Source organism: Lampetra planeri, chromosome 7, assembly GCF_965212315.1.
Source record: "Lampetra planeri chromosome 7, kcLamPlan1.2.h2, whole genome shotgun sequence".
In the NCBI taxonomy this organism is placed as follows: domain Eukaryota; kingdom Metazoa; phylum Chordata; class Hyperoartia; order Petromyzontiformes; family Petromyzontidae; genus Lampetra; species Lampetra planeri.
Window position 1 is genome coordinate 10,531,041 of NC_136113.1, and position 72,089 is coordinate 10,603,129.

The window sequence follows — 72,089 nt, forward strand, 5'->3', positions numbered from 1 at the left end:
CAGTACAACATGTTCTTCTTCCCGTAGCATGGGAAGAGGAATATCTCACGATACCGAAAGAGGGTAGAACCACAAGTGGGTTTTTTTCATCAAAACCGGCACTTAGAAAATGTTCCGCAGAAGGCTCAGAGATTCCCCATTGATGGCAGCTGACTCAAAAAGACTTCGATACTAAACCAGGACAGGCGGCAACCCTTGCCGACAAGTCAGGAAGAGCCGAGTTTGAATCCCACCACAATTCGCATCACACACCGGGCCTCCCTTCCACCAAACACTAGTGGTGTTTGCCATCACCTTGCCACACGTGACCTTTAAACCTGTTTTTTTTCGATAAATCAAACACTGCCGTCAATGCAAAACCCACCTTGCATATGATTCTGGTGGGTGTCGGCACATCCTGCAATGTGTGGAACAAGGCCAGCTGGCATAATATGGCCAATACCCCCATCCCCTACAACACCTGGAATCATCATTGTTATAGGCTGGGCGCTGCGAGGTGGCCCCGAAGATGGCAGTACGGACATGTATTCTTGAATCTCTGAGACCCGCTTGTGTGGGTGGGGTGTTCTCCGCTCTCTTCATTGATGGGTAACAGCAGCAGCCTCCTGAAAAATAGTGTCGCGGCTCAGTGAGGCTTTCCACGGAATATAAATATAATTATTGCGAGATAAGCCAGGCCCTGCCAAAGAGGTCAAGTCTGAAAACAACCCGAAATTATGTTTTCCATAAATGAGCACCATTCACGGAGTCCTGTTGAAGAGACGCGTGTGCTGTGCTATTGCAATGAAGCAATATTCGAGGCCATTAAACAGTTTTTTTTTGTATCGAAATAACCCCGGCTACAGCACCAAGGTTGGGGAAAGGGCTGTACAATACAGAATTGAATGCTATTGTAATAAAGGTCGTGGAAGCGACTTCTGGAATCCGGTCTTTATTTGTCTTTCTTTACAACACTCATTCACGCTGCTGACAGACAGCGTGAGAGGGATACAGAGAGAGAGAGACGCGCGCAGCCACGTGGCAGCCTCGACCCCCGCTCTCGCGTGGCCTCTCCCTGCGTTCGTTCCAGTTCTGACCACGTGTTGTTCGTCTCCACCCCTATTTAATACCCGGGTCACGTGGTACCTTTCCACCAATCCTGGTTAGCCTCTATGGAATCTTTTAGACTCCATCGTAGGCTCCCGGGACCACGCCCCTGACTCGTCTCTCCATTGGCTGTGGCTAAAGCCAGCAGAACCAATCCTCTACTTACAGCTGTCACCTTTCCGTTAGGTCAGGGCCACGCCCCTAGACTTCCCCCCATTGGCTATGGACCAGGACCGGCAGAGCCAATCATCGTGACGAGTTGTGATCCTTTCGATTTAAAGCTTTCGCGACTGCAGGGATTCATCTTCTTGGTTCTTTCGGTAAAGTCACATAGAATGGAAATAATAAAAGAATAACAATAAAACATAATAAAATAATTATTATAATTATTAGAAAATATAAAATCATTATTTTATTATATTATAAAATAATTATTATAAAATAATTATTTTATTATGTTTTATTTTCATTATTTTATTATTTCCCTTCTACGTGACTTTACCGAAAGAACCAAGAAGAGAAATGGGTACCACTCTGTGGGGAATTTCACCTTGGGGTGCCCTATGATGAGACTCGCCAATTCCACACGAATGTGGATTTTGCAGCCGGCTCGTTAATGACTGTATATGAGACATTAACACCAAGGCCAAAACACCGCTTCTCTTCCCATCCTCGTGATCGGTAAGGCAGCCCATCCCGGCCACTGTCATGACGACGTTGATTTGGTGCAAGGCGTTTGTTGTGGTTTTTTTTATCCCGAAGCAATGAGCGATCATCTGTCTACGCAGTCAGCAAGGGGTGCGTGTGAAGTAGGACACACTCGCACTGGGACGTATGTGTGTGTGTGTACGTGTGTGTGTGTACGTGTTTGTGTGTACGTGTGTTTGTGTGTGTACGTGTGTATGTGTACGTGCGTGTGTGTATACGTGCGTTCGTGTGTGTACGTGTGTGTGTGTACGTGCGTTTGTGTGTGTGTACGTGCGTTTTTTATTTAATCTGCAAATTTTGTTCATCTTCCTTATCGACCCTTGGAGGTAAGTGGGGGGGGGGTCATTTACTTACACCGTCTCTTATTCGGAGCTAAAAAATGATATTTGAATGCATCTGTGGATTTTTTGAGACGCGCGTTCAACAATTCTCTGACTTGCTCCTGAGCCAGTGGCAATTTGTGGCCAGATTTAAAATGTTCTAGAGACTATATACAGTACATATATGCACAGTAATATAATGTATATATATACTGTATGTACACACGTAATTCAAACACTCCCCATGTAGCTGCATCGATAATAGGGGGCAATAATGGCACGCACGTGGGTGCATTTATCGTGTCTATTTATGTTGAAATTGTTTCGCACCGTACGTGGCCAACCGTGCTAATTCGGAGGTGCGGAGGAAGGTAAACAACTTCAACACAAAAAAATCAGTTCTAAATAATTGTGTTTTCATATTTCTGGTTACTTATATATTTAACACAGCATTTATTTGGTTCTCCACGACAACGCAGATTATTATTATTATTATTTTGGGTTATCTATTTTAGAATGTTTCGTAGAACTAAGACCCGTATCGTAAAGAAAAGGTTCTAGATTTGAAGCTTTCGTGACTGCAAGGAATCATCTTCTTAGGTTTTTTCGGTAAAGTCACGTAGAAAGTAAAATAAAATAAAAACAAAAATCACGACGTTTCGGAGGCAACACAAGTCTCCGTCATCAGGTGGGACCGTCACAGCCAGATTGATACACGTCGTGATTTTTGTTTTTATTTTATTTTACTTTCTACGTGACTTTACCGAAAAAACCTAAGAAAAAGAAAAGGTTCTTGCCTATTACGAAGACACACGCAAATATCCATCGTGTCGCCGTATAACAGGCGGGGAAAGGAGAACAAACTAAACACAAAAGCGGTTATGCATTTGCAATACTGATTTAAAAGTGCTTCATAGCTCCAGTGGCTTCCTAATATCGGAAGGAAGAGCGATGCAGTGACCCGTCTTTGTTCGATGGCGAGCCAAAAGCCGCTGCGAGGATGAGCAGAGTTTGCGTGCTGGTTCATGCTCTTGCTTTTCCCAGGATGTCCTATTTCTGAGGTAGCTGTCCTGGGAAATCTGTCAGGTATGGTGATACATTAAATAGCCCCGTGTGTTGTCAGTTGCGTACTATTGCACCACTCAAGAGGGCGCGTGCACGTGCAGCTCTCCCCTCCTTCACTGCCGTGGGATAATCGTTTCCCCGTGATGCGTCCCAATTTTTATGTATCTCAGAGATGACAACGCTCGCCCCAACAAACCCGTCCCCTGCATCACTGGCAGGGCAGCCATCGCCTCGGCCTGACAGCCACGGGATGAAGATCCTCGCCGCGTGATGGAATGTGCCCTTCCCTCCCTGTGACATCATCTTCCATCATCTCCCTCCCTACAGGATATCATGATTATCGTCTCCCCATCATCATCATATCCTATTCTCCCTCGCTCCCCATTACCTCCCTCCTTCCTCTCTCATCAGGACATCATCATTATCATCTCCCTCTCATACCATCATCATCATCATCATCATCTCGCTTCCTATCATCATCTTAGGCGCTCACTGTGATCAGAGCCCCATGTGTTGGTGGATCATGTTGTTCACTACACTACAATTTCCAAAGACAAAGATCACCCGTTCAGCCTTAACATGCTGTTCGCGAGCACATATGAAGGTTGGCACGGCACACGAGAGGGTGAATGGCCAGCACCACGCCCGGCAAACCTTTGTCTCCCCAATGTTGATATTTTCAACACACCGCACCAGGTACTCATTTTAGGCTGGGTCGACCTAGTGGAGGCCCAAGACCGGTTCAGATAATCATCACCGATGATGACCCATGAGCGGGAATCGAACTTGGGTCGTGGGGTTTGTAGCGGAGCTTTTTGTGTTTAGTTTGTTGTCCTTCCCCCACATCTCCGATCCCCCCCCGCCCCTCGATTAGCACAGTTGGCTACGCACGGTGCGAAAGAAGCTCAACATACATCGCCGCTACACCACGCGCACCCGCACGCGCAGAGAAGCCGCTCGTTCGGGACCGGCCGGGTCCACCGCTCATCTCACGCTCCGGGTCTCCCCGCGTCCCCGCTCCGTGCCGATAAGCTCGCGCTTAATTAGCGCCGCGGTTTTAAAGTACGCGGGGCAAATATGGGGGCGCTTAGGTTTTTTTTTTTAAACAATCAGGGTCTTGCGTGGTAATTAAATGACGTAAATCACGCATGGCGCGGTCAATTCGCCGTTTGATTTGGGCTCTGCAGAGGGAAAATCCGCCGGAGGGAAGGATGGATTTTAATTTTCTTTTTTGTTCTACTTTTTTTTTATATATGAAAAACCGACATCGATAATCATCATCGTTGTTGTTTTCGTATGCGGAGGTACGCGTCGTTGCTGTGCATGAATCACCTTAACGCCACGATTGCTTCCCACTTCACGTTCCACGGACAGAGGCGTGTGCATCGGCGCGCGTGCGCGGACGCACAAATCACAGCTCGCGATCGCCGGCCGATTTGATTAAACGACCTCTTCGTTCAGAACCTCCGAGTCCCAGCATGAGAGAGGGCGGGGGGGGGCGAGAGATTTGTGTCGGCTGTGGAGCTGAGCCATGATGAAGCGTGACTTGCAGGCGCGAGGGGTTGATGCATCACGCTGGAAAGGGATCGCGGGAGCCACTGATGATGGTGGTGGTGGTATGCGTGTGTGTGTGGGCGTGCGTGGGAGGGATTGGGGCGTTAGAGTAGCGGTTAGCGCGCTGCGATTCGAGCCCGGCCACCTGAGTTCGATTCCCGCTCACGGCCACCAACAACTGGTGACGATTATGAGAACCAGTCCTGAGACTCCCCTAAGTCGACTCAGCCTCAAATAAGCACCTATTACGATGTGTAAACATCAGCACTGGAGGGACATAGTCGGTCGGGCATGGTGCTGGCCAACCCACCCCCTTCGTGTGCTCGTTAGAGGTGCACCTTCCATAGGTGTCCGTTCACAGAACTGACCCCCACAGTCTGTAAAGGCTATACGGGGGATCTTTGTCTGTGCCTTGTGGGATATTTGCCTACAGAATGTCGTGTTTCCCTCTTTTGGGTGGCATTCAGTTACCCGTCTCGTCCATCGGTCCATCGTCCCTTTTATCGATCCGTATTTCCCAATCCCAGTTGCATTTCTTCACAGTCAACGCGACAGCGCGCACTTGAGTTAGTTCCCTGATCCATGTGGTTCTCTTCCTGTCTCTCGGTGTCCTCCACCAGCATGCATCGTTCCGTGCTTCTTGGCACACGTTTTACATGAAACACTTTCTGCTGGAGGTGTACCGGTGCGCCGCTGCTTATGATCGAATTCACAAAACCACATCAAACTGCTGTCGTTCGCCTCTTTCATTCATTCTTTGGATTCGGTCTGCCCTTTCATCCGTGACAAAAAAAAAAGCTCCATCGGATTCCTATAATCCAACGAAACATTCCGATTCAATAACCAGTCACGCGTCCGGCTTTAGACTTCCCCGCTCTCGATATCGCTCGGGAAAATAAAATAAAAAAACGTCCGTCACTTATCCACACGCGGTCATAGTTAGCGACATGGGGTGCAGAACAATGAAAATCGAACGCGTGGATTTATATCACGTGGTGGTGGACCGGGGCGGGGGGGAGGATTGGGATTATGGTGATATTATCAGCAGCCCCCGGGTAACAATTAATGGTCCCGGTCGCTATCTTTCGTCCGCGTTATCGTTGCCGCGCCATCCACGCGCGCGTCAGCCGCCGTTTCGCGCGCGCGTGACGAGACGCGTGAACCTGCCTCCGTTTCGTTCATCGGAGGAGCGAGTTCCCGAATTTAAACGCTGGCCACTGAGCGCAGGGAGGTGCGGGCAGCGGCGCAAGCTGTCGAAGACAGCGCAGGCGGTGCAACTGCACCGGAGACCCACACTCAGTGCCGGTGACGTCACCGCGGCGCCTGTGCCAGGCGAGGTGCACCTTGACGCCACGTGAAGTGTCGGAGGCTCGCTGCTGGCAGGTCACGGGATAGAGCAAAGTGCCATGGGTTGGCTGACTGAGATGCACCACCTGTGCCCCTTACTGTGCCAACTCGCTGTGTTTTAGCCACCCACACACACACCGAAACGTGCCAAGGATGATCACGTGCTCGATCCGAGCCCCCCCCCCCCCAATGCTCCTTACGGGCCTTGTAATTGCACCGAAGCGATTGGTCAAGTATGCGGCTTACAGAAACAAAAATGCATGCTCGTGACAACAAAATTGGAGCAACGCCGCCGCTGTGAATTAACGAGTGACGCATTCTACCACTGGAAGGCGATCAGCTGTCATCATTTGTCTGAAATCCTCCACCCCCCACCCCTTCACAGTGGGTTGTGCGAGGCCACGCCGAGGCGAGATGGGGTTAGGGGACCGTGATTGGGGCATTTCGTGAACACGATTCGATCTGCAATCGGGCGCGTGGTATTGTACAGACGCTGCACAAAGACTCGGCACAATGGCACGCGACCGCTACAGATCGACACGCGGGATGAGTATTGCAGGTGACAGTCGTGCGGGGCAGTCATGAAAGTTGTTTGACCATAATTCACTATGCTGGTCGGGCACGGTTTGTTTAACGGAGGAGGGGAACAATTGGTTACAGGATCGGTTCGCATATCAAGAGCCAGCGGCGGTAGCCGTGGCTCAGAATCGAATTCAGGTGCCGGGATTGTGACGCATTTCGCTAAACACTCCATCTCCGTTGCTGGAGAGTAACAGCTGTGATTATACGTTGGGGGTAGATGATGAGTCCGATGATTGCGCCTGGAGTAGTGGAAGCGGTGAATCATCGCTCCTCCTTTTATGTTTGTGAATCGAGCATTAAGTGGAAGTTAAACGCTGCATGGTCTTCCACGAAATTTTTTTTATAAAAATGAATTTAAACCGCAGTTTAAATACGTTTTTGTTAAACTAATATGGGGTTTCCCCTTTTTTCTGGCAACAAAACTGACACCTTTTGCAAGGAATCATGCTTACATTAACCACAATACTTGCAGTCAAATGCAAACAAAAAACAATACTCTGATAATTTATGCATTGTCTTTGAAACTGATTGGTCCACACCAGAGACAGCTTTCTTTGGAGCCTAGTCTCATATGGTGTTCGACCAGATGACGCCAAAAGGCGCACTGTTGTTGAAAACATATCTGACGGTGATTGTCAAGGGGACCCCAAATCGTAGCTTTGGCCACCAGGGGGGGGCATGGCAGCCCCTGCACCCACTCTCGTTACGCTGCTGGGGTGGAGGAGGATGAGAAGGATTTCGTGACTCCTACTGCAACACTGCTCCACCACCACCAGTCGTGTTCGTAGCTCAACCACCACGCTGGCCCGTCGTGAACCACGACGATCAGAATGTGCACAGCACTCTAGAAACTCAGCCGTGGAGCTCGTCAGAAGAGTCACAAAAGCCGCCCGCATGTCCTCTGGGCCGTGCGCATCCGTCCCTCCCTCCTTCCCATCCCTTCCTCGAATTTTTGTGTTTTTTTCTGATATCGTGTGATATGCGGCATGTACACGGGTTCACGTGACCCGCTCCAGCCGTTAGAGGCCGCTACATTGCCAACAATTCAAACACAATTCTCTTGGGTGTATATTCATACACGTGTCTGCTGCTGGGTCTATATACTTACATGTCTCTCCTATATTTTCAGTAAACTTATATGTGTCTCCTAGAGGGTCTATATTCCTACACGTTTCTTAATATTCTTATTCAGAGGTAGGGTGGTCCGATATATGAATGTGTGCCCAGTTCCATTGAAGAATGTTTTTCACTCTTAAAACGGAACCATTTTTCAAAAGAGCGACTTTTCACTCAGCTGAAAATCCACTCTGTGTGGATAGAATAAAATAAAAACGCAACTCACTCATCAGCAACACTGCTTTTAAGGAAAACAACATATTTATACATGTAATCACCTATGTTTTTGGGGTAATTATCCATCTTCATAGCACATCTGTGCGGTCGAGATTGCACGGAGAGGCCGTGGGTGGAAATGAATGCTAACATCGGGACCGCGTGCAGCCCTTTTCATGAGCGCTCGATAATGTCGCTATAAAGGCCACCACGCACGTTCACCTCAACTCCCACGGTGAAGTCTTTTGTCTTTGCCTACCGCTAACTCCCACGCCTCCACAGATCAGATCCTCTCGTCGCGGCACTACCCCCAGCACCCCCCCCCCACTCCATCTCGGCACTTCGCTAATAATCTACGCGCCATGTTCCAGCTCGCCGCGGTCATTATCGGCGTCTCGTTTACCTGGGGCCCGGGGTCACACCTGAGTCTCAACTTGAGTCAAAATGCGGTGAACGATGGATCGTGAATTTGCGTGCACGTGGGTGTGTCACACGCAGATAAGAATTTTTAGCGATGGTAATAGCGGCTTGTTAATAATCATTTGTAGAAAATAAAAGGTAGGAGGTAAATGGAGCAGCTCTGTAATTGCTTGCTCAGGCCACTGGTTTGGGGGGGGGGGAATGACCTCCACTAAAACGAAATCTGGAGGGTATTTGGTCTCCTCTTCCACGTTGACCAGCCGTGTTAGAAGAAGTGAGAGGACCCCACACTTTACAGAGTCGGTGGGGCAGACTTTGGCCATTGTTTCAACTGCTGCGCCGAGGGATCGAATCAAACCGACGATCTCTAAATTGCAAGCCCAGCGTGGTAACAATCACAGCAGTGTGACAGCTGACTCGTGAATTGCATGTAGTAGTTCTAGACAGGGGTTGGATGATGATGCTGGTGGTGCTGCTGCTGCTGCTGCTGGAGATCGTCAGGGTTGTCAAATTGTATTTTGGGTAAATATCCCTTAACCTCTGGGGACATCCGCTCAAAGGAACCCCTCCGGGCAAAGTGGAGCCCTCTCACTCCCAACCCCCTATCCCCCAAAGTAGAATTGTTTAAGAAGCCGCTTTTTTTGGTAATTCATATTTTACAACGGATTTAGAAATCCCAATCCCAGCCTGACAGTCCTGGTGATCTTGGTGCTGCTTGATTGTGATGGATTATGTCTGAGTGAGTGTACAGGGAGAGGGGATGCTGATGCCATCTCCCACGTATGGGTTTTCTCCAGGTGCTCCTGTTTCATCCCACGTGTTAACTCTCATTAATTGCCTGATAACTCATTTAATATGCAGAGGGGCGCAGATCTTGATGATCGGGAAGGTATATGGGACCGTCTCAACTCGTCACTGCCTTTCCAAATTGTCCGTGGTTTGTCGACCTTCTGAGTCGTTCCATGTCTTCGAGAGTGAGTGAGCAAAAACTGTGATTTGCAAATTGGAACTATTCTATAGTTATTAAAAGATTAAGCCATTTTCCGACCAAATTTGAACATTAACCGCAATCTTATTTGAAGCAACCATCAACTGTTTTGAATTTGTTGTTGTCACGTTCTGACCCCGTGTCCCTACTGGACATCTGTGGAAAAGAGCTTCATAGCTCATCGGTATCCTCCTCCAGTATAAATACACATTCTGAATGTGAACTACAGCTACACATGTACCCCTTACGGAATAGATTCTTAATGTCAATGGCCCTTGTGCGGGTTTATATACAAAGATAATATGTTGTGGGGAGCGGTGACGCAGTGATTAGCACATTGTGCTCCGAAACCGGCGACCCGAGTTGGATTCTCACTCACGACCAATAACAGTGGCGATTATCTGAACCGGTCCTAGGCCTCCCCTAGGTCGAATCAGCCTCAATTGCGCACCACGTGCGCTGTGTAAAAACTTTGCCACTAGGGAGACAAAGGCGCCCCGGCGTGGTGCTGGCCACCCACCTCCTCGTGTGCAGTGTCGGCCTTGATGGGTGCTCGCTAACAGCACTTTCTCCAACAGTGTGTTACCAGCTACACGGGGGGTCCTTGTCTTCGTGTGTTGATATAAAGTGGGTGTGTTCGCGATGCCCTGTCAATGGGGAAGAGTGGACAAAGTGTGGATGAAACAAAGTCGCGAGGACCTTGGCACAAGCGATTTGTCTCCAGCCCTGTGCCGTGACCCTCTTAAAAGGAGGGCATACAAAGCACAATCAGTGTTAAATAAACTTTACGCGAATGTTAAAAGCAAAAGCAGAATGAGTAACGACGCGGCGCCCCCCCCCCTCGCTCTGTTTGACTCGACTGTACACACTCCCTGTGCACGCAGCGATGCAGGGCTGTTTGCTCTCAATGGACTCACGCATGTCAGAGTGAATGTGACTGAATTATTGACTGGACGACTGGGTGACTGACCGCCTGGATGACCGTTTAACTATCTGACTGAATATCTCAATTTAGAAGACAACAATTATACTTATTTACGCAAAAAAACTCACGCTAAATCGTAGAACTCTTTTTTTTAGGAGGGTCCTGCGTTGGGTTTTTTTTTCAGATGTGTTCAGACAATTAATGAGCGTTCACACTAGTGGGAGGAAATTGGAGCATCCGGAGAATACCCACGCGCGTGAGGGGGCAACCCTCTATCCCCGTACAGATGGAAACAGATTATTGATCCACTTGCCTTACTGTCTTCTCCTGGCAAACCAGGGCATGGCTTCTCCACGGGAAGGGATTTCACAAAATGCATGTGGCGATGCACCAATCCTCGCCTGCACAATGCTGGATTACAGGACACGCGCATAGCCACCATCACACTCACTAACAAACTCCATTCACTCATTGTCTTACTGCCTGAATAAATAGCTGATTCACGACTTGACTCCTACCCGTCTGATTGACTGACTGTTTGACTGATAAGGCAACCGAGTCGATGCCACGCTCAGGAAGATTAAAAGGAAGCGAGACGCGGGGAGAACGTGACCGACACGAACACCAACTCACAAACTCGCCAAGCATGTGCGAGTCCCATCCCCGCTATCGGTGCCAATGTTCTCTGTACCCAGCGACGCCCTCTCTCAGCTCTATATCGGGCCGCGGGCGCTGTTCAGGAAATCAGGGGCACACGGGGAGGGAGACGCGCTGGGGACGTGGCGATGGAGGAGAGGGGAATGGAGGATTCCGGGATGAGCTGGATGGGGGCAGTGGTGGCGGAGCAGTTGGAAGGAGCGGGGGCGGGCAGCGAACGGTGCTCGGAGTGGACGTGCGAATGGAATGTTCTGATGGATGGTGATTAGCTGGGGAGGAGAGGGTGGTGGGGAGTGGGGTTGGGAAGGGGGGTTTGGGCGAAGAGGAGGAAGGGGGTGGGGGGTATGACCGTATCACGACGCAGTGGCGCGCACACGCGAACCACACACGTGCCGACCCGGTCAGTCGGTCACCTTTAACCCTCGTGTTGGTTGCACTGTGAAGCCCTTGACGTGATCTCGAATCCCGGCTAGGGCTGACATCAGTGGCGAGTGCTATCTGAACCGGTTCGGGGCCACCCCCGTACCAACCCACAATGTCCTACTTGGTGATAATGTGGGGAAACGACGCCCGATGATCGATGCGGTGTGAAGAAGCCTTCATCCAGCAGTGCGTGGACAAAATGATGTCCATTATTAGTATTAAGATTTATTTAACCAGTCAAGAACCCACTAAAATGTTTACGACTATTTTACATGGGTGGCCTGGGGTCAATAAGCATCGACCAAAGCCAACGTCTTTACTGTCAAGTTAAGGGATGGCCTAACATCCCAAAACACAACAAATGCACTGAAGAGAACGATTTGGTTGCTTTTTACTGAACCCTATAAACTGACGATAATTTCTAATTTGCACACGAGACGAGTTCCAGTGTCCTGGACGTAAATGTTTCAACTAAAATGCATCCAAATTGTCACCAAAATTTAGCATTTGTTCTGATAAAAAAAACTCAAGAGATGTTGTCCACTTCTTAATGAACACATCATGCAGCTAATTGTAAGAAAATTTTCACCGTTAATAAGAATAACCACATTCCAAAATCTCACGAAGATCAGCTCACTCTGTGACTCGAGGCGAGTGGAGCGCTGGTGCCGTGTGAGTTTTTTGAGCCGTGCCTTAAACCCGCCGTCGTCCGTTCGGCGGCAAACGGCTCACATTTGCTTTATTGTAACCGTCCACAAACAGAGTCGCTTGATTGCGTTAATCTTATCGGACAAACGTAACGAGCAAATTACCCCGCAAAGCCCCCGCGTATCGATCACTCGAATTTCGGGTTTATTTCGGGTCACGGTTTAAGTATCGCTGGGATGTCGCGGTGCGGGCGAAGTAATCTCCGTAATTAATCTGGCCGCCAATGCCCCGTATATATATTTTGCACGCTCGTGTATCTTGCCCCGTTTCGCCAGTGTTGCCATTAATTTAAATCCGCTCGTCACACGCGGCGTTTAACGGGGGCCCTCCCGTCAAATCGCGTGAGTGTCATCTGCTCCGCGGATTACGAGACGGTGCGTGCGCCCATGTCTTCTTCAAAACATGAATACGGATGGCTCGAATGTTTCGTGACAATCGCTGGGACTCCAGCTGTTTGTGTTCCTTCCTCAAATGAGCGCTGTTTATTTTAACATGGTTTTAAATATACATGGGACAAATATATTATGATTCCGTAAAAAAAAAGCCTCCACTTAGGACCAAAGCATTTTCTTTTCAGATATATTTTGGTTGCAGTGAATGGGAAACGGAATTCTCATTTTTATTTCTGTAAGTGGAGTAATTTTTCCTACTTCTAACTGCAAACTCGGGGCATGGTTTGGTCATGGGAAAAATGTGAAGTAGTTGTTTTAATGGGTGGGAAGTGGTCGCGCAGTGGTTCGCACATCGTGGTATAAACCTGGGACCTGAGCTTAATTCCCGGCCACGGCAAGCATCAGTGGTGAGTGACATTTAAACCGGTCCTAAGCCCCCAACCCCTTTCACTCACCCACATTGTCCATCGTGATGAACAACGGTCAAACAAGCCGAGTATAGTCAACCCCAAGAACTGACACAGTTTGAAAACGCTATAACTTTATTAATTATGTTGTTATTCTGATTATTATTCATTGTACTTTTCAAACGTGAAGGTGTCTTCTAACAATAGCGTTGCCGTTGCCCAGCGGGAGCGCGTTTGTCACATGTTGCAGAGGTTCGTGGTTCGAATCCAGTAGACCGCCCTGGTTATGAGTGCGGGTGTCATAACCGTACAATACTAGGCGCTGCGTGCTTCATAGTGGACGTTAAATGTCACGTCACGTCATTTGCAACGAACAGGCTATAGTTTCCAAATTTTCCAGAATAAACAAAATAAATAACCTCAAATTAATCAAATGGGATTACACCCAGCAGCAGCAATCGTCCCCCTCCTCCCGGCAGACCAATGTCCATTTACAGACCGCTGCTGAGTCCCCTAGTGTCGCACAGGGGACAGCTGCCACGAAGGGTTGCCTTTCCCAATGTTTGAGACGTGAACCGCTGTGAGTTTCGTTGAGACAAATGCGTACCATGTAAAAGCACGTGTTGTTGTTGTTGGCGCTGCGGTTGTTATAACTGACACGTGTGACACAAACACCGTTTGTAACTTTATTTCTCATCGCTCACAGCACCGAGCATGACAACCACACCACACGATGAAATAACGAGGCTAAAACAAAAAACTATAAACAACACCCGTTTGATCTCCACGTAACGATTAATGCGGCGCGTGCGTTTGTGAACGCCGTGCAGCTCTTCGACAGGGAAGGCGTGATCGCGTTAGGATGACCAAAGTGGATTAACAATTTACTCGCTTCACAATTACATTCGTCAAATGGCTTTAATACAGGGAGAGCCCAGTGAGCCGTTGGAATAAACATCGATGCATGGCCACGGAGCGAGCCGCGCACTTTGGACAGGGCTCTGCGTAAAAGCGAACGCCCTCGTCTTGCGTCCACTTGATTGGATACAGGAATTCCCCGACTTACGTCTTCCCTCTTTGATGTCGTTTCGCAAATATCATCGCCTCGAATCCTCCCGCCCCCCCCCCCCCCCGCACTTACGTCGCTGCCAGCATCGTCCATCGCCTCTCAGCCTTCGCCTTCACCCACCCTGTAAATCGCTTTTTGATTTACGTCGTTTCGATATTCGTCGCACATTAAAGGAACGCATCCCCCGAACGAGAACCGGGGCATTACTGTACTGTATACACACCTCACACAAGTGTCCTCGTGTCTGCGCTATTCCATTAGTACGCAAAGGCACATCCTCGACATCGATCGGCGCGAATGTTTTTGTTTTTGGCAGCATATTGTCCACTCTGAAAATAATTGTTCCCACGTTCCCTGCGGACGTGTCGGCGAGTCGGCGCGTGCGTCGCGCCGGTCAGAGGACTGCGTCGTTGTGCACCCACCGAATGGGCCGTCGCCACTCCAGCTGCCTGCCTTACGCAATGGATAACAGCGGAGAGAAGACCTCGACGTTTCAGGTTACTGGTCTTCTTCGGGAAGATGATGATGATGCTGCTGCTACCACTGCTGCTTTAGAATGACAGAGTGGCAAATCTTCTCTCACCCTGAGTCATAATCTCTCTGAAGAAAACCAGTCCAAATAAGTCGCCGGGGTTTCTATTTTTGATACACCCATTAACTTATGCGCACAATAAATACAATACTAAATTAAAGTGCCGGTGCGGTAAACTGCATATTCCCAGGTGTGTTGTTTTGGTGAGTGTGTTCGTGGTGAGTGTGTTTGCCTGTTGTTCCGAGACATTGGACAGGATCTCCGTGCAGTTAGACAAGTGTTCCGTGAGACGCACTCACCCTAACGACTTCGCGGCAGACAGAAATCACCCAACATTCTGCAGGTCGTTAACATCATTTTTAGACACCTAACGCGTGTTGCCAGGTCATCGTAAACGTGCAAACACGCGTGCAGGTAGAAGAGGCAATCGTTTGTAGTACAGGATCGCACTTCGTTCGGCTGCTTGAACAAGTGCACACGTACACACACACACGCGTGTAGGTGGACATCAGCTCAATATCGGGATAGGCTCCAGCACGCGTGGCCGAGTAGGCCTCAGCATGAACGGATTTTTTGTTTTCGTATTTTTTTGCGATTGGGATTGGCCCAGGAGCCGAGACCAGGTGCTCGGCTTGCCTCATGTACCGCCTACAGTCGTGAAATATTGGTGGTGCCGATTATTTTATTGGGCGGAGAGGCGATACGGTGATTAGTTCACTGCACTGTGAACCCTGCGACACGAATTTAATTCCTGGCCATTGGTAACCACAGTGGCAAGTGATATCTGAAGCTGTCTTGGGCACCGCTTTCACCAATCCGCACCTCACCACCGACGTTGTGAAATATGGCCACACAAATCCCATAGTCGACACAGCGTCGAGAGGTCCATTGTCAGTCAAACAGTGCATTGACAAAAAGTTGGCAATTATAATATTTTTTACCTCTTTACGCAGGCAATAACAATTAAGTGCTAACTTGTTGTCAAATGAATGGGTTATCAGGTAATAAAGGAGTCAGTCAGTACCACCAACGTTTTGTCCCCTCCCTTGGTAATGATTTATAACAATAAAAACAATGGCATTTATGTTTTAGATGGGTCCTACATTTGGATGCCTAGACAATATAGGGGAGACAAGAGTACCCAGAGAGAATAACAAGAATCCTTTGCTGTACTGCCACTTTCCCTGGTCACCCTGCTGCCAAAGCCTGTAACGCCCTGACATTCCATGTAGACTCCTAACCACAGTACTAACCTAGCCTCGGAGATCTAACGAGTTGGCCACATTGGACTTAGTTTAAACTGCGTTAGCACGCTCCTGTATTTGAGACGATAACGACTCCATCGGCCCTGAGAACTGAGAACGAGTTCCTCCGTGACTCTGCGTGCGGTACCTCGGGATTCACTTCAGTCGGGTCTGTCTGGGTCAGCGACCTGGAAAATACTGCCGCGCTCGGCACACCACACTCAGTATGCCTCGCCATGTGGCCGTGCCTACTTGTGACATGCCACATACCACCGTCTAGCAAATTACCAGAAATATATCGAGCGAGAAATTAAGCCCCGGTGGTACCGGGTAGCCCGCTTCGAGCACAGATAGAGCGTCTCCCTCTCTCCTTCTCCGTGGGGGGGGGGGGGGTCACCGCGTTAATTAAATTGTAACCGTTTTTTTTGTGTGCCTGTCATGGGTTGCAAGCATTAAGCTCCGCGGCAGTGGCTCGCCCAATAAGCTGCATTTAAATAGCAATTTTACTGCAAATGCTGTACCGCCCATTCACCTGCCTGCACTCATCCGACCTCGAGTAATTCGAGGCCCAGACGTCTCCCTCGCCGTAGTTCGGCATTTACTTGTGCAATGTACGAATGGCATTCATCAGGCAAGTTAAATTATAAATACGCCGTCAGTTTATTTTTATTTTCTAAACACTTGCGTCACCCGTTATATCTGTCAGTGGCCGCCAGGGCAGTTGGGGTGAGGTCACGCCGATGCGATAACCCCACGCCACCTGAAGGCATAGTGGCTCCCTTGTGAATCGTTGAGAATTGGCCAAGCTGCAGCAATTTGCCAAAGCCATTGAAATTTCCAAGTGAAACCATTGCTGTACCGTACGTCCACCAAATCCAAGTGGTGAAGATAATCATAATAATGACTTATTTACCCAGAAAAGCCACACTGAGTCTGAAGACTATGTTTCAGGAGGGTCCTGCATTGGGATGTTTGGCGAATACCAGTTAGATTGTATGTTGTTAGCTATGAGAAGAAACGAGAGAACTAGGAGGAAACCCATGCAGAACAGTGGGAGAGAACGTACCAACTCCACGAAGAGAATTAAACCCCAGTCCTTCTTGCTACGAGGCCTGAGTGTTACCACTGAGCCACAATACCACTCAGTGTAGGCATGCAACGATGCACCATCGAATCATCAATTACAATCGATTCGTATTCTCACGGTATATGGCAACTCGGGCGGTTAGTTCGTCCCATTGTTTGCAGAGGCGATAGCTTCCAAGTGCAGTAGCTGAGCCTCTAGCACAGTAAAAGTCTGCAAAAGCTCCGTCACTTACATCAAATACTATCGGATCAAAATATAACAATAATACACAGCCACCATTGTCAATACACTAGCGATGTGAGGCCTCCCCATGCCGTGTCGGTCATGTGGAATGTTTGACCATACTTCACCACGCTGGTCAATGTTGGGGTTGCTCAAAGGGGGAGGGGGGGGGGGCGGGCGGTTGAGGGTAAGGAACATCTCAAACAGGAACCAGCCTCGAGCATTGCTTTGAATATGAAAGGTATCTCTTGAGGAGAGTCTCACTGATGCCCGGGTCTCTTTTGTTGAGGCGGTCTCCCTGCATCAGGATGTTCTCTGACCCAGTTTTCTTCGGATCGTTCGCGCCGCCCTTTACAATCATTGAGCGTGAGCTTGCAACTAACGGTGCCCCCCTCAGATGTGCAGGGAATGTGCACGGAGAGCCTCCCTGGTTCGTCGTGTGCGAGACGAGCTACGGCAGCAGCCTACACATCCCCGCGGTGACGGACATCCAAGTCAGTAATAAAATGGCAAGTAACGCGCGTACTACTTGCACCGGTGCATGCTCCCTCCACTGCTCGATGCTGCTGTCAAAGACAGCACCTGATGAGGGGCCGTGTAAGGTTGTTTTGGGTTTTTTGTTTTTTAAAATCATCTACTATGTACAATATTTACTACATTTCGTAATCATTTGCAAGAATTGCAAAACGCTTGGTTTGTGCAAAAACATGACAATCGTCAAAAAACAACAAACATCAACGATAGCAACGCGAATATTCAACATAATAAAGACGTCAAACCAAACATTTATCCCCCCCCCCCCCACCTCTTTCCCCGCTGAGCGGGCTCACGGCATCACACACGTGTCAGCCGGGTCACGGCCTATCACACACGTGTCATCTCGTATCCATCACGTGACAAACAATGACTCATCGGCTGCGTCGGGTGGTGGCGGGTTTAACGACACATTTACATCGACTCGATCTAACCCCAAAAGGAAAAAAAAACAATATTATGTGCATATCCATTTGCAGAGTGTCTAGTAAACACGCAAATGTTGAGCCAACGTTGGTTGACGTTACGCAAACGTTGAACCAACGTAGGTTGACGTTAAGCAAACGTTGAGCCAACGTTGGTTGATGTTACGCAAACATTGAACCAACGTTGGTTGATGTTAACAAAACGTTGAGCCAACGTTGGATGACGTTAAGCAAACGTTGAACCAACGTTGGTTGATGTTAACAAAACGTTGAGCCAACGTTGGTTGACGTTAAGCAAACGTTGAACCAACGTTGGTTGACGTTAAGCAAACGTTGAGCCAACGTTGGTTGATGTTAACAAAACGTTGAGCTAACGTTGGTTGACGTTAAGCAAACGTTGAGCCAACGTTGGTTGATGTTACGAAAACGTTGAACCAACGTTGGTTGCCGTTACAGAAACGTTTTGCCAAATGTTGAGCCAACGTCAACCAACGTTGGCCCAACGTTTCAATGTTTACTGGACTGGACCCCGAACGTTGTGTATTGTTACGTCTCGACAACAGCAGAACCCACGCCGATAATCCCGTAATTAAAACAGACTAAGCAGCAGCAGCAGCAGCGAATCTGTCTCTGTGTGTGTCCCAATATTCACAGCCCGCTCCACTAATGTCATTGAAAGCGGAGCCATTTGAAAACATATGATATGTGCTTTATGCAGATTACAACAAAAACAACAACCAAAGTAACCGTTAATTAAAAAAAAAATTCTAAACTAAAAACTATTTCCTCCTCGACCCCGGCGCAGCTTATCCGCACTACCGTTTACAACAAGCCCGCCCGGTCGGCGTTTGAAAATCATAGGCGGGATAAGACGCGCCGCGTGCCGGTGCGAGGGGGGAGCGCGCGAGTCCCGGGGAGCCCTCACGGGGAAACGGACGAAATTCACCGCATCGCAGTCGATGGCCACGAAGGCCAGGAGCCACCGTGAGCATGGCCGAAACTTCGTGGCAATTAAGCGGCCCTTAATTAGAACGCTCGACGGTCGATAAGTGCCGTGACCATCGCTCTGCGTAATCCAATTATTTATTTTTGTCCTGACCCCCCCCCCTCCGCCCACCATCTCCCACCCGAATAACGAAATCTCTCCGTGGCGAACTCGCTCAGAGAGAATCCCTCCTCCACTCGCCCGCGGGCGGCGACTGCGGTAACTCGCTGGAAATCGCAGCGTCAGGGAGAACGCGCGTCCGTCCACCTTTTTCGTCAACTCAAGGGGGACGGATCCGGCAAAAGAATCGCCGGAACTGCGACCGCGGTGAAGTCCGAACCATCGGACACGTCGCCGAAAGAAACGCGCGCCCCATCCGCGCGAACAACATCGTGGGGGTGTCGCTGCGGTCCCACGCACAGCGTATACCACTACCCCCTCCTTGGACTGGCTGAACATAAACTTTGCGTTCAACTTTAACGCGTTTCAACAACTGCAGATTTTATTTCTCACCCCCCCCCCCCACCACCCCGCTTGGGCCATGCGAAGCAGTGCACCACCCCGTGTTTGAGAACGGCCCCATCTCTTGAGGTCCCCACGATGGCCTCTCACCCGCAACCATGTGGCGGCTCACCTTCTAACACGCGCCCTGCCTGTAGAGGGGCTTCGTCACGTGACAATCCGAACCAAACATGTACATTCCCAGAGCTGGAATGAGCCAGCCGAGTTAAAAACCAAACATACCGAGCTTTTAAAAAAAAAGTTTGCAATTATAGCCAGCCACGGTTGAGGCCATCTCAGCCCTTGAGAGCCCGGCTGAATCAGGGGCGGCTAAAACCCACTGGGTTCAAACCGTGTATCTGAGACAGTGGCAGCCCTGCCATTACACGTCGTTTTTAAAAAAGGGGCCGCGTATGTGACGGGCGGCTTCCTTCCACCCCCCGCGTTCCAGATTCCCACGCTCAGTGCTCGTGCACAGGAGCTGGCGTCGTGAGCTTTGGCGATAACTGAGATGTGAGATATTGGGATATGCATGGGATGAGGGAGGGGGCGCGAGTGGCGGTAGAGGGGGCAGGAAGGGAGAGTGGGAGGTAGAGACGGGCAGCGAGACGTGGCTGATTGCCAGACTGGTATTCAGCTCGGGTCGACCTTCATCTAGTAGTGAATCGATCACGCCTGATGATGGTGATGATGAATGGGTACTTTTTGGACCGGAAACTCACAACTATCCACAAGCCCCCTCCCCTCCCCTCATCGCCCTTCACCTTCTCCTCTCCCTCACCAATCAATCCTCTCTATTGAATGGCTCAGTTGAAGGGAGGACAAGGATAAGCCTACGTCTGTTGGGTGACACGGAGAAAGGAAATGTGAATACAACATTGTACAGAGTGCGTAGAGAGGGCCCACAGACCCTGTGCAATATGCATACAGGGTGATCATAATCTCACATTCCACCGAGTGTGGAGACCCTCTAGATTTCTGCGTGAAGCAGAGCAAGCAGCAGAGTTTGAGTTCAAATTCCGGACAGGGTTAATTTGGCGTCATTACCAACACAACAAAGACAAAGATTCCCCGTGTCGCCTTAACAGACTGTTCGAGCAAGTGTGGTTAGCGAGCACCATTACCACAACCACCATCCCCCTCCCCCCCCTCATCATCATTATCACCACCTCGCCACCGTGACGTGGAATTACTTCCTCTCACTTGAGTCCGGCTCCCACAATCCACAGTGCACCGAGAGATAACGGAACTGGGATCACAAGAAAGAAGACCCTTTTGGTAGCTGGAGCAGTGGCGCAGTGGTTATCGAACTGCACTAAATTCTCTGAGTCACGTGTCTATTTAAATGGCACATCTCTGGAATAAATCAGATGCACGAAACTGAATGCACGATTCTAGATTTGAAGCTTTCGTGACTGCAAGGATTCATACTCTTAGGTTTTTCGGTAAAGTCACGTAGGTAAAAAATAAATAATGATTCATTTATAATTGAAATAATAATAGAAATAAATTAATAAATCGCGACGTTTCGGAGACAAGTCTCCGTCATCAGGTGGGACCGTCACAGCTAGATTTACCGTCTCAAAGTTATTTATTTTTTTACCTACGTGACTTTACCGAAAACCCTAAGAGTACAGTATGAATGCACGATGGCCAGCAACTCACGGCGTGGAGGAGAATGTCAGTTTGTCTGGGTACGTCTGACACCAACGTGGCGACTTCAGCTGAGACATTCTCCCTGATCAAGAAAGGTGGACACAAATTATTTATCGTGTGAATCACAGCTCTAATTGGTTGACGTGCTATGCCTGCCCCAAATCACAAAGCCATCTCGTTATGAAAACCAATGATTGCCGCGCGTGTCTAAAATGTCTGAATGTGATCCGCCAGAAATCGTGGAATTGCCCGTGCCGCTATAGTTGAGGTCATCCAATTTAAAACGCGAGGTTGAGGCAGTGGCGTAACAACATCAACTCAGGGGCTACGGCAATCGGTCAGGTGGTGCCCAAATATTTGATTTGTCTCGCACGGTCGCACCTAGGCGAAATATCGCGGCTCCTCGTGCCTAATCACATCATTACATAGTCTTAGGTTTTTTCGCTGAAGTCACGTAGGTAAAAAATTTAAATTAATAAAAGTAAAATAAAGCAAATTAAAAAATTCAGCTGTCGTGGCTGTGACGGTTCCACCTGAAAACAGAGGCTTGTGTTGCTTCCGAAACGTCGTGAATTTTTTAATTTGTTTTATTTTACTTTTATTAATTTAATTTTTTTACCTACGTGACTTTACCGAAAAAACCTAAGAGTATGAATCCTTGCAGTCACGAAAGCTTTAAATCTAGAATCATTACATAGGTTTGTGTTATTTTACACTGTCGTTGAAAACATAACTCATGGCGGTTGTCAAGGGGGAGGGGGGGGCAACTCGTAGCATTGGCCACCGGGGCTCGCTTACGCCACTTGGTTTGGGGCCATCGCCTGCCAGTGTGGCTGCTTCGTGCTCGACAGACTGGCCACCGGGTCACAGCATGCCGCGCGTTCACTATCACCACTCGGATATGAAGAAAAAAATTACATTTTGACAGTCACATCCATGAACCAACCAACCCATCGTATCACGCACCTACATCATCGTCGTCGTGAATAAATACGTGAGATTGTTCCTGCAATGTGCACAACAAAATAGAAGAGTTAAGAGCATAACTCAACACATTCGTCAATGACACTGCCTTCAAAGGAAAGGTTTATAATAGAGAGATAGTCTTTCTCTGACCTCTCTATGTGCTATGAACAAGGGGCATCGCCTGAAACGTCGCCTATTATATAGTTTTCTTTTTAACGCCACAGTGTTATTGACAAATGAGTTGAGTTGTTTTTGTTAATTGTGCATTTGCACCACTGCCAATGCAGAAGCAGCGTCACCAAATAATTTGTTTCATTTTAAAAACAGAAAGGAAAGGCTGAAATCTGTGGTTCGTAAAGCGCGGAACACGAATCCAGTTCGCGTAGCTGGAGTCCCACGTCCCACGCACTCGGAGCTAAATCTAGCTGCAAGTTCATATCCAGTGCAATCCAGGTGTCATATACTGCGGGTGTTGTGCCGTGCCTGTTTATCCCGCGTGAAGATTATGCCAAGGTCAATATCCCGCCAGGCCACAGCCTTGAAATCGAACACTTATTGAGTCCGGTATGGTGCGCGAGAGGTTTATTTGACCGGCCGCCTTTGTCTCACCAGTGCTGATGCTTACCAACTACACCAATTACTTAGGTAAATATGAGTCTACCGAGGGAAGACCCAGGACCGGTTCTGATATTACTCGCCATTTATGGTAGCCGTGGTTGGGAATCAAACTTAGGTCGCTGGGTTCGTCTTTATCCCGACGCTTCTACAAATTTTTTTAATATTTACTCTGCAAATCCTCCCTGAGTCTCAACACTATTTTGGAGTGCCAACATACGTTGGGAGATTTGGCCAATTACCACCAATCCGGGTTTGGCTTCGTGTGGGACACGGAAACCAGAGAACCCAGGGACAACTTCGCAGGGCGCCGGACACGAGGGGGTGGATGGGGGGTGGGTGACACTCAACACTGCCCTCTCCTGGCAGCGGCCCCAAGCCTACCACCCCCCTGGTCACTCTCCCATCCAAGTACAGCACTGACCAGGCTCAAACCTACTCAGCTCCCGCGAGGCCGGGCGCATTCCGGGTGATTTCGTGGTGAGCATCGCACGCGCCCGCGTGCGGTGTGCGAAATGTCCGCGGCACGTGCGCCTCGCTGGTGCCCGCGCTTCGTCAGCCAAACGTGGGTGTAGTCGTGACGCATTGGAGTATAACATCGATCCTTTTACGCTCACGATGAACGAAAGCACCGAGTCACGTGCGTAACAATCTCTTACACAACCAATACATTCACCACGATGATGATGATGATGATCGTAATACTACTGATCACATGCAGTCTTATCAATCGCGTCGTCCTTCATGCAGAATGCATCTCACCATTGCGAGAAGCCGGCGCTACCAACAATTGCCCAAGCTACGCGGTCCTCTTCATAGTAAGATGTTTTCAGCCAATTGATGAGATTTTACGCATGTGGGAGAAACTCAGAGCGGCCGCTCGTTGAAAACCCACGCGCGCGAGGGCGCAACACACTATCACGCGCAGAAGGAATGTAAGGTTATCAGTCCGCACTATGCTGCACCACATTCTCCTGGCGAGCCAGGGTACATTTGTTTGCGATCCACCAATCCTGGCTGTTGGATTACAGGGCACGTGCACAGCCACCACCGCCGCCGACCGGCTGATGTTTAACAAACTATAGTTTATTAAACATCAGCTATAGTTTGTTAAACAGCAGCTATCAATCGCTTCACAAATTTGACGAAATCGATTACTGGCGTTAATGCATCGAATCACTGGGTGTTTTTCGTGAACCTCTACACACATATTCACGCACAAAGACAAAGATCCCCCGTGTAGCCTTAACATACTGTTGGGGCAAGTGCTGTTAGCGAGAACCTACGAAGGCCGGCACGGTAGACGAGGGGGTGGTGGGCAGCCCCCCCCCCCCCAGTCGCCTTTGTCTCCCTAGTGGTGATGTTTACACTTCGCACCAGGTACTAATTTGAGGATGAGTTGACCTTGGGGAGACCCATGACGGGTTCAGATAATCGTCACTGGTGTTGGCCGTGAGCGGGAATAGAACTCGCGTGGCGGGGGTTGTAGCGCAGCGCGCTAATCACGATAATACCGCTCCCCACTCGCGCGCGCGCACACCCACACATGCCCCACGCGATGTCACCTCTCCCCATAACCGTGTGTGTCGCGGCTGACGTTCGCTCGGCCAAAGCAACAGAGAAGTCGAGGTGAGAGTCGAACTCCGCTATCAAACCTGCGCGGTTGCGTCCAATGCGGCGCGAGCGAGTTTCCACTCCGATGTTCCTGGGCTCGCGAATCAACGCGCGCACGTCCGGAGGTGGGGCTTGCTACGAGTTCGTCCCTCTCGCTCTCGGTGTCTCTCGCTCTCGGTGTCTCTCTCTGTGTCACTAACTCCACCGCAGTCTCCCCGCGCCTCGCGACGTCCACGGCGCCGGGAACCCAAATGCGGTGATGAACAGAGGTCCCAGGCTGGAGGCGCCTCCATGGAACATCAAGCTTCAGGGTGTAGCGCTGCTCCACAGTTGAGCGATGGGGGAGACTTCCCCGGTGAAATAACCTCAGTGATTTAAATTAAAAAATAACAGACCTCTCCCGGGCGGGGTGCTGATCCAAGGTGGACCGATCTTGCATGATGGCGGAGCGTGTGCCCGAGACGGGAGCCACCTCCAAGAAGCGAGTCCACAACGCAACCTCCACGTGAGACCCATCTCCACGATGACGAGCAGATCTCCGTGGTGCGAGCGCGGCTCCGAGACGGAGCCACCTCCGCGACGAGAGGACACCCCCCACGATGAGAAGAAGGTCTCCGTGGTCCGCCCGCGTCCGCCCTTCTCACGCGGCCACCGTCATCACTGGCTGGTGCCTGCGGCAGAGCGCGGTCTTGAGCGCCCTCCAGATCTCCTCGTTGCGCAGGCCGTACACCACGGGGTTGACGCACGGCGGGATGGTCACCATGATGCTGAGGCTGATGGCGTCGAGCAGCGTGAAGAAGTCCGCCTGGATGACGCCCTGGTCCAGGAGGATGTCGAGCGAGAACTTGATGACCAGCGGCCCGAGGTAGAGCGAGAGCTGCGCGCCGTGCAGCAGCACGGTGGTGCGCGCGCGTTCGTTGGTCTGGTTGAACGGCTCGACGGCGAGGCGCGCCTGCCTGTAGATGCGCGTGTAGCTGAAGGCGAGGGCGCACATGGCGAACGCGAGCCACGCGCCCGCCAGGCACTTCCTGAAGAGCACGGGCGCGCGCGGGAAGCTCGTGTACTTCTCCAGGATGTCGGGCTCGCACACCACGCCGCCCGACAGCACCTCGCTGTACGAGCCGTGCTGGCCCAGCAGCCACACGTAGGTGAGCGACACGGCGAGCGAGAGCGACCACATGCCGAGCACCATCGCCTTGGTGCGCCGCGACGTGAACGTGGCCATGTAGTGCATGGGCCGGCAGATGTAGAAGTAGCGGTCGAGCGCCATGAAGGAGAGGTTGAGCAGGATGCAGAAGAGGGTGCCGAACGACACGAGGATGCTCGTCTGGCACATGAGGCCCGGCGACACGTAGCGCCGGCGCGAGAGGCTGTGGATGGCCTGCGGGATGAGCGTGGTGGTGAACATGAGGTCGCAAGCGGACAGGTTGCACAGGAGGATGTACCGCGGCTGCCACTGGAGCGCCTCGGCGCGCAGCACCACGGCGAGGAGGAGGACGTTGAGCGCCGTGGAGCAGCAGTAGAAGACGAGCAGGAAGGTGACCTGCACGGCGATCACGGCGTCCGACGCGAAGTAAACCCCCGCTCCGCTCTGGTTGCTGCTGCTGCCCAGGTGCCCCGGACCCTCGCCGCTGGCACCGGTCGCGCAAGCGCGGGTGATGTTCAGCATCGTGAGAAGCGCGTGGTGGAACAATTTGTGTGTGTGTGTCTAGGTGTGTGTGTGTCTTTGTCTAGGTGTGTGTGTGTCTAGGTGTGTGTATGTTTTTGTCTAGGTGTGTGTGTGTGTAGGTGTGTGTGTGTCTTTGTCTAGGTGTGTGTATGTATGTGTTTGTGTTTGTGTGCGCCTTTGTGTGTATGTCTATGGATATGTGTGTGCGTCTTTGCCTTTTGTGTGTTTATCGATATGTATGTCCATGCACGTGTGTAGGTAGGTGCGTCGATGTGTTTGTATGTGTACGTGCACCTAGCCTGGCACACGCGTCTTGGTGACGTCTCCACCACTTAACGAGTGTTGTACGTGTGTGTGCCGACGTCTTTAAATGGCCCTGTGTCTCTCTGTATGTTTACGCGTGTGTTTGTGTAGGCATGTGTGTAAGTCTCTGTGCGTAATGATATCTGTCTCTGTACATGCGCGTGTCTTGTACACGTCTGAAATTGATTCAATGCCTGTGATCCCGACTCGATGCCATCTCCAGGCAAACAATGTGACTCACAAAAGTGCTGCACTCATCGCCGAGCAGCTGATATCATCCAATGCGGCCGCTCGTCCCTAACTCTGCTCCCACCGGTTGTGAATGAGCGGTGCTCAGCGACGGCGGTCGTGGTGGATGAATTGCGCTGTGAGTTTTGCGGCGCGGTGCCCAGAGAGTGAGAGAACCAGAGGGAGAGCGCGCGAGAGAGAGAGAGGGGGGGGGAGAGCGAGAGTGTGAGCGAGAGAGTGAGCGAGAGGTGGGGGTTTTACATAAAGCTAAGTTCAAAAATGTAAAAAAAACATTTACGAAATGATGAACGAAGCAAAGTGCCGACTACACCGAGCATCTTCTTGTTTCCACTGATCGTAAAAAAATAATAAAAGAGAGAGACGAGAGAGAGGGCGAGAGAGAGGAGAGAGAGATGGAGACGAGAGGGAGGGCGAGAGAGAGACGAGAGAGGAGAGAGGGAGAGAGGGCGAGAGAGGGAGCGGAGCTCCCTGGCGAAGGATCGCGCCACCGCCGCCTGCGCGCCGCCAATGGGAGCGAAGTAGAATCGCTGTAGCGCGTCACTGGCTCAGCCCAGGGTCACTTTAGGATCGCTCACCCTCCCCCTCCTCCTCCTACCTCTCCACCTCCTCCTCCTCACGGTCTCTGACGACTCCTGCCTCCTCCGGTGTCTCTACCTCTCCTTCCCTCGCTGTCTTTCCGTGCATCTCTGTGTGGACCCAGTGACCCTGTCTGCCCCCTCCTCGTGTCTATCTGTCCTGTCTGTATCAATGCGTCTCGCTGCTTGTCTCTGTCTCTACGTCCCTTGCCCTGCTTCTCTCTCTCTCTCTGTGGCATAGCGATCAAGGGTGCAGACGGCGTCTTCTTCTCTTCTTTGGCAGTCCCTCGTCGATCAAAGATAGCTTCCTTCCACAGTGGCTCTGTGTGTTGCGACGATTGAGGAGACCGATGTGAGATGCACAGACTCTGCCGCAGGTGGGGCACGAGGTGCTCTGGACGGGGTGGGTGGGTGGATTGAGTTGCAGCGCGGCTCCTTTCGCTGAACCCGTTTGGCTTCTACACTATGAGACATCTCCTTTACCAGTGGCAAAATATAGTAGTAGGTTTTTACCCTTTCAACAGTTTCAACAGTTGAAAGGATAAAAACCTACCACTATATTTTGCCACTGGTAAAGGAGATGTCTCATAGTATAAATGCTTACCCCGAGCTCTCAATACTCTGATAGTGCGCTGTCTTTGAGTTGTACGCCTTTTGGCGTCATCTGGTCCAACACCAATGGAGACTAGGCTCTAAGAAAAGCTGTCTCGGGTGTGGACCAATCAACTTCAAGGACAGTGCATATCATTACCATCATCAGAGTTGTTTCTTTTTGTTTGCGTTTTGACTGCTTGTGTTGTGGTTATTGCAAACATGATGCCTTGTATAAAGGTGTCAGTTTTTGTACCAGTTAAAAGGGTAAAAACCTACTACCGTTTGGCTTCCTTTTACCGCTTGCCGGTGAGACTCAAGACGCACAATTCCCGCCCGAATGCTTCTCCTCCAGTTTTGTGCGATCTTGAGCTAGGGACTCGCATGAGTTGAGGTCGCATGTTTTAAATGAGGCTAAAAGAATGTCCTTGAACGTTTACTTCCCTACTCCTGGGGATCTCTTGCCATGGTGGAGCAATCTCGCATCCGGCATGCGGGCGACGTGACCCACCCAGCAGAGGTCGCTGTGAGTGATCAGTGCCTCAATGCGAAGGAGGTTGGCTCTTGAGAGGACACTGTGACATTGTTGGTTCACCTGTCCTGCCAGCGAATTTGGAGCAGTGACGTGCGGTGAGGTCGATGGCTGGGGAGGCACTGGCTCGTGTCAGAGCCAGATTCACACACCGAGGGGGGCGTGGCCTCGTGGAGGGGCGTGTCCTCGATTAGGGGGGCGTGTCCTCGCGTAGGGGGCGTGTCCTCACTGAGGGGCGTGGCCTCACTGAGGGGCGTGTCCTCACTTAGGGGGCGTGTCCTCACTGAGGGGGGCGTGTTAGACACGTCCCCCTCAGTGAGGCAGATGTGATAGCTGCCTCCCCTGGTGCTTTTTCATTGCAGTTTCATGACGAGACCAGCGAGCCTAAATATATTTATACACATACGTGAAATAAGTTACCTGGAGTATGGAAGGCGAGGACATGAAATGAAGGGGTCTACAAACATTACATTGGTGACATACTGAGATAGTAACAGGCACGCGCTTATTGCCCGCGCTCCATCCAGTTACTGAGGGGTTGCGCAATCAGAGGGGAGGCTGAGCTCGTCGCTGCCTCGCCTCTCGTCTCTTCTTGTATTTGCAGCGGAGCTCCGCAAATTTGGCGATTTTGACTATACAAATGGTTGGAATCGTACAGAAATGACATTTATAACACAAATCAGTGGAAAAATCTTCATATTTATTTTATTTGATTCTTTTTTTTTTCGTAACAGCTATTTTCATTGGAGTATGGCAGATGAGGCTCTGCCTCCCCTGCCTCCCCTGACCGCACGTCCCTGATTTGGAGTATTTTTCGGAGGCAGCGTTGGTGGGACTTCTCTGGTGCTTTGAAATGCTTGCTGTAGGTTGTTCATGCCTCTGAAGTATACGGGAGGGTGGGGATCACTGTTGCTGAGTTAACCATGAGCTTGGTATAGGCCTTAAGGTCCTGGTCTTCGAAGACACGCTTCCTCGGGCGGCCAAAGGATGCACTAGCACACCGAAGACGATGGCGTTTTCAGCAATCTGACCTTGATGTCACTTTATGCGCACACACTACAACTACTGGAAGTACAAAGTCAAACACCAACTGCGTAGCCTTAACAGACTTTTGGGGCAAGTGCTATTAGCGAGCACCTATGAAGGCCAGCATGCGAGGGGTCGGTGGCCAGTACCACACCGATCGCCTATGTCTCCACAGTGGCGATGTTTACACACACCACCAGGTACTCATTTGAAGCTGAGTCGACCTAGGGGAGGCCGAGGACTGGTTAAAATCATCGTAACTGGTGTTGGAATCAAACTTGGGTCGCCAGGCCCGTAGCACAGTGTGCTAACCACTGTGCTAGGGCTCCCCCAACACTATGTACACACAAACTGGCAGAAGACAAAGCCATAGAATCCCAGCATAGCCTGCACAGGCTGTTGGGGCAAGTGCGATTAAGACCGGCACGGCGCACTGCTTGGGGTGGTGTAGCCAGGACCATGCCTGGCCACCTTTATCTCACCCAGTGACCGAAGTTTCCAGGTACTAATTTCAGCCTGAGCCGACCTAGGCGAGCACACGTTGTCACACATATACACACGTTAACTGTCATGCCTGTCTCTCTACCAGGGCACGTGTGCACCGCGCACACACCAAGGTAACATCGTGCTCCCGACAAATACGCTACCCCTGTAACCTCGTTGCAGAATTAGACCGTTGCCAACATTTCCCCAGTGCCCTTGTTTAATCGTGACCCCATGGTCAGCAGCGTAGCCTGGTTGACATTGGCAAGACATTCAATGGGGCCACCCCTTGTACAATTTCCCACCTCTTCGTGGCCCGTGGTGCTGGGGCCCCATGAGCTCCAACACACCGGGGTGCAGTTGCACCGCCTGCACACTCGGATAGCTACACAACTGCCAATGACCCGAGTGCCCTCCTTCAACTGTTTTGCCAGTGCACCAACGTTATCCTAGTTGCATATGTTTAACCAAAATATATCCGTGGGCAAGTGGTATGAATTCCACGTTTCTATCACAGAAACGAGTAATTCCATAGAACCAATGCTGGTTTCCTACGAAATCTTGAGTTGCGGTTCAAATAAACCCTCCAAAACTCCCACAATCCCCTGCATTGATCCTAAAAAAATACCATGTTTACATGTCCAGAACAGTGAGTACAAACATATAAATACAAACTGCGGGAAAGTCAAACCAATAATTCCAAACAAGTGTGAAATTACCCCTACAATATCACCACCATCGTCATTACCACCGCCTCGCAACTGGAAACGATTATCTAATTATATACACATACACGTGGTGATACATTGATAGATACGCCACTGAAACAATACGGTGACACCACAGAGAAAATACATTTTTATTTCAAATTCTCCACATCTCCCACCCAAGGCTTATTTTTAGCCACAGCTGTCCCGGGGCTGAGCTGCGGGAAATATTTCCTCTCGGGATCAGGGACGTTGAGAGTTGGGAGGAGGGGCTCGGAAAATATTCCATGAGAAATGAAGCCTCACTTCCACCAATCTCAATCGATTTGGGGAAAAAAATGTCAAGGCACGGCCCTGCAATTGCTTGCTCACGCTACCTGGTGGTGGAAGCGCCTAGGTTGGAGTGAACTCTCGAGTGGTATTTGGCCTCCTCTTCCACGTTGACCAGACGTGTTGGAAGTGATGGGCGTACCCACACTTTACCCCACTACACGCATCTTGCCGGTCGACTTAGTAACATGTTGTGTACCCATTGCAATGTGGGGCGGACGGAGGCGGGTGCGGGGAGGCTGGATTTTTTAAAAATTGTTCAACTGCCGCGCCGAGCGATGGAATTGAACAGGCAACTATGGCACCACAGCAGCAATACCTCAACTAAGCACATGTTCAAGCTCAGCTCTGGTTTCTTCCACGTACATCGATCTACGACTTTCTCCAAAACCAAGAAAAGTCATCGGTTGGTGCAATCTTCCTATTCCTTCACATTGCAGCATCTTAATGTTCATGTGGAGGTTGGTGAGCCAGTGGATGACTTCAGGAGCAGGCGCATGGTGCACATTTCAGATGCTGCCGGCGAATGATAAAAGTAATCTATCCACGTTTTGTTTGTTACCAGTGGCACACCACGGGGAATAGAGTCGGTGGCACAAAAGGGCAGACAGGGGAAGGCAAGGGATGCCGGGACGGTAGTCTTCAAGACAAAGACGGCTCAAGATGAGCAGCAGGAAGACAGGAGCGCCGGGCAGGAAGGGGATGAGGGGGAAAAATGACCGGGCCAAGATGTCGGGGATGAAAGGGTGATGAGAGAGGAGGGAAGATAGGGTTAGATGAGGCAGCAGAAATTAGCTTTAACGGAGCAGCATCGATTAGCATGATTGGCTCCGTCCAGTGCGAAAGATGTTCACGAGACATACATGTTGTCACAGGGGGTAGCGATGAATTTAGAGTGGGGGTGGCCACGCAGACATCAAGAGATTTATACGAGAGACTTGAGCTGATTTTCAATATATAGATGTTGGCTAACATCACCCAATGAGCAGAGGCACGTAAGGGAGGGGGAAAGTAAATAAGGAGGGGAGTGGTACTGCTCTATTTGACGGTGATGAATGAGACACTGAGAGACTCATGACTGCAGAACTAAGCGCGGATACCCGTTAGGGTGGGACCAAGCATTAGCACTGGGGAGACAAAGACGGCTGGGCGTGGTACTGGCCTCATCACCTACTTGTTCGCCATGTGGAATTGAACATGTGCTGGCGAACAGCACTTCCCCAAACATTTACAGGATGAGAAAATGTCGTGCCCAATCAATAACCGGCCAGATGGCGAGGAGGTAGAGCAAGCCGCTCACAATCCGAAGTTTCCGAATTCAAATCCTGGTTGGCGGTTGACCCAACACTCCTCTGGAATTAACAAATTGAGTACCACCACTGGCTCAGGGCTGTAAACAGATGAGCACCAATACCTCAATGCTCATTTGAGCAGCAGGAAATCTCTTTCACTTTGGACTTTAATCTCAAGAATCCATTCATAAATTAGGATTGGATTGGGTAATGATCTTCAAAGCAACCGCATTGTGCTAATGAGTTGAGAGATTCCGGCCAGCAGAGAAGAGAGAGAGGGCAGGAGGCAGTAACACTATAAAAACTCACAGCAGTGTGTGTGTGAAAGTAATCATGTTTTATTCTGTTGGGAAAAAGACTAAATCAATAACTCCAGTGAAAAATATAAATTCACATTTCTGCATAAAGTCAAAGAGCGTTGCAATGAACTTGAAAACGTTCAACAGAGGGAACTCTCCCGATTGTCGTCACGTAAGGCTTGTGCCATGGGCAGAGAAAACTAATGTAAGTGACGGAAGCCACGGTTGAGCAATGAGGTGCATAGGTGGCAACAGAACAACAATGTGTCTGTGTTGTTTGAAACTTGTCTCGAAATGGCTCGAAATGCCTCTCTCCCTTGCGAACAATTTAGTCTGCGTGCTGCTTCAATTGTGGAGGAGAGGTGGCACAGTGGTTAGCGTGTTGTGTTGTGAACCCGGCCACCTGAGTTCGATTCCCAGCTACGGAAAACAGTGGAAAGTGATTTCAGTACCAGTTCTGGATCCGCCTCTCCGCACCCCCTTCAGCAATTCCCATTGACCAGCGTGGTGAAGAGTGGCTGAAATTTATTTGTATTTATTTCTACCCCGATGCTACAGCATAGGAACCAAAGGTGAGAGAGTATCTCCTCATGATTTTCAATAGAAAGAGGAAACTCAAGGAACCGGCTGTCACTGGAGGACACCCAGGGCAATCCTCAAGGGACCAGGAGACCCTTGGATCCTGAGACCCTGCCATGGTGGTGACATGAGTCAGAGTTTATTTATTACAATATTTCACATGGAACATGCTTTCAGAAGGAACATCTCGTTTGCAAGGGTGTCCAGGGTTTGGGAGCCACTCAATTCTGCAATTGTTAATGCTCCGGAACAAACATGACTATTGCAGTTATAATAGTAACACTACACAATGCATAGCGATCATGCTAACCACCTGGTACTCACGCAAGAGTGACCTGGCATACGTGGTGGTAAAAAGCATACACCCCTAAAAGTATCAGACAGCGCTGGCAGTGCGGCAGCAGAGGCTGCATCTGTCCACACGGCACGGGGCTGGCTGCCACAGGGACGCATTACTGGCCAAGCTCACGCCTCGGGGAGTCCCGGTGACAACTCTAGGATGCAGAGCTCAGGGCAGGGGTGCCCCCCGCGGCTCGGGAGGCCCCCCACTGCAAGGACGTGGCCCCCCAGCACGCACATGCAGTGCACGCTGCGCTCCAGCGCCGCGGCCTGCAGGGTCCGCCACTCGGTGCGGCTCGTGTCGAGGAGGTGGAGGCGCAAATTGGTGGCGCGGCGCGACGGGGACGAGACGCAGGAGAAGCTCTCCTCTCCACCAGACAGCAGCGCGATCCGCGGCCCCAACGGCGTCATCGCATGGAGGCGCAGGGCACGCGGGGGCCCACGGCTCGGGGCCGCGATGGCCCACAGGTACCGCTCCAAGGCCCCATCCTCCGAGCTGACTGACTCCGGCAGCGAGCCAAGCTCCAGGGAGCCAGGCCCTCGCGCCGGCCAGCGAGCTACCACCTCCAGTTCCCTGGAGTCCCTGCCGCCGTACGCGAGGAGGCGGTGTCCTCCTCTGCTCGGCTCCCGTGCCATCGTGGCCGAGTGTCCCGAGCGGGACGCGACGAGGGCGGGCAGCGGCTCGTAGCGCAGCGTGCCGCGACCCGGATGCAAGTGCACGCGGTACAGGCAGCCGTGGCGGCGCTGTGTGCGCACGCCGCCTTCGCGGCCTAGCACTACCAGCTCGGCACGGCCATCCGCGCGGCCCGCCGGCTCGCGCACCACCGTGAGGGAGTGCCCGCTCAGGCCCGCGGGCGGCTCGCTGCCCGGCTCCTCGGAGAGGGTCCGCCAGCCGGCGCCCTCGCTCTCCGTGTCCAGCAGAAACGCGTCCGCCGTGCGCCGCGCCCCGTCCCAGCCGCCCAGCACAAGCAGCCACCGACGGGAGAGGAGCGCCGCAGCGTGGTGGCTACGGGGCGGCGGTGCGGGGCCCGGTACTGCCCGCACCACCGCGGTGATGCCGTCCTGGCCCCCGCGCAGCTCCACGGCCACGACATCCGACAGAGGCGGCCCTCCCGGCCGCGCCAGACCCCCCACCACGTAGAGCAGCTGCCCCCCGTGCGCCGCCGTGCAGGTGTGGTGGAGGCGGGCGAGGCAGGGGTCGCTCAGGAGAACCCTCCACGCAGGAATGGACGCGGGGGCCAGGGGGTCCACGGGGATTGCAGAGCCCTCAGTCTCATCAGGGTCTTCCATCTGCAACCCGCAATGGCCTGCAGCAGCAGCAACAGCAGCAATACTGTTTAACACGTAGGCTTTCGCGACCAATATCATCCATAATAGAGGTTTTTTTGGGGTTAGATCGCGCAAATATATAAATGTGTCGTTAAAACCTGCCACCACCCGACACAGCCTAGCATCATCAGACGTCAGCCAATCTATCTGTCGCCTGATGAAGCTAGTTGTAATTACTGGCAAAACGTCGTACTCAGATTGTAAATGTTGTGGCTTGGCTCTCCAACACACCAGTGTGCTGTACTAGTGACGAATTGGCCACGTTCTGTTTACGTGACAACCCTTACTAGTTGGCTGTGTCGGGTGGTGGCGGGTTTTAACGACACATTTATATATTTACACGATCTAACCCAAAACCTTTATTATGGAGCAGCAATACTGTTGCTGTTACTGCTGTCCTGATTCAATCACTCTTGCAATTGAAACTATCCTGGTCTCTTTACTTCTCACCTGCATTCACGCAGTAATCCTGAAACTTGAGCACTTTTGCGAATGATGGGGCTGCATTACTTTCCGCCACGATTACCTTTCCGTGGTTAGTGACGCTGCTTCGTTCAACCTCAATCCGTAATCTTGTAGGTCTTTTGTCCCTGCATCCATCCACCTTGTTTTCTATCCACCTTTTTCCTTACACCTTTGTGTCCATCGCAAAGTGCGGGAACCTGTCTGGGTTTATTCTTGTAACGTGTCTAAGCCACTGTCGTAAAATAAAACGTTCAGCAGGGGTTTAAAGATTTTAGGCTGAATTGTTTAACCGGGTGAGAACTCAAGAGACCAGGACATCGTCCGAGTTACAAGTGATCTGGATCAACAGAATGACAAAGGCAATACACATTTATTTTTTAAAATACAGCAATGATGCAAATATAAATGATCACGAAAAAACGTATTGCAGAAACATAAATTCGTTGTTAAATAATACATTCCCTGCTACGAAAGTCGACTCAGGAAAATTATATTGAGAATGATCGTAGTACAATTACATAATCAAGTTGCATATTTATTAAACAGATACAGAGTGGTTAAATTTTGATTTAAAGCTTTCGTGACTGCAGGGATTCATATTCTTGGTTCTTTCGGTAAAGTCACGTAGAAGGGAAATAATAAAATACAAATATAAAACAATACAAATTCTCACGACGTTTCGACTGCAACACAAGCAATCATCGTCAGGTGTGAAATCCACAGCAAGAAAATGTTCTTGCTGTGGAACATCGTGAGAATTTGTATTGTTTTATATTGTATTATTTTATTATTTCCCTTATACGTGACTTTACCGAAAGAACCAAGAATAAGATACAGAGTGACTATTATTGCACGAATATTATAGAAGGCAGAGCTGTATTTTGCTAATCAATAGCCACTTGCACAGTCACGAGGGCAGGGCAGCACGTGGCAAAATCATTCCAAGTGGCCATAGCCATCCCATCAGTCAAGGAGTTCATCCTGTCAATGGAGCGGTATGACACGTACGGGCCACTTCTCTATTCAATAATCGATGACTATTCGCTGTCACGAGTTTATTAATAAATGGGATACGGCACTGAATTCATACCTGTCAAACCCTCATCAGTGCCCTACCTTATTACAGACCAATTCAGACCTTATTGGTCACCCAGTGCCCTCATAAATCTCAACGTCCATCCTGCAAAGTCCCATCACAAGGGCAGAAACAAACAAATAGACACAAATAATATTTGTGCGCCCGTATTGAAACTTCTGTATATGCCGCATGGACCTGAAATCTCAATTTCCCCGTACAGAACACGGATAAGCCGTGTGGGTTGACAGCTACGTGTATGTATGTTGAATTTCTTTCGCACCGTACGTAGCCAACCGTGCTTATCTGAGTTTCGTGGAGAGAGGACATCCATCGGTAGAGCATTACATGGTGTGTGTGTGTGTCAGTGTGTCAGTCTGCTGCGGTCTAGAGGCACGTAGTGGGCAGTGTCTGCCCCCCTGGTGACCTTTTGGTGACCTCCTTCATGAAGGTCACCGTCTCGTACTCACACGAAATAGCGAGGCGCAGTGGGGGGCTTTTCCCTTCCCTCTCTCGAATATGACAATCGTCGAGCCCCCCCCCTCTCACCACCCTCTCTAAACTCGCAGGTTAAATCAACTGCATTGTCACAAGGCGACAACTTAATCGATGTCCCTCCGTGCTTCACCAACAATCCTCGCGCAAAGTCGCCACTCACCGCTGATGTCGACCGGCGGTCGTGACCCGACTCATCGCCTGTCGGGTTCGCAGCGCGAATTGGGCTCCCCGCCGTGCCGCCGCCGTACAGGGATAAGTGGGCCGACGTTTCGGGTACGCGACCCGAGAGCAGTGAGCGAGGCTGGGTGGTGGAGGCGGACATCATCACCAGGCCGGGCGCCCTGCCTCTGTCGCCGTGGTCGCCATGGGGATGGAGCTGGTGAGCCGGGTCCACTCGTTGCTTCTCTCTGATTGGTTGGATGGACATGGAGATTAACATAATTTATTCACAAACCCCACCCCCACCACCTCCGCCACTGGTACCCTCCCACCCCCACTCTCTCCCTGAGCAGAATCAAAATATTTACACTGGAGGAATCCGATTAGCTATGAAGCTATTTTTTATTACAGATGTCCAATAAGGGGCGGGTAAGAACAAGAAATGTAAACAAATCTTGACTTAAAGCTTTCGTGACTGCAGGGATACATATTCTATGGGTCTTTCGGTAAAGCCACGTAGATAGAAAAATAATAATAAAAATATCACGACGTTTCGATCTCAACACAAGCGATCGTCTTATTATTATTCTATCTACGTGGCTTTACCCAAAGACCCATAGTATAACGGTAAACAAATCACCCAAACACGTACCAGGCAAAGCCCACTGAGGTATTAACTTACGTTTCAGAAACGTCCTGGCCACAAATGTTAGCTCAACAAAAGTGGCCCATCATTTGAACATTTATAGCACGAAAATAATATAACACGAAAATAATATAACACGAAAATAATATAACACGAAAATAAGATAACACGAAAATAATATAACACGAAAATAATAGAACACTAAAATAAGATAACACGAAAATAATATAACACGAAAATAAGATAACACGAAAATAATATAACACGAAAATAATATAACACGAAAATAATATAACACGAAAATAGGATAACACGAAAATAATATAACACGAAAATAATATAACACGAAAATAATATAACACGAAAATAAGATAACACGAAAATAATATAACACTAAAATAAGATAACACGAAAATAATATAACACGAAAATAAGATAACACGAAAATAAGATAACACGAAAATAAGATAACACGAAAATAATATAACAGGAAAATAAGATAACACGAACATAATATAACACGAAAATAATATAACACGAAAATAATATAACACGAAAATAATATAAATAATCTCAATGCATGTGAAACCACCTCACGATCCCAGCACAAATATATAATGGAACTTTTTTTTATGTAAATGAATTTATTTACTCATATTTATTTATTAAAACGGTTTGTCTGTTACCCAATGATAGCTAACAATTCACATGACACTTGAAAAAAGTGTTAATCGGAAAACATTCAAATCGGAATCTTTATTTGAGACTGGAGGAATCCGATAAACTGTGAAGCTTTTTTTCACCGATGTCCAGTGGGGGCACGGGGTCAAAACGTTACAAACGTAGTTCTCATCTGGCCCCATGGTGTAGAACGCAGTCTCCAACTCTGATTATCCACCTGATCTCTCTGGCCGTTCCATGTGTGTGCTGTAAAGAAGAAGGGCCATTGCCCGAAACGTCGCCTAGGCCACAGTGTTATGGCCCAATGTATCGAGTCCCCTCATCCGTCGCGCTCGACGTTTGGTACACTGCGAGACAGAAATAGGAACACGTGGATGAGAGAACGCACGCGGGTTAGCAAACAAAACACTCCAAACATTCGTCAATAACACTCTGTGTGTGGCCTTAAAAGGAAAACAAGAAATAACAGGCGTCGTTTCTGGCAAAGCCCGTATTCATAGCACACACATCAAGAGACGAGAGAAACGGAGTGGATCAAACGAGCTGGAGACTGCACTTGCTCACGCCTTGACAGGTGATCGAGAATGTCGTTTCTAAAATATGTGGCATGTTAATAACATAATTAAAACAGTTGAAATACGTTACGCTGGTTCATAATTCGCGTCGTCGTGGAAAATCTAAGTGACGGCGTAAATAACTACTAGAGGCCGCTGCACTGAAAAACATCGAATCGTGCACGCACGCGCCAGCCGAGGATGTCGATTCTTCGTTGACGTCCGGAATAAACCCCCCAATCGCGACCCAAAACGTCGCACCTCCTGGCTTTTACATTCCTCCTTTAAGACACTGGTGGAACCATCGACCACATCATAACATCGGCAGGCCGATGCGCACATCTTCTTCATGAATGTAAATTTTAAGACAAGCCACAATAGTGCGACTGAGGCCGTGCAATCCAAACTATGGACCATTACACCAGTGTAGAAAACATCAGTGGACAATGAAGACGAGTGCACGAATGGAGTCCGTGCACCTTCAACGGAGGAGGAACTGCAAAACTACACCAACTCTCCCCAGAAGCCCCCTCACCGTGGCTGGCAGACCTCGACATTGGCATTGAGCTCCTGGGCACACTGCTGCTACTGCTGCAATCGTGGGCAAGAATACAATTGCACCACGTTGGGTGGCCAGGGGAGTACGTGGGTATGAGGGTGAATACATTGTACACCCCTCGTAAAATTATACATACACACGCACAGGCGACGTAATAAATCGAAACACAAACAATACCACGTACATATTTATTTTAATGAGAAATTCCAGCCAACAATAACATTGGTTAAACATTTACCTTGGCTGTCAAATCTTTACAGTGATTGTAAGTAACTTTCCATCCGCCCTCCTTGTTGCTTCACGGAAACATTTCCATGGCTCGTTGTTCGGGTCCTGTCAACAGCACTTACACGAGCCAGCCAGGTAAACAGGGAAGAAGAACCGTGCAAGTGCATGGATTCCGTAACGTTTCCCAGCACGCGTTTGTCCTCGGAGGTATTCCGTAAGGAACAGTTGCGTCGCACAGCGAGGGTGACGATACATGGCAGACATTAGACGTTCTCACGATCGGCTGTCGAAACATCTGGGTATGAAAGCACTTCGATTGGAGAAGGTGACACATTTCTTTACTCATAATTATTTTGACATTAAAGTCTAAATGACAGTCGCCGAAAATGCGTGTTTTAAAGTCCATAATAGCAGCACAACGTTATCCCAAACTTTAGTCCACATTGGATCTAATCTGCAGAACAAATAATGTTATTCAATTCTTGCGTTTGGCATAATCTCCAGGGGCTAAATGCCAATGTCAAGGTCTGGTAGCCACGACGAGAGGAATGGAAGGAGGGCAGACTACAGCGGCTTACAATTTGGTCCATAATTTGGATTGCATGGCTACAATCGCACGACTGTGATTTGTAATTAATGCATCTCTGTAGATCTCTATGGGTCTCTATGTGTCATTATGTGTATATATGTGTCTGTATGGGTTTACTCTCTGGTCCATCGTTTAGATTATAATGTCACAATCGCAATACCGATTCGCACAGTTGGCTACGTAGGGTGCGAAAAAATGTAAACATACAGACATACCGTGGCTTGTGTGTCTTTCATTTTGCATTGATGAAGGAGATGTTCGTATCGGCCTGTTGTTGATGTTCTGATGCGGCTGATGGTTACACGAGTGTCAAAACATCAGTCGACAAAGGAGACAATGCTATGAATGGAGTCGCCGGGATTCCTCGAGTTCTGTGGTGTGCAACATTGAATATCGTTGCCGCTGAAGGGGTAAACATTTGTCGCAAGTAAAGACAGCAGATCCCAGCGGAGAGGCATGTCAAATCACCGCCGTCGGGAGACACGCGGGGTGGGAGATTATTGATTGCAGCCGGTTTCAATTGTTTGTCGCTATCATCGTCATGAGCAGCATCAGAAGCATAGAGTGTGGCGCTTTAAGACAATTGCTGCTGGGGCGTTCATCGCCCGGCGTTATTGGCAAGAGCACTTTACGAACACTGTGCATGCGGCCCATTCAGAGTAGAAGGGGAAAACTGAACTCGTGGTGAGCTGTGAGTGAAATAAATCATTACACCGACCGGTATCCGTTTCACCGAGTAAAACTATTTTTTTTTAAAGCAATTGGTCCAGCGGCGTAGTGACGTGGTTGGCATGGGTAGTGGAGCGAATAATTCAATCGGGCCTTCTGTCAAATATCTTTCCTTTTATTTGTGACCCGGTGCTCGGGTCCCACTCAGCCCATGGGCCCCCTGCGTAATTGCACCACCTGCATCCGCGATAGTTGTACCACTGATAGGGTTCATTTGCTCTTTCGGAGCCAACCTCAGCATAGCGACAAAAACTACACATCCGTCAATAACACTGTATTTAAAATTAATAAATATATAAGCGACGTTTCGGGCAATTGCCCTTCTTCGCAGCACCTAATGACGTTTGTTGAAACAAACAAAAAACGTAACAAGGGTAATCGAGCAGGGTAAACATAGAGTGAGCAGCTTCATGACTTCTTGGTGAAAAACTGCAGCCGAACTCAACCCGCCGTTCAAACTTGACACGTTTCAACACCAGGACATCAGCGGTTCCTCAGAGTTGACCTTTGACCCCAGCTTGAAACCTAAAACATCAGGGCGGTGGTGGCCGTCCTTGTTCTGTGGAGCTCGCATAAGGAGCGAAAGATATCGAAGGATCTGTAGACGGGAACGGAAATCTGTGCGGTGATTGCAAAAAATTGGCTACGGGAAAAAATGTAAACATTTCCAATTACACACGTGCGTGTGTGTGTGTGTTTGTATCCCCACGTGTGCTGCGTGTGTTATAGTAACGCTGCACCAAACAAAACACATTACTTTTGGTTTTCGGAACAAAATTGTTGAGGGAATTTACATTCCCAATGTAGGAAAGTAAAATTGAGACACACTTGGATCTGTGTGTGCAAGTACCAAATGCGAACGTTTCTATTAAAGATTTTTAAAACGTTTAGGGTCTAAAAATAAATACAATTGCATTTAGTCCATAAGTCTGTGAACCCTTTGGCCCAATGTTTTACAGCGGCATTTCATGAATGCAGGCAAACTCGAGACTGTTTATGATTTCAACTTTCGGAGTCTCATTAGCAGTGGTAGTCCTGTTAAACAAGCGCTACTGGCTTGCCCGGGGTTGTTGGCAAGAGCATTCCATGGAAACCGTAGAGAACGTTCAGCGGAGTACACCAACATGGGATACAACATGTATTATACTGGTAGGAACCTCCTGGTTACACCAGCCCACAGGGGATTGTTGTGTCCATCCGTCCGTCGTGGAGGGAGGGGCTGGGTGGGGAGGGAGGGGCTGGGTGGGGAGGGGAGGATGGGGAGGGGCTGGGTGGGGAGGGTGGGGCTGGGTGGGGGGTAGGAGGGGTGGGGCTGGGTGGGGAGGGGCTGGTCACCCCGTGGTGCCCTTATTAAACTCAACGTTTAACCTACTCACGCCGGCTTGTGCCCGCCCTCACAGTCGGGCATATTTGCGGAATACACTACGCCGCCGTTGACCCTGGCCATTGACCGAGCAACCCAACGTTCCTACCAGCTCCCTCCGCAAGAATGTGTTCCTCTGCCGTGGTGGATTATGGATCATCCCTCATGCATTATCACTCATGATCTATCTAGTGCTGAGTAAAGGCTTCCCCGAGCCATCGCCCTCTCTCACGGTCTTGCCATTCAGCAACCCATCCAACATCAGCACACGAGCTGATTTCATCGCTCCGTCTCCGCGTGGAGGTCCTTTTGGGTGGTTTCTCCCCTTTGGCTGCCCACTGTCGTTAATTTTGATCACCAGCCTTCATCTCTGTTCGAGTCATGACACGTCCTGCACAATCCCACTTACTTTTCTTGACGGTCAATGATGGCTCTAGCTTGTATCTCCTCTCTAATCCATATGTTCCTCTTTCTGCCTCTCAGTGTAATTACAGGCATGCTCCACTCCATAATACGTCGATGGTGGTGCGATCTATACTAAGTTATTAGTCATGGGTCTGTTTCATCGTGGACATTAAATACAATAACACTTTTGCTCGATGGCTCATGGGTCTCGTGGGACGATGTTGTTCAGCCGCATTCTGTTTGAAGAGGCGATCTCTGCAACACCGAGGGCCGTATTCTACATCGCGGCTTTTGTTTCCGGCTGGGCCTCTGGCAGTGGCTCAACCATGGTTTGGCTCAGGCTCAGCTTACATGAATCCTCAGCATGTCTGGGACAATGCTCAGAGCCAGCTCAAGTTAAGTGTGGGTTGGAGCTGGCTCGCTTGAGCCAGAGTCAAGCCTGAGTGGAGCCCCGACTCAGAACGCTTAGGGTGCTTGGTTTGTGAAGGGGAGCGGGGCTCGTGGAGGCACCAATGTGTGGTGTTGTTGTTGTGCGTGAATGACCGAGTGAAACGCGCTCTCCCTGGGTCGCTGGATTCGTCCAGCAGTTGGGAACAGTCATTCCAGGACAAGCGTTTCATTCCGAGAGGCGAAATGAACACGTAGGCAAATTGTGCAACATTATAAACTTAACAACCAGGGAAAAAAAACCCGGTTGTTAAAAACGTAACCCCCATGCATCATACACTTGAAGAACATCCCAGACTAAAAGAGATGAGAACCCACGCCGTTAATGGACAGATGCTTGAGAGGACCGTATTCGCAGCCACTTCAGAGCGGCTCTGCTCTCTTGTGCCACAGCAATTATTCGCTTTATCCTCGGAGACTTCAATCTCAAGAGAATACTGGGCTCGCCAGAACCGCCCATTTAAAAATAATGGTGCCGCGCTTCCACCGCAAAAAAATCGTAATGCTCGCTGTTTTATATTTAAAGAGGTGCATAATAAAACATAAACACCATCTGTGTGGGCAGCTTTTTCCATGTTGCCTGTAAATGCCATCGCTTCCTGGACGACGCCGTGTTTGGTCTGAAGCCTCTCGGCAGTGACTCATGAATTAGAATAATAGCAGGTGTGTGCTGATGGGATTTTGTAGGACCTTGATCGTTCGCCAGCTGCCACTTTGACAATAATGTCTGGTGTTCAGTGTGGTCGTGGTAAAAAATCTTTACAATTTTTGAGAAAGTTATGGGGTATTATTGTGATGGTGTGATCGTGGTGGTGTGCGGTGTGATTTTGGTGGTGGTATATGGTGTGATTGTGGTAGTGAGCGGTGTGATTGTGGTAGTGAGCGGCGTGATTGTGGTGCGGAGCGGTGTGATTGTGGTAGTGAGCGGTGTGATCGTGGTTCTGTGTGGAGTGACCGCAATGCGCCCACTAATGACCGTGGGTCTCTTCACTATATATGTGGTGTGGGTTGACTGAGCGCCGAGCGGCTCATAATGGCATTGGTGTCTGTCGTCATCGTCATTGTTCGTGTAGGTGACTGAGGTCATCACCATCAAACTCAAGTCCCCAAATCCCCTGTGTTCAATTAGCGACTGTTAATTAATTGCTTTCAAGTCCTCGCTCTACCTGCAGTATGTCTACATGAAATAACCCCAGATGTGATCTTTCCGAATAACATTTCACAATGATGTGTTTAAATCCACCTCTTTAAATCATCCTATTAGCACGGTTGGCTGCATAGGGTGCGAAAAAGGCTCTCCATACATACATTACATACTTCTTAATAATTGATCATAATTAATATTTGCACTTATTTATCTAGGAAAGCAAGACTGTGTAATCAGATTTTTTTTCAGAAGAGTTCTGCTAAATGCGGCATTTATTTTAAGATCTTCTCCACGAATTAATGACATTGTGTTTATTATTTACGTGGTCGGGAAGCGGAGCACATGGAGAAACCCCACGCGCGCGAGGGAGCAACATTATATCCCCGTACAGATGGAAACAGATGGCGGTAAGTCAACTTGCTGTACCGCATTCACCTCGCGAGCACCTCCTCGACGCTCTCGTGATGGGAGTTCCACAACAACCGTGCGGCGACCCACCAACCCTCGCCTGCACAGTGCTGGATCACAGGCAGCCAGAAGGAGAAGAAACACAGCGGACATTTCGTGTGCGGTCAGCGAGGCCCTCGACGTTTGTGGCGGCGGCTTTTGCTGGCCACGCGTTTCTCCGCCCTCACTGCGACACAGGCAAGGCCCTTGTTGGGGCGTGCGCTGATGTCACCAACGCAGAACATTTGAGGTCATTGCGGCAGCGCCCGTGGGGACCGTTGTGAGGTCTTTCGTTTTGTTTACACGTTTAGAAAATGACCTATTTTGGCTAAATATAGTGTCGACTTCACTAAATGAGCATGTTTAGTCTGCGGGCCACATTTCTTCAATCGGCTGCTTTGTGAGTGTGTTTTTTAATTACGCTAGATGTAGACTCAAACATATAAAATACAACATGACATGGCCCAGTGGGAGTTCGTTCCCCCGCTCGTTGCAGATGTTCCTGGTTCGAATCCGGTAAGCAGCCCCTGGTTATTACTGCGGTCTGTGCATCAACCATTACGCGTCATTTGCAGCGGAGTGGATGTTAAAGATCCTCTTGAGAAACGAGTAGGCCATTGTGTGCCGGCACTATGGTCCAAACTTTCGGGTGCTGAGCCACCTTGTGCTACACAGTGCCAGCTGCCACTTGGGGGGGGGGTGCTCTTTCGAATGTTTGAGATGTGATGTAAAGCGCTGATTGTGTGTAAAGTGCTCTCAGACGCCCCGAAGCACAGGGCACTCGATCAAAACAAATCATTACCATTATTAACATGGAACGGGGCTGGTGACGTGGTGGTTCCGGTGACCTTGGTTCAATTCCTGGCCATGGGTAACGTCAGTGGAGGAGATTGATATCTAAACCAGCCCTCCGCCACCCACATCTTTCCCTCTTCACGAACCCACACTGTCCGGCGTAATGAAGTATGGTTCAACACCACCTATAACCATGGGAAGGTCATGATCCAGCAGTATAATTAAAAATAGCTCATTGTTAATGATAATAATATACATTATTAAAAGCACCTTATAGCTTTAAACATAGAAAAATTGCGTGTAAAAAGATGCTCTTTGGCTCCTCAGGCGGAAAATTATCCAGCAGTGGAACTGCTGTGGAACTCTTTTATTTTTATTATTCTATTGTTTCTCTTCTACGTGACTTTACCGAAAGAACCAAGAAGATGAATCCCTGCAGTCACGAAAGCTTTAAATCGAAATTTGTTGTGGAATTGCTGGATTATTTTTTCTGCCTGAGGACGACCGCTTGTGTTGCGATCGAAACGTCGTGATTTATTATTATTTTTTTCTACCCACGTGACTTTACCAAAAGAACCAAACAGTATGGATTCCTGCAGTCACGAAAGCTTCAAATCAAGATTGCGTAAAAAGCTGTTTATAAACAACCGTGTTGATGTAGCTACTGCTGGTGCTGTCTGCACCGTCGACCTCGTGCGGTGCCGTTGTTTTAGTTTTGGTGTCTATTGACTTCGTTGCTGTCCTTTAACTTAATTTTAGCTTTTCTCATTTTGGTGATGACTCAGGTCACTCTTGCTAATGAGACTCTCACTCGGTTAAAGAAAATAAACTGGAAACTCATGTCCTGCGGACATTTGTGATGATGAGAAATGTCATCTCAGAAGGATTCGTTTTTTTACCCTTCTTCTCTGTTAGAGATTTTCAATAAAAAAAACCAAAGGATTTGTTTTTGTTACATAGTGACACCCTGTCATTCCAATTAGCCACATCCGCAGCTGCGTATTGATGGGTCCTAATTTAGCAACCGCTAATATTCCCAGTCGAAACACGGGCGAGGGCTGACCAAACAACACCTCCAACCATGAACCCTGACCCCACACTTGGCTAGCAGGTGGTGGGGGAGGGGGGGGCGAGGTGGCCCTTGCAGGAGGCTATGCATCAAGTGTATGAGCGGGTCTGTGTTTCAGCCCATGGTTAAGTCAGTGACAACAACCACAATTGATTTGGTGATTCCTGTTGCGCTGAAATTGGCGCACAAACAACAGAAAACACAATTGTCACTCACATGTGTGCTATGAATAAGGCCCATTGTCAGAAACGTCGCCTATTGTAAATATGTTCGTCCTTTTAAGGCCACGCACGTACACAGTGTTATTGACCAATGTCTTCAGTTAATGTCTCTACTCCTACTACGAGCGGATTCGATTTAATAACCAAGAAAAAACCCAAATCATCGTGTCAATAATAACGCCGTGTTTGTGTGACATATTCCGTGACCTCACGTAACTCCGATGGGGGGGGGGTTTCTGCACAAGCGACCGCTTAATTTATGGAGCGCTGAGCTGCGAAATACGAATTGCAAATGCAAAATTATCGCGCTCCGAGTCCCCAGAGGTGACATCGTACACGTGTGTGTAGACCTCTACAAATTCAACTGCGCTGAGTCTCAAGCCTCCTTTTTCGTTCACGAGGGTCCTGCTACGCTGGGATGTTTGGCCCATTCCCATAACGACGTTTGTCAGCGCTGATAAGCCGGAGAAACCACACCGCGGCAAGGCGAGTCGGTGACACTCGGCACTCCAAATCACCTTGACCACCGCACACGAATAAAACATGTCATGCATTTTGGGAACCGCGTACCGGTTCAGATATCTTCCCAGATGTTGCCCCCCCCCCCACCGCCGGCATCGCCCCCACCGAATATGCTTGAGCCGCCTACACATTCACAGCTATTGCCGTGACGCCTTTGAACCCCCCTCACCCCCCCCCCCCCCCGAGTCATTTGGTTGCCACACTGTGTTGGCAGTGGCACGCACATTTTTACTTTTATTAATTTAGATATTTTTTTTTACCTACGTGACTTTACCAAAAAAACCTAAGAATATGAATACTTGCGGTCACGAAAGCTTCAAATCTAGAAGTGGCGCGCACGTTGCGTGGCAAATGACGCGTGGACGATCGCATCGAGTCTTTGTCGAACCAACGCAGTGCAGAGTTCTCCCAGGGAGGGGGGGGGGGCCTCCTAATGGTTCGTGAGAACCCAGGTAACTGTAACGGCTGCAGGCTGCAGGCTGCCGCGTTATGGATGCTGTTGAGTCCGCCGCAGCAAGGAGCTCATCGCGGCCGTGTCAGCGGTACTGAGAAAACGTCACTGACACGAGGGGGGGGGGGGGGTTCAATTGGGGTTTTAGCCGCCCGCTGCGATGGAAAAGGTTCCTCAAATGTTGATGGTCTCAGCACGATTACCAATGACTGCACACAACCCATTAAGTTTAAATTGGTTTCTTCCTGAAATGCAGCTGATTTGGACTAAACGTGTATTTCACGTCTCTGTAATATAGTTTTTTTTGGGGTTCTGGCTGTCCCCTGATGATGCAAGTTGTAATTACTGGCGAAAGGTAGTAGCAGAATGGTAAATGTTGTGGGTTTACTCTCCAACACACCGGTGTGCTGCACCAGTAACGAATGTGCACGTTCTGTTTACGTGATACACCTTACGGCGGGTTTAACGACGCATTTATACTCTTTATATCTTTATATTTACGCGATCTAACCTAAAAAAAACCTCATTTATGGATAATGTTGGTCGCGAAATCCTACATGTTAAACTTGATGTCTCTGAAGGAGGGCAGTGGCGTGAATGTGCGATCCACGGGTTGAGATTGACAACCATGCCAACTACGCTCCTTCCACTGTGAGTGCGACCATAATCAGTGATGATTTTCAAATCGTTTCCTCTGTTTGTAATTAAATCGTTTTGTTGAAGCGTTTCGTCCACTGGTGTAGATTTGTTTCAAGTAAAACATATAAAGCCGAGTCGCTTGGCTGGCCTGGGAACGCCTGGTTGGCAGGGGAAGGGAGGAATGACCCGCCACGACTCAACATGCTGCCGCCGCGACCCTCACCAGGACAAGCGGATTGAGAAACTAACGAACGTGTGCATATATTAATTAACCCTACAATGACTCACAGTCACCGCGGTTGATCCATGCGCGCGCACACATCGAGAGACGCAATGATGCAGTTTAAAAAAAAAAATTGGAACGTAATCAAACGTGCAACACGCGCACTCACGCGCGTCTCGCGTGATGCACTCAGCGAGACAAAGCAACGGCGAGACTATTCACAAACACGAGGGCTGGACCGCATGCAGATCGCGTGGTGGTGGTGGTGGTGTGGGGGGGGGGTGGTGCTGGAGGGAGGGAAGCGAGCAGGGGGAAGAGAAACACGGGAGACGGAGAGACCGGAACAGCCGGGGACTACGCCACCGAGACCCAGCACCAAAAACAACAACAACAACAACAACCACTGCAACAGCGATGGGCTTCAAGGGGCAGCCAGGGCAGCAACCAGGGCAGCACAATCGAGTCACAGGGCAGTACAATCGAGTCCCAGGGCATCATCATCGGTGGCGCCGACCACCTGGTGAACAGAAACAGCTGCCGCTGTTTAAACCTGGATGACAATAGTTCGTCGACAAAATACATGTTTTTGTTACATGTGTGCGGATATACGAAACGGAGAGCGAGTTATTGAAATCACTCATTGTCAGTGCATTCACAGCAGGGAGAGTAATTGAAAGGGGTCCGCCTGTGTGCCATTAGCCCCATTCTTCGTAACCCGGCACCTGGGGTCCATTCGGCCCGTGGCCACCGGTGCAGTTACACCGCCTGCACACTCCACGCTCGCGAGGGCCACTGCGGCTTCTGTCGCGACAGCGTGGGGAGGAGGTGCAATGCTTGCGGCTATCAGTGACCGGGTCGTGGGTGGGGGGGTTCGAAGGTTCGAGTAGGCCTCGGCAAGGTAAGGTAAAAGTTAAACGGTAAAAACAAACCAAGATAAACTTTACCCTACCTTTTACCTTACCACAATACAATCGCGCTACCCTACCTTTTACCCTTTAGCAGGTAAGGTAAGGTAAAAGGTAAAAAAAGAACAAGCCTACCTTTACCTTACCTTTTAAAAAACATGGAATTTGGGTTTGTCTATGGCAGTATAAAGTTTAGATAGAAGCATATTATATTTTTTACGACGTAGAATTGTAATGTAGTACTTAATGTTAGTAACTCAGCTTGTTGTAGAGTATATTTAGTATACTGATGATACTATGTAGTTTATACTTTAGTTGTTTACGTGGTGGTTTTAGTTACTGCAGCTACATACTATTAACACTCCTTCCCTTTATTAATGCTACCCCTATCCCCTTTTGATGCTGCTAATCCTGCATAATGCACGGGCATAAGTAGTACTAATCACATACCTGTATTTCCCATATCCCCTCCTTTTGATGCTGCTAATCCTGCATAATGCACGGGCATAAGTAGTACTAATCACATACCTGCATTTCCCATATCCCCTCCCTTTGATGCTGCTAATCCTGCATAATGCACGGGCATAAGTAGTACTAATCACATACCTGCATTTCCCATATCCCCTCCCTTTGATGCTGCTAATCCTGCATAATGCACGGGCATAAGTAGTACTAATCACATACCTGTATTTCCCATAAATATGCTAAATTCCTCTTGATATGCAAATTATTTTGTCAAGGCGCCCTTTCCCCCCCTTCCAACCCAGATTAAATATACGCTCCAAGCATGCTGCTGTTTCATTCAGACGCTGTCTCCCCGACAGACCTGGCCTTCACCTGAGGACGGCTGCTTGCGTTGTGGCCGAAACGTCGTGAGAATTATTTTATTATGTTTTATTTTATTTATTTTATTATTTCCATTCTACGTGACTTTGCCGAAAGAACCAAGAAGACGCTTTATTCATATAGAATACTCTCAAATCGGGCATTTAGGCTGTCGACGACCATAAAATCCTCGTCACAGTCGTCTTGGTCGATGGCGATCTCATCAACAACCTGATCAAGTTCGTCATTGCCATCATCCTTGGACGGACGACAGGCAACAAGATCCTGCGCCGCTCCAGCCCAGTTAGACGGAACCTTCAGGCAGCCGGCCGTGATCCATGAGCGCAAGCACATGGACTTTATGAAGAGCGTCGTTGGCAGCGACTGGCGAACGCATGTGAACTCCCGCCGGCTCCGCTATTCGCACGTTCACAGGGAGTTGACGTCGCCGGCGCTCCCAAGTAGTCGCAGGCCATCTTGTAGTGGGCGGGAAGCAGCTCTTTGCGGAGAAACCACCACTGCATTACGTCAATGAAGGCGCTGGCGGTCGTGACGCCCATGCTCAGAAAACGATCGACTTCATCGCCGTCGTCTATGGAGTTGCCGACGTTGCTGAACAAGGTGCTGAACAGCGACCGCTCCTCCATATGGGCAGCAACTGCCGTCGGCGAGATCGTGAGCACGTCCGAGTAGCGATGCTGCAGGACAGAGCGGATTGTGGCCTTCAGTGTAGCCAGCTCGTCTTGGTCTGTCGTTTTCGGCAGCTGTGGATTCAAGTAGGATGCCACAATGGCGGGTTCCTGAACCAGTAGGTGGCGGTACCACACCAGTTCGGCCTTCATCCCCGTCGCAGTCAAGGGCTCATCGATCGCTCTAAGGGCGGCTTCACCGTGATCGCAATGACGGACGAGGTGCTCCATCGTCACCGGCACGAGATCCAATGTCGAATTGTGGTCCGCCGACAACGAGGCCATGACCTGGCGCGGCATTCGCAGGAATGCTGTCATGCCCTCGATGTTTGTCCACTGCAGTTCAGATAAAGCACCGACACCGATCACATCCTGGAAGCGCGCCATGATAATGTCCAATGGGACACGCTTCTTGATGGCGTCGTCGCCCATGTCAAACGTCGAATGCCACCTGGTCGGCGAGTCCTGGTGCGTCGGCTCCTTGCTGGCGAGCTTGGCGATCTCAGCCTCGCGGCGGTACGACTGTCGGACGACCTTGCTGCACCTGATATTGACGAGCGCCTTGCGCAGTTCGGCATTTGTTGACTTGATCAGTTTTAGAACTTGGACGACACCGATCTGGACGGAATGATCCGCACATCGAATATGGTGGCAAGCCCGCAACTGCTCATATCCCGCGTCCACGTTGACCAGGGTGAACAACGTCTTGACAGCACTGTTCGCATCGGAGCCATTGTCGCTGGTGACAGGGAGCAGCTTGGTCGAGATATTATGCCCAAGGCTTTGGAGGTGCTCAAACAGAGCAGCCCCAATGCGCTTGCCGACACCGCTTCTGGACTGCACATCGAGGATTGTCAGCAGCATGGATTTTGACGCACCAGATTTGCTGTCGATCCAGTGCACCGTGACCATCCAAAATCCCTTCAGGTTGCGGTTCGACCACCCGTCGATGGTGAGCGAGATGGCGACGTCCAGGTTGGAGAAGAACGCCCCGACGATGGGCAGCATGATGGCGTGATGCTCGACAATCCTGCGAATGATGGTGCGGGTCGATGGGCCCTCGTATCCCTGCGTCAATGTGTTGACCAAGGTCTTGAACTTGTCGCTGCCGTCGGCTCGCAAAGAGATTGCACCTTGGATAACAAAATCCACCACCACGTTCTCAAACTTTACCAGGAGGCGATCCGGGATTGCTGGCCAGCTCAGCGTTTGCTGTATTAGGCGGCTCGCCGACGCCGACGTCCCGACCTCGCTGCCTGGGGCGAGCACGTTGTGTTTCTTGAGGTGGGCTTTCCACCCCGACGCGTTCGTGTGGGTGGAAAACCACTTGCGGCAGTGCACGCACTGCCGATTCCCTTGCTGTGCATGCGGATCACCCTCCATCCAATCGTGTGTGTGCTCCCACGGGAACGCATACCGCTGCCTCTTTCGATTGCTGTTCGCAGCAACCCCAAAAAAGCCGTTGCTGGCATCCTCGTCCTCTAGTACCTCGACCTCAAGAACGTGGACCGTCTCCATGTGCTCCGCCATAACTTTAAAATGGAGGACACGGACTGCGTCACTGTGCCACGGAACTTTTAGCGGTAAGCAAGGTACTGTACTTACCGGGTAATTATTCGCCCTACCCTTACCCTACCGGGTAATTCTTCTGAGCTACCTTTACCCTACTCTTTACCTTACCCCTTGGCATGTCGAAACCTTTACCCTTTACCTTTACCCTTTTATCCGGTAATAAAGGTAATTTACCTTACCTTGCCGAGGCCTAGGTTCGAGTGAGGGCCCGACAGCCACATTCTCCTCCTGCCTCTTCAATTAGCGAACCCCAATTAATGAAGCAGCAGCTGCTGCTGCTGCGGTGTGGCACCAGAACAAACACAGGGCTCAGGTTGTTGAAGATCTTGTCAACTCTGCGCGTGTCTGGGTGTGTGAGTGTGTGGGGAGCGGTGGTGCAGCGGTTAGCGCGCTGCGCTACGAACCCGGCGACCCAAGTTCGATTTCGGCTCACGGCCAACGCCAGTGACGATATAATCTGAACCGTTCTGGGCCTCCACTATGTCGACTCAGCCTCGATTGAGTACACAAATGCGATGTGTAGACACGTCGTCACTGGGGAGACACAGAGGGCCGGGCGTGGCGTTGACCACCACACCCCCTCGTGTGCCGTGCAGCCCTTCATGGGAGCTCGGCAACAGCACTTGCCCCACACGTATGTCGAGGCTACACGGGGTATCTTTGTATGTGTGCTCCACCGTAGTCTGCTGCTCGGCGTCTATTGAGCGTCGTGCATACCTCGCTGTGGCGGCAAGGACACCATTGATAACATTTAACGCGCAGCATTTAAGATTCACGATTTGATTGTTGGGTCAGATCGCGTCGGCAAAAATGTGCGTCGTGAACTGTCCTCCATCCGACACGTGGACGACATCACACCACCTGTTTAAGGCCCAAGACTGGAGGACGTTTTCGGCGAATTTGTTCAATGTGTGTGGCTCAACTCTCCAACAACAACAACTACTAACACCGGTGTGCTGAATCAATCATACATTGCCGCGTCACGATTCTATTCATCGACCGTGTCGGGTGGGTGAGGGTGTACGACGCACATTTCACTTACGCGATGAGCCCAAAACAATCGATTGACATCGTCGATGTGTGGAATTGTTCGGAATCACGTAACACCTTTCATCAGCATTTTTCCTGCTTTTCTCAACATCGTTATAATCAGACGTGTTCTATCCACCGCTGGATGCAGTGCCTGTGAACGCCTTCCAGAGCCGCCGTCATCCTTCACGATCTCGCGATGCAACAATCCACCTTGCTCCCGTACACCAGCTGATTTAATCGCTCCATCTCCCAGGTGGAACCTCTTCTCGGTTGGGTTCTCTCCTCAACGTGAATGCAGCCCTAGACACGTCACGTGGACAAAGACGAGGATCACCTGTCGAGACTGTAGGGGCACCGACGGCACACGACGGGATAGGTGGCCATCACCACGCACGGCCGCCTTTGTCTCCCTTGTGACAACTTTATGAATCGCCGGTGTCGGGTGGAAGAGGGTGAACGACACGCGCATGGATTTTCTGTTTACTCGTTGCGCAAGATACTAATTTGAGGCTGAGTCAACCAAGGACCGATTCAGATAATCGTCATTGGTTGTTGGCCATAAGCGGGAATTGAGCTCGGGCCGCCGGGTTCGAGAGCGAGCAAACACCGTGCCCATTACAAGTTGACATCAGTACTGCATTATGATTATGTATTATTACTGGACATTGGCGAGGTGTTCCATTGTCTTTTATTTTCTGCCCAGGGTTCAGGTCAAGATGTCGTTACGGTCAATGCCGTTGATGCCAACACATCTCGTTCATCGCTTCCTTCCTTTTGCCAGATCCCACAGCAGTAAAGCAGTCGGTGACCTCCTGACCTCTGAGATTTTCTCTTTCCAAATTCTCACCCGATCCGGCTCTGGGATCAAATGAAAAAAGAAAAACAAAGAAAAATAACGAATTTTAATTTAAATCTTCATGGCCAATTTAGTCGGACTTTGAGACAAACGTAAGAGGACGTTGCTGCACTGCGGCTGCGAGGCTGGAGGGCCGCGGTGGCGAGGAGATATCATCTCCCTCGCCTGGTGTGCAGGAGGTTGTGGGTTCGATACCGGACCCTGGCGATGCCTGTGGTTGTATGTTCGGAGTCCACGTGTTCTCTCTCTCTCACCGCGGTGGGCGCGTGGATTGTTCCTCCGGTTTTGACGCTCTCCTACATTTAGAAACCACGCGTTCAGATTAATTGGCTACTACTCTAAATTCGCACGTGCGATTATAACGCCGTTTCGGTTATCTGTTATGTGTGGCCCGTTCGCCTCTGAAAACAAATTAATAGCTCAGCGTGCTTTATTTTGGTAAATAAAATACTTGTCAAGCTTACTTGTATTTGAACCCAAGTCATGCAATGCGCTTACAGCGCCATCACGCGACCAGTGCATGGGCCATCAAACTCAGATATCTCCTCCAAACCCACGCCACACCCACCCATATACCTCTTGTATGGTGGGACGTGTAACACAACATCGATTGATATAGATTAATAGATAAGACTCGTTTTAGCTCACCACACGTGCAGCGGTGGCGACATATTTGTATTCGTGGATGCTCTACCGGCTGCTGTGCATGATGTAGGTGGATGCTTGAGTGACAGGGCCGCGAGAGATGGTGACGGATAGACCACGCTTGTTGATAATGATTCTTATTACGTGGTACATCATTAGAATATAAATTAGGCAATCGCTTAAAAAGTCAAAGTGATTTATTCATTTTTTATTGGTGCTCATCTTCTGTTGACAGCCTTGAGCCAGAGGTGGAAATTCCACGAACCTATGGCGAGGGTGAGTCTAACCATAGGACAACCAATATCGACTTCCCTCCAAAACGGTACCTATTTTATCGACCGCGGAGGGATACTCTACTGACCGCTGAGTCAACCCCCGTAGTTGACTCCATCCCCGTGGTTGACTCGCGGGGGTTGAATCCGCAGTGCCAAAGGTGTAAGGGGCCGTCCATAAATGACGTCACGCACCTAGGGGGGGGGGTCAGGCATTTGTGACGATGTGTGACGAGGGGGGGGGGGTGAGAAATGTGACGTCACGTAAAAATGCGTAACTTTAAATAAATATAGACAACACGTTCTACTTAATTAAATAGACTTTTAAATAAATGTTTTCTCCTACAACATCAGAGTGCAGCGCCACATTAAATACGCACTATACAATGACAATAGTTTAAAGCGATTTGAAACATGTTTTATTTTTGGGAGGGGGGGCAGAGCTTTGTGACGTCATATTTTAGGAGGGGTCTGACGTTTTGTGACGCCGTGTGACGAGGGGGGGGGTGGTCAAAAATCGTCCAAAATCGTCAAAAATCGCGTGACGTCATTTATGGACGACCCCTAATGGTTGGTCCACTGACCGTGCAATCAAAAGGTCGTTTCGATTTAAAGCTTTCGTGACTGCAGGGATTCATCTTCTTGGTTCTTTCGGTAAAGTCACGTAGAAGGGAAGTAATAAAATAATAAAAAATAAAACATAATAAAATAATTCTCACGACGTTTCGGCCACAACGCAAGCAGCCGTCCTCACCTGAGGACCTCACCTGAGGACGGCTGCTTGCGTTGTGGCCGAAACGTCGTGAGAATTATTTTATTATGTTTTATTTTTCTTATTTTATTACTTCCCTTCTACGTGACTTTACCGAAAGAACCAAGAAGACAAAAGGTCGTTGTTCACGATTCGATCTGCCGACGCGGCAGCTGTAACAACAATGACGCACATCTGTGGCGTGGCCGCTCGACACGGATAGAGACAGGAGACCTGCATGCAGATTGCGCGTGGTGGGGTAAATCGTGGGTGCGCCCACATCCTCCACGTGGCGTGAGCGACCCAGAAACGAGGGCAATCCGCGCATTCGTGACTGAAACCGTTTTCAGAATCAATTTCCGCGGGGGTCCAACGGCAACCGATGTCTCCGACTCGTATCCGCTCTAACTCTCTGACCTCTCTATGTACTGTGAAGAAGGGTCGTTTGCTGAAACGTCGCTAATTATATTCTTTGTGAAAGCCACACACACAGTGTTATTGACTGTGTTTATTGAGTTTTTATTTATTCTGGTAGAGTCTTGTGATGAGAACCCGCAATGACCCAAAACATTTTCACAACTAGACGCTAGAGGTCGCTATTCGGCCGTCAATCAACACAACTGCAAGTGCGGCCACGCGTATCTTGGTTTTAACCGGATCCATCTCGTCCAGTGGCACAGCTATCGGGAGTGCGCAGGTGGTGCAACTGCACCGGGTCACGTGGTCCGTAGGGTCTCGTGTTGCCCGGCTACGGAGAGGACGGGGGTGGAAATTGGACTGGGGGCCCCCAAGTTTATTCCTTGCCAACCACGCTACGCCACTCACATCATCACCATCAGACAGCCATTCGCCTTCCATCTGTACGGGAGAGAGTGTTGCAACCTCGCACGCGTGTGGTTTTCTTTGGGTGCTCCGGTTTGCTCCCATATGCAAAACACTCATTAATTGTCCGATAAAATCTTGATATAGAGAGGACCACAGAGCTTGGGCTGAGGAATCTGGGCAGTGCCGATAAGCTCCACGCTACTTTAAAACTGCCACGGGCATGCCCACCTGCACTGCTTGGTGATGATTAAATAAACTCCACGACGCATACGGCGTGGGGGAAATTTGTTGACAAAGGGCTGCACGTGGACTTCATTGTTTCGTCGCTCATTGGCAGGATTCAATTCCACCACTCTCACATCGGTCCCAAGACACGTTGTCACGATGATGCTGGGTGAATTGCGTTTTCGTTTAATGTTTAGGGAGAGACAAGGCATGTTATTATGATGCCTCTATTGAACTTCATGTCATGCAAGATAACACTATGTAACACGATTTTTGTTCCTGAGTAGTGTTATTTTCTATTGCTTATGCCGCAAAAGTATAGAAAATGGCTATCATTCCCCACGAACTTTGCTTTTGTGACCAGGACTTTATGTGAAGGAATGACACAAATGCAGACCACGTTTTCTCATTGAAAATATGTAAATTTCAAAGTATCATTGTCCTGGTCACAAAAGCAAAGTTTGTGGGGAATAATAGCCATTTTCTGTACCTTTGAGCCATAAGCAATTAGAAGATAACACTACCCAGGAACAAAAAATATATATATATTAGTTTGTTACACAGTGTAATGTTTGCAATGTATATGCTCATGTAACATTTACGCGAATAGAAATAGGGGGAAAAAATTAAGGCAGAACATTTTGAATTAGAATAAAAATGAGATGGCAAAAAATTACCGAACAAAAATCTCCTACAACTACAATTGTGACAGTTCATCAATTCACTGGGATGGCGAAATGTGACAAATGACCTATTAGACCAAAAATCATTCTCGTTCTCCGAGACCTTTCTGCTGCTTTCGATACCAAAATCCCATTCCGTCCAGCTTGAGGTGTCTCCAGCACAATCCTCTCCTGGTTCTGCTTTTACTTCTCAATCCGATCGTACGTTCCATACAAGGACTGTCTCTTTCCTCCTCTCAGAAACTCCCGTGCCATGGTGTCCCACGGGGTTCCATCCTTGGTCCCCCCTGCTCTTCTCAGTAAATCTCATCCCACTGGGCAAAATCATCTCCAGTTTTAATGTGAATCATCACCGCAAAGCTGATGACACTCAGCTGTACATCGCGATTGACTCTATGGACCCCGCCTCGCTGTCCACTCTCAACATCCTCTGTTGATGCGGTCTGATCTTGGATTGGTTTTTAACCGCCAGTTAAATATTGAAAAATTGAAGAACTCTTCATCAGTAAAAAAAAGTCCCCACTTAATAAAAACTTCCGTTTGAGTGTGCACCTCCTAAACTTATTACACTGGCAGAGGACAAAACCTTAGCATTCTCAGTGATCCCAAGCTCTCATTCTGCTCCCACCATCTCATCCCTGCAGCAACTCAAACCTCCATCCTCCCACCCCAGCTGCTGTCGGGACCCTCATCCCAGTCTTCATCCCGACTCGACTATTACAACTATCTTCTCTACGGCCTCCCATATCCATCATTACCAAACTCCAATGATCCAAAATTCTGCTGCCAGACCTCTCGCTCACATCCGTAAATTAGGCCACATCACCAAAATGACACCACCGTTTCCCAATCCAATATCAAATCAGATTTAGGTTCGCACTCACCATGTTCTAGATCCTCCGTGTACGAAGCCCTGCCTACCTCTCCACTCTCATCTCTCTACTCGCTTTCCGGCACTCTGTACGAGCCAACCACTCCAAGAAAATCCATTAATCATCTCCCTATGGTTCTGAATTTCTAAAACAAGTACGCCCCGTTTGGTATAGAACCTTGAGATCAAGCTGCATTTAAGAACTATATAAATTTGACTGTTTGACGAGTATATGCATTGCTAATCAATCATCATAAACTGGTGGTGCACATTATTGTAACTATTACATTATTCTTGGTTCGTTCGGTAAAGTCACGTAGAAGGGAAATAATAAAAATAAAACAATGAAATTCTGTTGCAATCCAAACGTCGTGAGAATTTGATTGTTTTATTTTTATTATTTCCCTTCTACGTGACTTTACCAAAAGAACCAGTCACGAAAGCTTTAAATCGAAATATTACATTATTGTTAAATCAGGACAACCAAATGCATTCTAACATACCTCACACTTGCCCCGAGGTGTTCAAACCACACGTACGCCAACATTTTTGCATTTTAATGTTCAAGGTTTATTAGAGAGAAAAAAAAATTAGCACCTTCATAGCCACAGATCTATGTACAAATAGTTTAATATGTCAGTGTTTCGGCAAAGTAAACATGCAACCGAGAAGAACCTGCAAAGACCAAAGTGTCATCGGATTATGCGTGCACGCACAGGGGCCTGGCCAACCGACTGCAGCTGCACCATCGCCAACCAGAGTACAGACGGTGCAATTGCACCAGGGCCCATGGGCCAGAGGGGCCTAGTCGTCAGGCTATGAAGAGGGGGAGGAGGGGGAAGAAATTAGATAGGAGGGAGGGGGGGCATTTAATTTCCTTGCACCAGGGCCCATGTCAACAGCACTACGTCACTGCTCTGCACACTCTTCCAAAGGCACCAGGAGGCCAGCAGAAGCAGCGCTTTCCGCAACATATCCTGGGCACCATTTCATATACCCAAGCAACTACATATACATGCACCAGGTTTCCAATCAGAAGTCAGATAAAGGACTCCACCGACACAAATTCAAACAATATTTCCCCGTCTACGCATTCGCTGCGTGATGGATGCATTTATTTTGCGGACGGGATGTGTAAATGTTATGGTTTTGAGTGAGAAACATTTTAAAGGCAGTATAATGTATTTTTTTTTATTGTCCAACTGATTTTACAAATGCAATTTTACTCACTTTTTAGAGCAAAAAAAAAAGCTAATTTGAAAACTCGGCTATGGACAGTAATCTTCTTAAGATGGCATGGTCCTTAAAAGACACGCCCAAGTCGGAACCCTCCGCGTTTGTGTACCAATCATTGCTGGTAGGGGCAAGAGTTTCTAAATACATTATCTAAACATCTGGGCTTTTTTTTTTATTCGGCGACATTCATGACAAATAAACTATTTTTCATCCTCTTTGGAGAGAGGACATGAAAGTTGAGCTTTATGGCATTCAGAAAATCACCTCGTAGAGGGGGGCCAGCCGGTCAAAATGTAGACCGTTTTACTCCCAGCAAGGATTAACATCGATGGATGTTAATAAATTGTGTGCGACTGCTGCTGAAGTGTCAACATCTGACAAAAGTACAAACATTGTTCCAACCAAAATTGCTTTTGGAAAAGTTGGCCGGTCTTGGTATTGAACGTAAATTCTCCAACTCCTCAAGTCTTAAACAAAGTTGTTCATCTTTGGAGTACAAAACGGTTCCTTGGCATACTTGATGTTGACGTGCGCAGTTATTGTACAGCTTATGTGTTTGTTGCAAGTCGAGGATTCGGCAAGAGACAACGGAAGAGTTAAATAAAGTGAGCCCTCCCCCACCAGGCCATCGGCCCTCGTGTATATTAACAGCTTTGGCAAAACATTTGCAGGCCAGGGGAGCACTGTACACCTGGGAAAGACAAACAGGGTGAAATAAAAGCAAAGAAAACGCTCCGTTTGATTAAAAAAATTTGTGGAAACAAAATAAGTGAAATTAATCCCTAAAATACTATGTTATTCTCAAAGCTGTATTACAAGTAAGCAGGAGGATTATATGCTTCTTAGAAAACAAAGGGTTTTTTTTTTACCAATCCTGACAATTTCAATGTCCTGACAACATTTAAAATATGCCCACCTGAATCATAAGATTATGGTATATATTTAAAGATCATATTCACCGTAAATTTCCCAAAGTTTACATTGCCCCTATACCATTCCAAATTTAAGCAATTTATAAATATATTGGTATGGGAATAATCTAAAATAACGGTCAAGGAAACATACAAAAAAGGTCTAACGGACTGATAACGTCAAGCTATGTTAGTGATCTTATTTCTGGTATATATACGTCTACAAAACATATTCATGAAAATTGCATTACCTGCTTTTCACCAAAAAATTCCTATACAATTCCTTTTGAGTCATCTTATCTGGCCAAATGCAGATCCGAGCAAACAAAACTTGGCTTGTGGACATCATCGGCTCCGAAGCATCGGAACAGAAGGAGTCACTTTGTGGTTTCAAGCTTAGTCTCAGACGATCAGTTTCAGGCCACGGGTTGGGCACAGCAGGCAGAGGGCGTTGGTGCCATGCCAGCCAATCGGCAAAATGAGGCATTTTACTTGTTGGGTCCCTGCAGATCGTAGAGAGAAAACTGTACAGGAAAAAGCCTACGATGTTCTAAGGGTGCACTTGAAATGTGCTTATTCACACATTTTTGGCTAAGCAACAGAATTACAAAATATATATACTTCCCACCACATATAATTGAGTTATTCCAGTATTCTGAGGGTGAACCATCCACACGGTAATTAGTTTGTTTGTTTTACCAGCCTTACTGCATAGGCACAAGATCAAATCCTGAAATGTCACCGACTAAACTGTGCAAGCCATTTCAGTCACACTAGTTGAATCTGCAACAGTGGCCTGAAACCTGGTCTCCTGGAACTGAGTTCCAAGCCACTTGTCCTGAAGAAGTGGCCTTGCGTTCCCCACAACTACCACCGCCCTCCCCTCTCCTCTAATAGCAGGAAGCTCCACTGGAGGACGTGTACACACTTCCACCAATTAACAGCACGCGCCAAGCCGAGGTACGCTTAAATGTCAAAGTATTTAATTGCCAGGGTACACACGCCTACCTGCCGACACAAATCAAGCTCACTCTTACGTTCTAGCACATCCGAGGCAGGCACTCTTAAAACCTCCACGCCACGTGGCAGTGGCGAATTGCTGCAGAAATAAACGTCACTATTTCGATCAATAGTAAAAAAAAAAATTATATTGTACAAATAAGTAAATATCATATAGCCGAACTTTTATTTTAGCTTAACAATAATCAATCGCAGCTGAAATCATTGTACAACTGAACTTTTTTTTTAAAGATTCGACACATCCCCTAAGGTCGGCCCGTTGTTTGCAGTAAGGAGAGAAAGCCGAGTGGCGCTTGTTGAAACCAAAAGTTTTTCGTCGCTGCACAGCGGCGCGCTCTCAACAGCACTCCTCGCCGATGCGGTGGAAGGACCGGCCCACCTTCTTGTCCAGCTTGACCATCTTCTGCAGGGCCTCCTGCCGCCCGTGGCCCATGTGATCGTAGGTGCACGCGTGCTGCTCCGGCAGGCGGTGCAGGCTGCAGAACACGAACCCTGAGGGGCCGGAAGGGACAGGGCAACACCACGGCATCACGTTTCTGAGCCCGGCACCACTGCCGGCTCACAGTCTCTGGTTTGCCTTTCGGTTCTGGGATTATCAGTAATGATAAAAACTTGGGTAACCGGCATTTCCAAGGCAACTAACCTAATTCATGACCCCGATTACATTCGAGAAAAGCACGTGCGTAGATTTGTGCTCTAGCCTCAAAAGTAGATTTGGTGGTAGAAATCATGCAAAATGTCAGTTTTCACTCTTTCACCGATGCCAACGTATACCAAGCGTGTATTTTTCTATTCACACATACAGTGCTTACCGGAATTGCTTTAATTTCCCCTGGAAAAAAATATTCTATGAATGTCAGTATATTCATTAACCAGAGCGGCTTCCGCAAATTTTACCCATTTATTATGCAGCAGAAACAATATATAATTGTATAGCTGTCTCCATCAGCACTGCAACAGAGTTATCTTCTTTTTATCAGTTGTGATAACAAAAATGCTTGAGTGAATTAGTAAAGAGACATCGGCTAGTTCTAGCAAAGTGCTGCTTGGGCTGCTACATGGAAATTTGGTTACCAGAGTGCATGGAATCTCTTGGTATCCCAGACTGCGTAAAGGCCACTGTGGCGCTGTTTGGACTGTGCGGTGCCACCAGCTGTGCAATTTATGTATGGGGGGGGCATGGAGCACATGGCCTTTGTCTGCCACTGTGATGGCAAAGCGACTGATAAAGGGTCAGCCTCGACCGAGCACGTCCCACTAATCACGATCACCTACGGGAACGTGTCATAGCAGCTACAGCATCCACGCACTGCAATTAACAAAAGGGGTTTCAATCCTGGAGGTAGATAACGCTGCTCGCCAGGTTGACGCGAGTAATAACCCACAACGCGTTGTGCCCAGCGAAGAAGGCGCACAGTGTTACGTTTGTGGAGGTTACAATTTACGCCGCAGGTTTTTCAGTTTTTGGCGACGTGTCCAAGAGGCTTAAATGGGAAAAATGAAACGAGGTGGTCGTAACGTGGAATCCATGGAGCATCCCAGGAGAATTGGTCTGGTGACAGTCGGGCGCTGGAGCATGATTACTCAATGTCACAGTGTTACAAATTATTAATTAAACACCTACACATTTGTCGCCTCGACTTGTAGATCCCGAATTCAAAACTAGGCCAAGCCACGGCCGATTGTCACTGATGCCACTTAAAGGTAGCCGAGTAGTATGCACATACACGCAAGTACTGTCCCAGCTATTTGACTGCCAGGCTAATGGGTGACTGTTCTGTTTTTAAGAAATTATTGTTTTGGTCTCATATCAACCTTTGTGTGGGTAGTTTCTCGTTTTGCTGTAGCTCATGTTGTCGATCCCATTAGCTTTAATATACCAGTAGCAGCATATATTCCGCCTAGACTGCAGATGATAAATTCTCACACGTGCAATCCAATGCATGTTCCATAAATACAAAGCGATATTTAAAAAAATCTAATTGGCGTATTGTTACATGTCCAGCAAGCACGAGCCCCCATATCTCTCTTCATACCCCCCCCCCCCATGAAGCCTATGGCGGCCTCTGTGGCAACCCTCCATGGTGGCGCCCCTGGTGACCCAGACTTGTTGTGACCCCTGAGACATACCACAGCGGCACAAGCCCAGCTCCTGCTGCACAAGCTCCAGGCGGGCTCGGCACGTGAAGCAGCGGCGCTTGTTCTTTTGCTTGGCCCTGCCCTTCTCCTCCTCATCCTCGTCCTTGTCCCCGCAAGTCTTCTTGGCTGGGGAATCGCTGCCCGACTCACCGTCCACACCGTCTGCAGCCAGCGCAGGAAGCACGAGCGTTCGTCGCCTTCAACACAGCGCACCTTCAACACTGGACTCGCAGTGTGCATCGCTTAAAACAAGATGTAACCCAAACAAACACAAACAGCTCTCTTCTCACTGCGTAGGGTGTCGTGGTTGTGCTAGATGGCTCTCCGACGTGTTTTTGGATCGTACCATGTTGTCCAACGTTTCGCGCCATGTGCTGGGAGTTTCATCACGCCAAACAACGCATGGTCCAACGTAAAATACGTGGCAGATATCACGTAGATATCCGCCCAGCCCGTGTTCCGGGGCTGCTTTAACACAGGTTTGAAGCTTCGTAAATGAGAATAAGAGATTTGAATGTTACGGAGAGGGGGAGACGTTACAGCCCGAGTGCCATCGGTCCCGTGTATTTTAGTCAATGCGGCAACGCCACAAGAGCGTTGGGACAAAGCACTCGACTGGTTCTATCGTCTCCTTCACCGTCAAAGAAGAACTCACTGTAAACAATCAGTGACACAACCTGGATAATTGTCTACAAAACTAAATCTGTCTTTGAGTTGTGTTTTCCTTTACGTTGAATGTTGTGTACAATGAGAGATGTGTATCTATACGTAGTTTATGGTAGGTTCTATAAACATGTACATACAAATGGTATAACGTGAACGCACAAGTAAACGATGTCAACAACAACAAACTCGAAACAACACCGATCTATAAAACAAACTGACCATTTTAAATAACCTCAAACATAAAAAATGCTGCTCGATGTAAAACGGGCCTTGTGTGCAAGTTTAACTATCCATCTGCAATACAGGCACCATGCCACAGAATTATCCACGTGGAAATCATCATCAGAACCTGCCTGCCGCCCCATGTGCGCTCGCACAAAGGCGGCATTACCTGGGTCATGAAGTCTCTTCAGAGGGATGTCACGCAATCTGGAGACAGGGCTCTCCGTCTCTGTTGGGCACACGAGGCGCACACACAATACAAATTAGATACTTGTAATGTTCTGCAGGGTCAGTGGGCGAAACAATGCAAATGGCAACGTAATTGTGGTTTATGGTAAACCAGAGTGTTCGCTTTCATCAATTCGTTAAACTATGTACAGCAAAGCTACCGGGTTTCACGTGCAGCAATTCACACCCCACCCCAGCGAACTGATGAACTATCAAAGTTGCAACAGGCAATCCTTTGTCATATCATTTTTACTGTCACGACGCAACACCTACTCCTTTGCGATTGTAATTTTGAATTCACCGCCAGCACCAACCTCTGGAGTCCTGGTTTGTGGAACGGCTGGATGGCGACATCGAGGTGGAACTTCCTGCTTCGGGCTCCCTCGATGGCGCAGGCTGCGGTTCCCGGGGTGGACTCACGCGCTCCAGCTCTGCGCTGGAGATTAGCGCGATCTCCGCGACGGGCGCCAGTAGGCGAGACGAAGGCGCCGGCAGGGAAGAGGGGGCAGCCCCCGTTGCCTCTTCGCTAGCGGTACTCGCCCCCTCGCATGGCTTCGGGGCGGGACACGGCTGCAGTTGGGCGCAAGGCTGCGCATGCGTCGTCTCGGCTGTAGCAGTGGCGGTGATGCTGGCGCCGGCTGGAGAGGCCGGGGCATCGGCCACGTCCGTAACGGTCGCCAGCTGCGGTGCGCAGGCTGTGCCACCACGGCAGGGCAGGTTAGGGGAACCTTGCAGCTCCGTGGGCAAAGCGCTGGAATCGCTGGCGCCACCGTCGCCCAGCGTAGGCGCCATCGACGAGCTGCCCTCGCCATCCCTGCTCTTCAAGTAGTCTGGTGTTAAAGCAGACAACGCGAGCGAACGGGGCGAGAGATAGAGAGCAGGGTGAAAAAATACAGATTAAACACCATGTCGCGATTTGTCGTGAGCAGGCAAGCGTGTCAAATTGTGAGTGCTGCACAAATCACAGTGATGGTTATGTCACCTACCAGCGAAGCATTTGGAGCACAGATTCATTGTCTTGGTAGATCTGGATGTAAAAGAAGATAAAAAAAAAATTTAATACATAAAATGAATATAAGAGTTGGCCAGTACACCCATAGGCAAGTGATATTTTAGCATCGACTGAAATAGCTCCTCATTCAAGTTGTTCCATGCTTCTGTAGCTGAAACAAAGAACATACTCAGTGTCACAGTGGCACTCTTCTACCCCCTACATGTCACCATGGCAAATATTGACTTTTACTTTTGGTTGGTAGGTTCCAGTTGTGCGAGCTGTGTGTCAAGAGTGTGTATGTGCATGTGTGTCCAGGTGTGAATATGACCCATCTATCCTTCCCAAAATTCTGCAGTGTGGTGGCCACCCACCCTCCTCAACCACTCACTTTCTCACTCACCCACTCACCTCCTCACTCACCCATGCTTTGGCTCACCTACTCATTCACTCACCGACCTCCACAACTTACCCACACCTCAAATTACTCACCAACCGACTCTCTGACCCAACACCAATCTTCACCAAACACCCACCAACCAAACAAGTCACTTACTTCAACAACTTGGGCAAACAAACATTCATTAACCCACTCACTCACCAAACCACTCAGCCCACCCATTGACCTCATTCAATTGCATCCCTACATCATCCTCTATCTTAGACTCACCAATCCATCCACCACCCATACGGCAACCCATTTACTCACTTATGTCTCCCACTTATTCATATAAGCCCTCATCCACCCACCCCCTACCCTATCCAGACAATAATTGCACACCAACTACATAGCCAACCAACCAGCCACTCCTGCACCAAGCCACCTAACCAGCCGAATCGCCGACTCAGTAACGAGTCCAACTCACACAACCACTCACCTCACCCAAACAATAAGTGACCCAGCCACTCACTCACATCCACTCAGGTTGTCACGTATAATCTTCCAGCCACTCCCTACCTTACTCACCTACCAAACCACTTACTCGCCCACCTACCCAGCCACTCGCTCGACCACTCACCTCCAGAGTAAAAAAAAAACTCACCCGTACACCGACTCAACCAACCACTCAGCCACCCTGCCACACAACTCACCCATCCTGCAAATAGCTCACCCACACACCCACCCACCCGGCCGGCCACTTTGGTAATAACTCACCCACCATTCCACCCAGCCACTCACCCACCCACCCACTCAGCCACTCACACAGCCAGCAGGCCACTCACCACCACAGCAGCCCCCCCCCACCTGAGCGGCCACCACCCCGCTTCAGCCATAGCGTCCGGCACTCATGACACATCAATAGCACGCCCATTCGGGGAAGGAAAAAATAAAAATAAATAAAACCATAACCAAAAACAAAAATCTTAAAGCCCAACGCGACGTGAACACCGCCCGTCCGCGCGCTCTGGGAGTGTGCTAGAAGTATATTACGTACAGACGGGGTGTGTGACACACGTGTGTTGTAGAGTTTACACACAAGTGTAGGCTCATTGTAAAGTGTTGTGGAGCCATTTTAAAATTAAATTGTTTTAATTGTTAACACGGTGATGGATCTCTCCCAACCCCCGCCTAACAACAGCCCTGCCCCGGCGCCTCCATCACGCAAGCACAACACCCACCACGCAGTACAAACAACCCTCGGCACACTCGTAACGAGCCACATTTAACAAATAGCAGTGCCTCGGGAGATAATGGAAGCCAGGCCCAGCAAGGCTTTACGAGACGGGAATGTCGAAGGTGCGGTGTCGAAGCACACGCGAGATATGTAAGCATGTTGTACTGTACTATGACGCGCGCACACAAAGTGACTGCGTAGAATTGTTTACAGAGGGTGTCGGGAACAAGGGCACGAGATGGCGATGGGCCGACTGGGATAGGGGGCAATACATCACAGTACCAGAAGCAGGGCTGGGAGGGAGAAACTCGCTCGAAGGGTGATAAGCGGCCACCCGGGGAAGGGGGGAGGACACGGGACCCAAACCCAACCAACTCGGCCCGACCTTACGGGACCCAGGCCTGACCTCGGGCCTGACCTCGGGCCCGACCAGCAAGGGCCAAGGGCCACAAAACGATCAGCCCCTGGCGTCTCAACACCCCAAGCTACGCTCGACATTACCGAACCGAGGGCGCACAAATCCTGACCCAACCCAAGCTCAACCACATTAAAATACTCGAGCAGACCAAACCAGCTTGACCTTACCCCCAGCTAGGCCCGACCCGCCCCAGCCTCACGTTGCCAGTCTCCCCCCCACGAAACCTGAACCCGTCTCCCACCGACCCGGCCCACCAATAGCCACACACGGGGGCCCACCAATAGCCACACACGGGGCCCCAACAATAGCCATACACGGGGGCCCAACAATAGCCACACACGGGGCCCACCAAGAGCCACACACGGGGCCCCAACAATAGCCACACACGGGGCCCACCAATAGCCACAAACGGGGGCCCAACAAGAGCCACACACGGGGCCCACCAATAGCCACACACGGGGGCCCACCAATAGCCACACACGGGGCCCCACCAATAGCCACACACGGGGGCCCACCAATAGCCACACACGGGGCCCACCAATAGCCACACACGGGGCCCCAACAATAGCCACAAACGGGGGCCCAACAAGAGCCACACACGGGGGGCCCAACAATAGCCACACATCGGGGGCCCACCAATAGCCACACACGGGGGGCCCACCAATAGCCACACACACGGGAGCCCATCATCATCCCGGTACAGCCACATCGCCTCGCTCCCATCTCGATCCGATTCCATCCAAACCGATACGATCTCACCCACCAACACCACCACCACCAACACCACCACGTACCCCCTATCCCACAACAACCAGGACGACGCCATCGAGACCTAAACCCAACCGGAGTCAGCTCGACCCAGAACCGATCCGATTCGACCCGACGAGATCAGATCCCATCAAACCTCCTCCACCACCACCACCACCACCACGACCACCACGACCACCACCACCCCGTGGGTTTGTGTCGAGCCCAAGTCGCTCACCCCCAGAAGCCGCAGCGGCAGCGCGGCTGGCAGCGCGGGGCCTCGCTGCCCTCACTGCCGGTGTCGCCCATGACGGCGGCGACGGGGAACCTCTCCTCTCGGTGCCGCTCCTGCTGCTGCTGCTGGCCTCGTCCTCCCCCTGAGCGTCTCCTCCTCCTCCTCCTGGCACTGTCCTCCTCCTCTCTTCTCGTCCGTCACGAAAGCAGAACCCCCCCCACCCACCACCACTACCACCCCGTACACGACGCTTTTATGTGGGAGTGTGTGAACCTACGAGGCCCTCTTACAAGAGGCTCGAATACCACTCCTTGGCTTTGACGACGACGACGGTGGTGGTGATGATGATGGTGATGACGATGGTGCTAGTGGTGATGATGGTTACTGGTGGTGGTGGTGATGATGATGATGGTGGTGATGATGATGGGAGCAGCTCGGCCGCGTTAAATGGCGGCCGCAGCTGCGGGTAGGGCGAGGGTTAAAGGCGATGGCTGAAACGGGGTCGGCGCGGGCCAGCGGATAGCCACGGGGAAGGGACGAGAGGGACGGAGATGTAGGAGGGGAAGGGTAGGGGGGGCGCGGACGCGGACGCGCACGCAGAGAGACAAAGGCGGCTGTGGAGGGAGTCGGAGCAACGCGGAGTAGCAGAGGCCGGCGACTGCGGCCGAGAATCGGGGCCGCTCGCCCCGCCGCTGTCAGAGGGCTGACGGCTCTCATCAGCTGGCGGGCGATACCACTGCGACCGGGAGAGGCGGGGGGGGTTATAAAACATCCGTCAATTATTACGCGTAATTTAAACAAGCGAAGCGGTATTTTTAATCGCTTGTACACAAGATGTTGATATTATTTTCTTATTTATCGCCACGCGGAGTTTAGGTTTTGTTGAAATGTCGGGTAGGTTATGGAAGTGAGAAGGGAGGTGGTACCAATTCCCCCCCCTCCCCCACGCGTGGAGTGGACTCGTCCGAGAAGGGGCCTTTATCGCGTTGTTGCGACGCTGCGTGCGTAATGAATGGGTGTGCGTCGTGTGTGTGCGCGTGCGTGTGTCTATGAACAAGTGTATTGTCATGTTGTATTATCTGTGTGCGTCTGTGGGTACATTCCTCTTGGCGTCTGTGAGCATGTGTTACGGTGTGTGCGTGTATTTGTCTTTGTGTGTGTGTATTTGTCTTTGTGTGTGTTCATGAATACGTGTGATGTGCGTCCGTGTGTGTGTCTATGAACAAGTGTATTGTCATGTTGTATTATCTCTGTGCGTCTGTGGGTGCATTCCTCTTGGCGTCTGTGAGCATGTGTTACGGTGTGTGCGTGTATTTGTCTTTGTGTGCGTGTATTTGTCTTTGTGTGTGTTCATGAATACGTGTGATGTGCGTGTGTATGTGTCTATGAACAAGTGTATTGTCATGTTGTATTATCTCTGTGCGTCTGTGGGTGCATTCCTCTTGGCGTCTATGAGCATGTGTTACGGTGTGTGTCTACGAGTACGTGTGATGGTGTGTGTATTGTTGTCTATGAATGTGCATTCGTGTAATGAATGTACATTGCTGTACACGCGTGTCTGTGACTACGTGTATTGGTGTGTGTTTCTCTGCGTTTCTCTTTGTGTTTGTTGGTGTCTTGTCTGTGTGTTGGCGTGTCTATTTGTGTATTTGTACGTGTATATATTCTCTGTTTAAAAAAAAAACCTTATACAGTAATGGCTTGCCATGTTACGGCGCTAAAGAAGTCATTCTGATGATGTATGTCTCTGAATGTGTATGAGTGTGCGTGTTGGTATGTGTGTGCGTGTTGGTATTTGCCTATGTAAATAATGTATGGTTGTGTAATTAGTTGTCTTTGTACGTGTAATAGTGTTTTTCTCTGCCTATGAATACATATTGTTTGTATCGTTAATATGCATGTGCCTGTATCATCATGGTGTGTCTAGATATGTGTGTTCATCATTTTGTCGCTTTATATCCATATATATTGGATGTGTATTTTCTTGGCGTGTCTGTGTGTATATTGAGTTGTATAAAGTATTGATCTGTCTATAAGTAAGTGTATGGTTTGTGTGTGTGTGTAGAAATGTTTGTGTATCTATATGGGTGTATTATCTTGGTATGTGTATATTTGTGTCTCTGTGCATCTGTGGGTAAGTGTATGGTGTGTGTTTTTGTCTCTGGGTGTTTGTGTGTAAATTGTTGCATTGTCTTGGTGTGTCCATGTTCTGTATTGGTGTGTCTATTCCAGTATCTCTTTGTTGGATACAATTGTATTTTGGTGTTTTATAAATCCACATTGTCCATGATAGGTGAACTTTGAAGCCGTGCGAAGTGTCGAAGGAACCCTGCCAAAAGGTCATAGGGGCAGATGTAGCTGTGAGGGTGTTAACCGACTGAAGTGACTGAGAAATGTCTGTGTTTACTTAGAAAGCCTGAATATTGTGGTCAAAATTATGGATTAAAGAGGTGAGTAAAATCAGGATGGAGTGCTTTTGGAAAACAGAATTTGCTTATGCAAAGCAGCATAATGTGATTAAAGAATACGTTTTCAATCACTACATATTATATCCACTATGACCAGGCTAAAACAACGTGGAGACTGACAAATATCATGGAGTAAAAGGTCGAAAGTTTGCAAATAAAATATGGCACGGAATTGCATTAAGAGTCAGAAAGGGAAACACATGGTTCAGAGAGACCTCATCTGGACTGTTAAGGAACATAAATGGGCTTGGGCAAGACACACCACTAGATTGCACGATGGTTGATTACCAAGACTGGTGACGAAATGGCAGCCAAATGAAAGAACACGGCCAATAAGATGACTGCTGCAGAGATGAGATCTGCTCACGTGCAGAACCGAGATGGATTGTGCCATTTTAGGACCATAGGCATTCGTGTCTGCATGGGGAGGCCTTCATGCAGCAGTGATGATGATACACACGA

General features: G+C 49.3%; 3 protein-coding genes across 3 annotated transcripts; all 3 read right to left on the reverse strand.

Annotated features, from left to right (window-relative positions):
• Nucleotides 1-14,039: 14,039 nt before the first annotated feature.
• LOC144719935 (olfactory receptor 1571-like) lies at nt 14,040-26,934 on the reverse strand. The gene has a single exon (XM_078596295.1). It carries the CDS (start codon nt 26,031-26,033, stop codon nt 25,005-25,007), a length of 1,029 nt encoding a protein of 342 aa, XP_078452421.1. The 5' UTR covers nt 26,034-26,934; the 3' UTR covers nt 14,040-25,004.
• Nucleotides 26,935-32,444: 5,510 nt separating this feature from the next.
• Nucleotides 32,445-37,144, reverse strand: KLHDC9 (kelch domain containing 9). The gene is given in 3 exon segments (XM_078596297.1): nt 32,445-34,645; nt 36,866-36,949; nt 36,952-37,144. Coding segments are annotated over 3 exon segments (1,458 nt in total). The 3' UTR covers nt 32,445-33,464.
• Nucleotides 37,145-61,838: 24,694 nt separating this feature from the next.
• Nucleotides 61,839-69,676, reverse strand: ZFAND3 (zinc finger AN1-type containing 3). The gene is made up of 6 exons (XM_078596298.1): nt 69,163-69,676; nt 66,139-66,179; nt 65,467-65,982; nt 65,094-65,153; nt 64,028-64,198; nt 61,839-62,389 (listed from the first exon to the last, which is right to left on the reverse strand). Exons 1-6 carry the CDS (start codon nt 69,231-69,233, stop codon nt 62,235-62,237), a joined length of 1,014 nt encoding a protein of 337 aa, XP_078452424.1. The 5' UTR covers nt 69,234-69,676; the 3' UTR covers nt 61,839-62,234.
• Between the last annotated feature and the right edge of the window lie 2,413 nt (nt 69,677-72,089).

What these genes read in the sequence shown, in the direction of transcription:
- LOC144719935 (XM_078596295.1), bottom strand. Translation starts at nt 26,033, where the DNA reads ATGCTGAACATCACCCGCGCTTGCGCGACCGGTGCCAGCGGCGAGGGT.
- ZFAND3 (XM_078596298.1), bottom strand. Translation starts at nt 69,233, where the DNA reads ATGGGCGACACCGGCAGTGAGGGCAGCGAGGCCCCGCGCTGCCAGCCG. An exon ending in TGCCGCTGCGGCTTCTGGGG is followed by an intron (nt 66,180 to 69,162) that starts GTGAGCGACTTG and finishes TTTTACATCCAG; the next exon opens with ATCTACCAAGACAATGAATC. An exon ending in GTGCTCCAAATGCTTCGCTG is followed by an intron (nt 65,983 to 66,138) that starts GTAGGTGACATA and finishes CTTTAACACCAG; the next exon opens with ACTACTTGAAGAGCAGGGAT.